This window comes from Panulirus ornatus, chromosome 40 (genome assembly GCF_036320965.1).
Source record: "Panulirus ornatus isolate Po-2019 chromosome 40, ASM3632096v1, whole genome shotgun sequence".
Lineage (NCBI taxonomy): Eukaryota > Metazoa > Arthropoda > Malacostraca > Decapoda > Palinuridae > Panulirus > Panulirus ornatus.
Genome location: NC_092263.1, coordinates 15,280,329 through 15,352,417, shown reverse-complemented (window position 1 = coordinate 15,352,417; position 72,089 = coordinate 15,280,329). Strand labels below are relative to the sequence as shown.

Below are 72,089 nucleotides of genomic sequence, written 5' to 3'. Positions count from 1 at the left end.
ACGTCAAATACTTTTACTGGTGAGACGAAAAGAGAAAAGTCACTGTTGCGTGAAGTGTCAGAGTACACAGGTGATGTAGAGGTTGTAGGCGCCAGTGTAGTACGAACATATGGTTCATGAAACTTGACCTTAATAATAGTAACGAAGGTGTGAAGTTCAGAGCAGACCTCACTCACGACACAACTAAGTTGTAGGTGGCGGTGTATGGTTGAAACCCTCGGGCCTTCACATTACGCCGAGCTTATCACTGACAAATATATGTCTGAGGAAGATCATAAAAGGAAGTGAACTATTATCCAGCTCAATGTTAAGATTTACCTTCATATGCAAGAAGAGAAAAAAAAATATTCAAGGTGAATAAATGACATATGTTCAACTCAAGTTGGAATGTGGGTTATGTATCAAGAACTTGGTCACCATTCTTCACGGAAAATGATAGAAAAAAAAATATACTACTGAGGAGAGTAAGACGTTGTGTTAATGATATTCAGATATTAAGAAATCCAGCAAAGAGAAAGATAATGGTCGTAGACTCTCTTAAAATGGAATAAAATCGGATTAAGAACCAGATAACAACTCATAGATTCCCTTGGAGGCAGCGATGATGTTAAGAAGAAACCGTTCGTGATAATCCACAGCGAATATTGACAAATGGTCGGGATCTCGGCTCCTGGACCACATGAGGCCTTCCTTGCCGTGCCACGAGGACCTGTGCCTTTGTTGACATTCTACCCATCTGTTCTTTAACCTCACTCTTTTCCCCACGATTCATAGGTTTGCTTTGCTCTTCATCACTAAAGTCTTGTATAAAGACGTCGTAATAACTTTTCTCGGGCCTTTAGGTCATTATAAAGAGCTATTTTTTCCTCTTGGCCTTTTGCCTAGATATCCCTCATCTAATATCTTTCAGATATCTTCCATTTTGTAATATATGTCCGCTTTTGTCTTTTGATATTCTCAGTGAAGCCGCGCCCTCCTCCACTTTGTATATAACTTCTTTGTTTCTTTGAAGTTCTGCCCAACCTGTCTACATTACTCCTTTCTAGATTCACATTTCAAAGTTTTCAATTAGTTTTCTATCTTTGGCTTTCACAGTCCAAGCTTCCGAATTGTACAAACTATGCTCCGTAATAAGCTTTTTATTTTCAAGCTTCAAATCGAGTGTGTCTTTCAACAAAAGTTCTCTTTACTGAAAGTTGCTTTTCCCAAAGCAATTATAATCATCTCTTCCATCTTATCGTTCCCATAGCAAGATACATTCTGTCCTAATAGCTTGAGATGTCTTTTTTGCTCCGTGTTCTTTCTATGCAAATTTCCTCACAATTCTCTCGTGTACATTTATGCTCATTTCAAAAGTATTTGCTATCTAAGCTACGCTATCTGCCGTCCGCCAGAAGTCTATAATCCCAACAAACGCCTTGTCATCTACAAACCTGACTGCTTTGACTGGTTCCCCTCCAGCTCCTCGAGGTCTGGAAGTTCTTTTTATACCATCGACTTTGTATAAATCTTGAAAAATAATGCAAACTGGTAGTAGCCATGTCTGCCTCCCCAGACCACTGACCATCACTCAAGGCGGTGAGCGTCAGTCAGTAGAGCTAAGCATAATGGTCCAATCTGTCCCTCCACATAACGCGTGTATCTCACCCACGTCTTCCCACAGTGAATTCTATGAAAAGTTTTCTCATCTATGATGGGGCATACGTACATCTCTACATCACCAAGTGATACTTTTTCACCCAAATTTCTCATGGTACTGACTGCCTCTTATGCTTCACTGATCTAAAACCAGAATTATCTTTACTAATATTATCTTTTCTGCTCTACTCAGGTCCGTCTTTAGCATCCTCAGCATTACTAAAGAGACGTGGCTCAGGAGACTTCTTGTTTAAAAATCTAGTAGTTCCTGTATTTTCTGGTGAGTGTAGCATAACTGTTCTCAAAAAAAAGATCCAGGAACCTCTCACCTTATCACTCATATTATTGCTAAAAGTCATCACCTCCTTCTCTTCTCTGTCTTCTTTTAGATCTTTAAAAAAGTCTTCTTAGTAAGCCATTAGATCCAGTTGCCGTTTCGATCTTCACTTCTTTTTACAGCCTCTTCAGTTTCTCTTTCCACACTGAGTACTTCTCGGAATTCTTCAACCACTTCGTTCTCATATGGGAATATCCTAAATTTCTTCTGTATATTCATTCCATCTTTCCCTTATATTCCCCATTTTCATTTTATGTATATACATATATTTGTGTGGCGGGGTGGCGACGAGAATGGATGAAGCCAGCAAATATGGAAATATACATGTGTATATATGTATATGTCTGTGTATGTATATGTATGTATACGTTAAAATGTGTATATAGAGAGTGGTCACACCTAGAGGAAAAGTTAACTCTCGACGAGGCCATTTCATCGTCAGCGGATGGCCGGAAGTAGTTGCCTCGTTAAGAACCTTTTCATCCCAAAGGATCCAACCTTTACCCTACTACTGTATGGAGCGCAGCCTTGAACCTGTAGGAACTCAACTATAATTCTGTCTAACACATCCTTCTACCTCCACAGAGGTTCTTAGTTTGTCCTTCAGTCACGAAAGAAGTGAGCTGATAAACTGGAATAGGAATAGAAATAATGAAGTTTGTTAATTGGAAAAATGTTCTTGTATCATTCCACTCCGGAACGCAAATGTCCAAGGCAAGAACTTCCTTAAACCACTTTCTCTATACTTTCAATTCAACATTTTACTTTATACTCACTTGCCAGATTGTTAACCCTTTGACATTCTATCTTTGACATTTCCCCTGCCACCCAGCAACCCATCTATCCGTAATAGACATGCCAATCAGAACTTGTGTATTTCCCGAGCGATTAATTTCAGACTTTGATTATATTCCAGCGATCGATTCTTCCCTCTCATGTGCACGTACGTGCGTGTAATGGATTTTACTTAAATGATTCTTTTCACTGTATTGTGCACGGTTTTCCTTCTCTATCACTTCTTTTTAAATATTCCTTTCCCTGCTATCAACCTTATTCTCTCTCACTATACTCTCCATAGGCACATACGTAACAAGACAACACTTTATGATATGTGGTCTCGACTGGTGGACGTGGCCAGCTTCCTGATTGCTGCAGGAGCCTCATAAGGGTAGAAGGGAGACCTGGGTCAAGAAGTATGTAAGTATTAACCATAATGTAACGTCCCCGATATACACAACACGGTCTAATTGAAACGATAGTCACTTTACTCCCCCTCCTGAAATATTGCTTATATCCGTAATCTTCCCTTTTATCTTCAAATTACACGGAAAGATATATCCTGTCTATTTTGATTTACAGTTCTCATCAAATCATTGAAACTTAAAATATCTTTTCTCGACTATAATTTCCACGTCAAGAAACCGTGTCGTTTAACAGGCCTTTGTAGATCTCCAGCTCCTCATCTTTCATTACAGTCCCCCTTACTCTCGCAAACTTGTTATTACTCTAAGTTAACGTCTACGTAACACTTCCTAAAAGCTTTTCTAATATTGTCATATCATCACCTGCCTGCCTGTCTCATACACTTGTTCTTGTCCAGCCACTATCTCGTAAGGTCACTCCACAATCTACTACGTCTGTCATCTTTCTCATATAGCGAACGAAGCATAATTTATGGTCTTCTGACCATAAGCTTATGTTACATTTACTATGTTTTTTCTATTCAAATTTTGTCAATCAGTTTCATGGTAATCATTAATCTGCATTGCAGCCTTCCTCTTCCAAAACGCCATCTCATATTTTCCTCACACACTCTGCTAAATGTTGCCTTAATTGCATTAGCCACTGCCATAGTGTATATTCTATCGTCATATAGGCAGCCCTAACCGAGGTGGTGAAGTCTTTGCTGAAATATGAGGAAGTCCCTCCCTTTAGATCCCGTCTGCGTGTTTCACAATCTTCCTCAACACCATGATGTTCATACACTAACACTACTGTCATATCCGTCTAATTGCTTGTATGATACCTCGACTTTCACTCCATATGACACCAGTAGAATCACCTGATCTGCCTACTCAACATTTTGATGCTTAATGTACCTACCTGAGACACTTCAACATGCTTTACCAATAGCGTTTCTCATTTCCAATTCAATTACGTTCTCTTGATCTCAAACCCTTGCTATACTTTGCCAGCTTCTTCCTCTGCTTTTGGTGAGGAAACTCCTCAACAAATGGTGAAGAAACTCCACAACACATGTTCTTTCTCTACTCTGTCTTGTCACGTTCATTTTAGAATGTAGATGCAGCTCTCTCTCCTCATCTGTTTTATCTCTAGCCATTCCTTAGAGCCATCTTTCCTTTCTCCTTCGGTCGTATGATGAATGTATATGTAATTTCTTACTCCCTTACACGTATCTCCAGCATCATCATTTGATAGGTTTCGTGTCTGTCTCATATATATCAATTTCATCCTCACACACACACACACACACACACACACACACACACACACACACACACACAAACATAAACCAAAAATGGGTTTGATAAATATTCACTTTCATATCACGTTATCCTCTGACATTTGCCCGAGTTTTTCTTCTCTTATGTATGAGCAGCTTTCTTCCACGGCAGGAGACGACGTGGGATCATCCTGGGCTCTGAGCAAGGCAACCCCAGCGTACCGGTTGCTAACACTTAGGAGTCAAGTGGTAAAAGCAAGAGTTGTTGTGTATATAATGTGGTGAGGACGAGAGGCGCCGCAGGTTTATGGTCGGCTGCACCATGGTAAGGCCCCTCAGGACTGTGTTTGTTGTCGTGTACATTGGAGACATTGCAGCCAATTGTGGCATTAGATCTCGATGCTCCACTGGCGATAAGTTTGTACGAATTGTTCATCTTGGTGACAGACGTTGTACGTGAGAACCGTGAGTTATAATTCTAAGTGGGAAGTGGTGTATCACACTCATCAACAGAATAAGAACGGTAATTATAATAGTCTCTCAAAGAAACACTTGTTTTCTCTGAACTTAACATGGAAATAATGTGTTCATATAACGTCTTAAGAGACAAGTATATTTTCTTAAACTTCGGCGAGATATAACTCTTTATTAAAGACTCCAAATTTCTTCGATCCTCTGGAATGAATAAAGTCCACATCGAGACTTCTTCTTTACTTCTTCTACCAGAATAAGTCTAATTCATTTTAAGGAATGGAGAGGCAATGGCTCGTGCGAAAGCATTCCTGATAACATGAATACGAAAATAATGAAATTGTATTATGATATCAACTGCGCATCCACTTCGACGCAAGCGCAGGTACAACGAGTTCTTACTGATTTCGCGCCGAGAGATGGAAATTTAAGACGATGGAGAACAGTAATGGAATATTTTTGATAAGTCGTTTCAAAGCTATTTTCTCCTCACTTGTACACTTGCTAGCTATAATACTGAGCAGTGAAGAACTGGTACGACTTCAGTGCAAAAAAAAAAGAAGGAAAAAAAAATGGCATCTTGATCTCATATACTTGAATGTGATTAGTCTGGCAGTTTTTTTGCAATATAATTCAAGGAAACTGTAATTTCATCTCTGACGAAACCATCATTATTTTCTCTCCTAAGTAGGGAAACAAGTTTTTTGTCTGTCTGTCTGTCTGTCTGTCTGTCTGTCTGTCTGTCTGTCTGTCTCTCCCTCTCTCTCTCTCTCTCTCTCTCTCTCTCTCTCTCTCTCTCTCTCTCTCTCTCTCTCTCTCTCTCTCTCTCTCTCTCTCTCTCTCTCTCTCTCTCTCTCTCCATTAATCAGCATCCTAATATGGAACGTGGTGAGTGAAGATGTGTTTGACCTGAAGCACAAGCGTAAGATCAAATGCCAGTCACATCGAGGCTATATTGTGAGGAAGAGGAGGTGAATATGCTGCTAACGAAAGGCTAGTGATGACGAGTGTGTAGTGAAGATGTGTTGTAGTGAAGATGTTTAGCAATGAACATGATGCCGTATTTATTGGTCAGCTTATGAATATATATATATATATATATATATATATATATATATATATATATATATATATATATATATATATATATATATATATATATATATATATACACACACTATTTTTACATATCATAACTTTCAGAATCCGTTGGCTTTGTTTACGGTGCTTGTCCTGCTCAAGCTTGGGACACCAGCCACAGCACCTGACATAACAACAGGCACTTCAACTGGACATGACGTGCCACGAGGTAGAGCTACAACATATAATCTAACACCCGACAACTTTCTAAGAAGAAGAAGAAGAATGTTTATACCAGGGAATCAATTGTCGCTGGACGCTTTGCAAGCCGACGCACCTGGAAGCAGCCATAGTCCTGTGTCAGATTCGGTCTCAGTTAGAAAACGCGATGTCAGTGAAGAAGTCTCTAATGAAGACGACAACAGGAACTCCAGCAAAGTTGCAAACCTCAGTAGCGGAAGAGAAGGTGAGGATATGAGTGGATCTGATGCTCCTGAGGGTGAGGAGCTCGTAGTCTCTGGAGAAGAAGTGGACAACGGTGGAAAGACCGGCACCCTAAGAGATGTAAAGGAAGCCACTGGAGGACAAGACGGCGAGATCGGCGAAAGACCCGAGGACGATGTCGATGGCGGAAGTGGAAGCGGTACCAACGTTGAAGGTGGGAGAAGAAGTGGTGGTGTCCTCACCGCTCTTACCGAACTACTGTACGAAGATGCCGGATTACCGTACAGTGATACCACACTACCGTACGGTGATGCCGGGCTGCCGGATGAAGATACCGGACCATCGTACGAAGACGATCAGAGTGGGGCCTCTGGTGTATACGGGACGACACTGGCGACAGAGGTCGATCACTCTGGGACTGAGACTTATGAAGATGGAGATGGTCCTCGTCGCAGCCGTAGTGACCCTGCTCCTCACGCTCAGCCTATTGGTAGTGACCTTTCGAACTCTCTCATCGCGGAAGATATTGCTTCTGGCAGCTCTCTGACCCCTTCCTCCACTGATAGTTCTGTTTATGGCAGCTCTCTAACCCCTGCCTCCACTGATGGTTCTGTTTATGGCAGCTCTCTGACCCCTTCCTCCACTGATAGTTCTGTTTATGGCAGCTCTCTAACCCCTGCCTCCACTGATGGTTCTGTTTATGGCAGCTCTCTGACCCCTGCCTCCACTGATGGTTCTGTTTATGGCAGCTCTCTGACCCCTTCCTCCACTGATGGTTCTGTTTATGGTAGCTCTCTGACCCCTGCCTCCACTGATGGTTCTGTTTATGGCAGCTCTCTGACCCCTTCCTCCACTGATGGTTCTGTTTATGGTAGCTCTCTGACCCCTGCCTCATCAGAAGCTTCGGGTCCTAACAGTACTCTCAGCTCTATCACCTCAGAAGGTCCTAGTTCTGGCAAGTCTCTAACCTCTATCTCTCTAGAGGGTTCTGGTCCTCGCAGCTCTCTGGCCTCTGAAGTCTTTCTTTCTGGCAGTTCTCTGGCCTCTGTCTCTCCAGAAAGTTATAGTCTTAGCAGCTCTGTTACATCTGTTCCCCTGGAAGAATTTGGTTCTGGTAGCTATTTATCCTCTGCTTCTTCAGAGGATTCCGTCAGCTCTCCAACCTCTATGTCCTCACCAGCTCCTGGTTCCGGCAGCTCTTTTGACTCTATCATCTCATTAGATTCCGGCCCTGTCTCACCAAAAGGTTCTGGTTCTCGAAGCTCTTTGAACTCTAACACCTCAGCAGGTCCTGGATTTGACAGCTCTCTGACCTCTTTGTACTCAGAAAGTCCTGGTTCTAGCAATTCTCAGCCTTCTGTTCCTTCAAAGGATTTTAGTTTTGGCACCCCTCTGACCTCTGCCTCCCTAGAAGGTTATTTGTCCAACACCCCTTTGACCTCTACGAACTCCCTGACCTCAAACAGTTATGGTTCCGGCAGGTCTTTGACCTCTGTCACTTCAGATGATCATGGGTCTAGTATTCCTCTAACCTCAAACAGGTATGTCCCTGGCAGGTCTTTGACCTCCCCCACTGGCATTTCTCTGAGTGTTCAGCCCACAAGAGCAGCTGAGTCTGACATCTTTATCAAAGGTCTCTCACCAGGCGAATCTGATACTCTCAGGCCTCTGAATACTAGATCCTCAAACGTTAATGGTTCTGGAAGGTCTGCCTTCACGCTCATCCCAGGCTATCCCACCTCTGGAGGGGGACATGGCTCTGATAACCCTCTGAAAGCTGTAAGCTCCAAGGGCTATGGCTCAGCGAGCCCTCGTAAAGCTTTATCCCATAGGGGTGTAAGCAGCCCACTGAAAGCTCCATACTATGAAGATTATGGCGCGGCGAGCGACCCCCAAAGACCTGTATCCTCTACGGTTCATGGCTTAGGCAGCCTTCTGAAAGCTCTGTCCTCCGGGTATCATGGCTTTAGTAACAACCCGAAAGGTCAGGCATATATGGATAACGGCTCAAGCAACCCTTTGAAAGATCAATCCTTAATAAACTTTCTCCCTCAAAGATTTATAAAATTTCTATCGTCTAGTAACCATGATTGGAGCAACCCTTTAAGAGCTCTGTCCTCTCGAGATTTTACGTCTACCAGTCATCATGGAGCTCTGTCTTCAAGGATATATAGATCGAGCAATCCTCTCAAAATTCCCTCCTCCATCCATGGTTCTAGAGGCCTTCTGAAGCCAGAAACATTAGCTTCTGGCACCTCCCAGCCGTCTCTCCTCCAAAATGGTCGCACTCAAAGTTCTTTTTTCTCAAGAAACAACGGCTCTGGCAGTTCAGTAAGATTTCTCTCCTCGAGACAGTATGACTTTAAAGACTTTCAGCAGAGAGCCATATCTTCAGACGCGTCTTTGCCCATACACTCATCCTCTGGTAATGCATTCAGAACCCATTACTCAGGTCGTGACAGAGTGAGTTCTCTTGTTACTGCCCAGCCAGTACGTCAGGGCTATCCAGTATTCTTGGATCTAGAGTACGAATCATAGCCTAGGAAAAGCAATTCTCTTTCAGTCTCAGTGAAAGACTACCTATGCGTATGTGCTGTGACATCTATGGTTATGCTTAACCTTGTATTGCATATGAATGAGCCACAAGCATTAATCTATTTACCTCATTACCTTAGTATTGCAGACTGATATTTTTTTTTTACCTAAGCTTGATTAATAAAATGTCTAAAGAGACTTAAAGAAATCTACTTTATTTACCCTTTACTGTACATATTGTACGTCCATCATCACACAGGTAGAAATTAGAAGTTCCAATACTACTTTGTTGCCTGCCACTTCCTAATGAATAGTATAAGAACATGAAGAAAGAAATAGACTATCACGATGTGTTAGACAATTGAGTACAATTATTCTTGTGTCTATTGCGGGTGCTATATAGATGAAATTACAAATTGTGATGCCATATTATGTCTTAAGATAAAGTCTACAATCGAGGATAGAATCTTTAAAACCGTATTAACATGGAGTTCGAAAATGTTTAGATTTGTTAGAAAATTGTCATGGAAAACTTTTACTCTACTTTTAGTACTGAATATTAAAGTGAAATTGTCAGTAATGACTACAGGGAAGCTGGTCACAGGCACTATCGAAATCTCGTTTTATCACACACACACACACACACACACACACACACACACACACACACACACACACACACACTACTGGCGTAAACCATCGGCTAACTGACGCTACAAATGGGGTCCGAAGCTATCTATAAACATCACATTATATCTTCTATTCGCTGCGCTGATGTCTCAACACAGACTCTGCCTGTATAGCACATAACACCGGAGCTGGTGGCAAGCAGGGCATGTCTTTGGACAGACGCAAACTCCAATGACCTACATGATTTACCAGAGTCAACTGAGATGTATTTCGTCAGCTTCCAGAGTGGAGAAAACGCACGTACATATCCCTTACCTGAACCAGAGTCCTTCTCCTTACCTAAGCGACGGATCTAAGCAACGGAGGAAAGTTTCCCAAAGTTGTGATCCATCGATGACCTATGTGTCAGGGTGGCATGACCTCCGAAAGACCACTTTCGCTTCCTGCACCACATCTCTTACCTCACCAGACAGCCTACCTCATTACCTTGCCACACCGTGGCCGTCTCCTGCTTTCGTCAGACTGAAGATACTTGGTGGCGGTGGTCATCAAAATCACGTTCTTACAGTTACGTCATTGAAGCATCACAAATGAGATTCACCGTCTGGTGTGCATCTAATACAGGAGAGATTTTTCTCCTCTAGGTTGCGATTGAGAAAGGCGGTAAACCCACACACCCACACACACCCACACACACCCACACCCACCCACACCCACACACACACACACACACACACACACACATCATACAAAGCACACATTCCTTTAATTGGGCCAATATACTTGGAGACACAAACGAACGACCTGTGACAATAATGGCACACCAGAGAACGGTGTCGTCATTAATGATGCGAGACCGCGCCAGGCTTTGACCTGGTGAACCATAAACAGATACAAAGCTTATCATCCTCCGCAGTTCCTCTGCTACAGACGGAGGCAGCTTAACCCCTCATGCTGCGAAACTATCATGATATTATCTTGTGCTGTTTTCTGCTGTGAGTGAGGAGCGACGCCCACGTTCTTAAAACAGCAGCAACAGCTTGGCTTTGTCTGTTGGATTGACACTAAGTTCACACAGGTTCCTCACCAGCTGACCCTCTGGGGACTTTCACCTGCAGGTTACGAGGTGGTGAAGGAGGCTAGTTTAGTGTGTGTATGACCAGCAGTTTAGAGTTAATTAGAAAATGAAGACAAGTTTTTATTGTTGTTGTTGTTGTTCTTCATGGCGCGTACGTGGAGGGTGAATGGTATAAACATTTGACATCAGAATACATTTTGAAAAGTCCGGAAAGACCTTTATCTGCGAGTGACGGGCCTGACAAGCGTAGGTAGAAATGAAAGGAAAAGAGGCAGAGATTCTTATTGCTGGTCGGTAAGGGCGGGTGTACGAGAGAGGATGGAGAATGGAGCGAGCGAGGGTGTGGCGGCTGTGAGTGTAAAGATGAGGTAAAAGCAGCGTGAGGGAGAGGATAGGTCAGTTATCTCTCTGTCTGTCAGTTTACGCCGTCCCCATAATAATCCCAACACGCGTACACCATCATCCCTACACACATGCATCATGATCCCTACACATGTACATATATTCCCAGCCCGTTAACAACCATCATCTACACACTCCCTCACTCTCATCAATCATATCTCTCGGTTTCGTTCCCTCTTCCGTATTATCCTTTCAGTGCTTATTCCTCAAGTTCATTATACTTCTTTGCCTCTCACACCACTTCTGTAAAGCCTCTACTCACTTGCCTGTGTGTTCACGGCTCTCTCATTACTCATTCTACTACCTGAATGAAACAAACTCCTGATGTACACTAGATTTCAAAACCCTCTCCTCATCCTCTTAACAGCCGCTCACACCGCAACCCACACACACACACACAAAAAAAAAAAACCTCCCTCCTCAAACACTACCACTCATCGCTTGTCTGCATTCGCTCTCTCAGGTTTTACTCATAAAATGTTCTTAAATATTCTTGCCTATTTCACCCATGATATCCCGCAGTTCTTCCGCAGTTTTACCATCAGAACAGCAGCAACTGCATATAGTAATGTTCAAAAGCTCCAGTCCTTTCCATCTCTCTCTCTCTCTCTCTCTCTCTCTCTCTCTCTCTCTCTCTCTCTCTCTCTCTCTCTCTCTCTCTCTCTCTCTCTCTCTCTCTCTCTCTCTCTCTCTCTCTCTGTATATACATTTCTTTCAGAAAGATCCACTCGCTCCTGCAGTCTCAGCGCTTCGCTACACTCACTCTCAGGAATAAGATAGACTTCTCTGATGCGAGCAGTCATCTGACGATACTGTATTCTGTTTTGTCAGCAGACAAAGATGCAGCCTCGCCAAAGGTGACTTTTCACTCGTCATGCAATCTCAAGAAAGTTTCTTAGGAATTCGTAGACCTGATTCGTAAAGGCGGAAACTTGCAAGACGAGAAAAAGACGAAAGAAGAATACTATATAGCCTCTTTATCAACCAACCCCTGAGGAAGAATGAACAGCTGGGTTGACTGTGGACCGACTTGAGCTTCAACCAGGACTCGAATCTACGTGCTCGACCCCGAGCCGCCCGCCGTGAATTCGTCACGGCCAGCGATGCTAACCGCTACCTCACTGTGGACGATGTAGGACTTACTCCTCCGTACTTCTCCCTGCCTGTTTGTGTCTGTCCCTCCCTCTCTTTCTTTCTTTCTTTCTCCTTCTAAAATCAGAGTTAGAAGGAGAGAGAGAGAGAGAGAGAGAGAGAGAGAGAGAGAGAGAGAGAGAGAGAGAGAGAGAGAGAGAGAGAGAGAGAGAGAGAGAGAGAGAGAGAGAGAGAGAAGCGGTGGGTGGGTATCGACCTCTTGCAAACACACCTGCAATCAGACAATCGACTTCTGTGAGACGTGTTCGACGCTGCGTCTCGTTGTCTCATACAGATTGTACTTAAGGTTTCAACGTAGCATGATCTCACTGGTAACCTGTGACACTGACCTGACCGTCAAAATGCAGGTTCCATGCACCATGCAACTCACAAGTGTTGGGAAATCCCACAATCATACTCCTGAACCCCTTAACTTAACACGCGAAAGAATTTACTGATCCATTGTGGTGTGTCTTTGATTCCTTTTCAATACTACGTCAAAAAGGGAAGGGGGTTAGTCATCTGTATCCTGTAAACCATAGCGTTACTTGTCATCCTGAACTGTTTGATAGATGCATTTAAAATATCCTTTTTCTGATAATGAACTACTATGCTACAAACGATAACCTGAATATATATTCAATGGCTTGTTTCTCCTCACCGTGACAATACTACAATATCTAAAATATGACAAAACCTTCTTACACTTCTTCTGTGACATCGTGTAGAGCTCTGATGTTGGTATTTGTAATGTGTAGACTCATGGATATGTTTGAGCTGGTGGAACTATTTCAACATATAGCCCAATCTGTCAGGTTTGAGAATTTTTCTTTTCCTCTGTGTTAAGCCCCACTAGATAAATAAGGTGAACTGGTTTCAGAATTTCGAAAGTGCCCTCAGCTATTTTAGTGTCAGTAGTGATGTGGCTTACGTGAAGCCTTGAACTTATACCTTTTTAATCATTTCTCTTGTGGGAAAGTGTTAATATCTTCATCGTTTTCTCTTCTGACGTTGAAATCATCCCATTCTATTTGAATTTTGATAACCAATACTTATTACTCGTGCTTACTGCAGGGGAATGTTTCTTCTGGTAAGACACACACACACACACACACACACACACACACACACACACACACACACACACACACACACACACACACTTGTGCTTTTCTGATCTTTCTGGCATTCATTATACACTTGCAGTATATAATCTTCGTGAAACACATCGGTTCGTTGGGGGGGCCCCAGTCACTGTGGGCGAGGTCGGTCACGTGACCTCAGCACATAGTCAGTGATAACCCAGGCAGTTGCTATTATGAGTGAGAACCCGCCTCGAAAATGACTCAGAGATGTAGTATATAAGATGGTGGGGACGAGAGAGATAGCAGTGAGTCTCTCGTCTGCATCGCAATGGTAAGGCCATCGACAGTGTCTTTCTCCCCTCGTAAGGACGTGACGTGTGGGTGCGACAACCCGTGACTTAAGGCTAGAAATAGACCTTGTCGAGTCACGCAAATTGAATGCATATACGAGGCGTCCAACTCCCTTGCTAAAGTGTCTGTTGCGTGTTGAATCATCGAAGAATGGAAGTCTGATTTAAACGTGCTCTTCATTTCAGAATCTGGTCTACGTCTCAGCACTGCTGGTGCTGTTGGTCAGCCTGGAAGAGGCTGCTGGAAACCCTGAACTCTTCCGTGGCGATTATGGAATCGGCAGACGTGGAGGACGCAGAGGTCTCCTGAGCGGAGGAGGGCGGTTCGCCACAACGGGTTCCTCTTATGGTGGAGGACGAGGTGGGTTCTCCGGAGGTGGAAGCTTTGCTTCGTTGGGCTCATCTTACGGAGGTGGACACGGAGGATCTTTCGGTGGAACATATGGAGGTGGAGGAGGACACTTCGGTTCAGTCGGAGGTGGACGCTTCTCCTCCAGTGGAGCACTGTACGGAGGAGGACACAGAGGTGCCGTCCACGGTGGCTCCGTCGGTGGATACGGGTCTGGTGCCTCTGGTGGATTCATCCACTTCAGTCTCGGGGCTCCACGAACTGCCTATGGTGGAGGTTCTGGCTTCATCCACGGTGGTGGCAGCAGCTCATTCGGTAGTGGCTCTGGGTATGGCCACTCCGCCGGTGGCTACGGATCCGGGGGATCTTTAGGATCATTTTCGTCAGGATCCGGGAGTACCTTTGGGTCTCATTACTCTGGAGGTCACGGCTACGGTGGCCCGGTCGGCGCTTTCTCCTCTGGCCGCTACGGCTCCGGTGGGTTCCATGGCTCCGGTCATGGAGGAGGTGTCACATATCATGGGTAATGATTCTGGTAAATAATTCTTTGCCTATACATTTGTTGGTACCTTCCTTCACCTAATTTATGCTATCATGCTGTAGTTTTTTAACTATATATATATATATATATATATATATATATATATATATATATATATATATATATATATATATATATATATATATATATATATATATATATATATATATATGCATATTCATATTTATTTATTATACTTTGTTGCTGTTTCCCGCATTAGCCACCATTATCATTACTGATATATATGGAATACAATAAACAAAACCTGCATAATTGTAAACTTTTTCAGTTACGTTAAGCATACTATTTATAATTTCTTAACTTCATAGATTTTCTTTTATCATACATAGAATGAAGAATATATTACCACTGCAGTTGTACCATTGCTTTTCATATTTAACCTCACAATACTGTACCAGTGAGGGTTCGACTCCAGGCATCCTGTGCATTCATCATGGTCAGCAACGCTAACCGCTACATAACTTTTTTTTCGGCTTCTTATAAGCCTTATCGTCCTTGTTATCTACGATACATTCTACGTTAGCTGGATATAGCAGTTACCATCACTGGTATCTATAGTTTTCATCATATTTGCTGTCTATAGTACTTGCCACCCTAACCTGTCAAAGTGCTCATCATCCTCGTTGTTTCTATGGATTTAATTCTCACTACCCTAGCTGTTCATAAGGCTTGCCACGTAAGGTAACACTCGCATGATGATAGACATTAGACTCTAAACTGTATAATACCATTATTCAGATCGCTTTTAGCACGACGTTTGTGGTATATGTACTTATAAACAAAACGCTGAATGATCTACGAGCTCTCTCTCATCTGGACATGATTACTTTATATTCTTTACTTACCTCCACAAAAAGAGCCACATCTTTGCTTTGCTTTATTTCTCATTTCATCATCTATCCCAAACAATAATATCTAGTCTCATCTTTTATCTGTTTATCGTTTGCTTTTCATCATTTCGTCTTATGTAAACATGTCAATATGATTCTCTCCAGAACTCTTTCTCCCATGTCCTTGTCACTGAATCCTTGACAGTCCAATGTAGAAAAGTTCTGTTCTCGCTGGGAGCAATAACTAGGATCCTTCAACCGTTCTTCAGTGACACACCAACGAGAGGAACGTGAGCAATGAAACACACCATCCTCACCCTAACATACGTGAATCATCTGCAAATAAAGATGGATTAGATTCCTTAATGCTCTAAAAATCATGATCATTAGAATGCAATTCTGTAGTCTAAGGTGTTTCTTAACTATGTTCTGACGTGTGTCTACACAGATACGCTGAGGACTTCGAGTCAAGGACTTTGCTTCTCATGATCTTTTTAACAAACAGGAACGGCTAAGTCTTTAACACAACCCTGAGATCATCTTAGCAATAGCTATAATTACTGAACAGTATGTGGACATTTTATTTTTCTTTGTTTTCAAAAATCATGCATCATAAATTCCCTTGTTACTCGTCACACTCTTTCAGTAGCGTTGTCTTCACTGAGTGCGACACATTTTGCGCGCTGTATCACATTCCGACAGAGCCAAACACACAATAAAGAGACAGATTTATGAGACTGCCAAGGATGTTCGCCTGGAGTATCTGAATGACCAATGGGCATCAGGAACACTTAACGCTGTCCAGGGGTCATGTCTATATTCTCGTTAGATTCTTCATTTTTGAGAGACTTTGGATTGATCAATGGAGTACTGAGATTCTCATACCTCTACCGGTGACAAACCATGTCATCTACCCAAATGATATAAACAGGTTGTTTACATAACAGGCAACATGGTTGTAACATGACAGTATACGTGATAGACGTATTCATTGTTTGCTCTGGGATAACAATGCAATATCTGATTAGATTGTTCGACAGATTTTTAGGAAACATTTCTGAAATATTGATTATTTCAAATCCCACCTTCCTCCATGAGAGGAGTAATCTTCAATAAAGGATATTCATTAAATACTTTTAATCTAACTTATCGGGGGGTAAAAAGGTCTTTCGATATCAGTACTATTTTGAGAACGATACTTAAAAACAACTCAGTCGAAGGTCAGAGGCAACATGTGAACGCACTGTGAGTGCATTGTCACTTGCTTGTGCAAGATGGCAGCCAGTCAACCAAGCTATGACCAAACTCTCAAGGCAGTTATATTTATATGAACCTGGAGTGTGAACGTTAGGGGTAGACTGGATCACTAGAACTACAGAGTATAGTCAGGGGGGTAACTGATGACTGAAGCGGAAACAAAAAAACAATGTTAATGAGCCTCCTTGGTCTTAAATCATCTAGCAAAAACAAGAAGACATCAACACACTGAACTACGAACTCGTCCCCCTGGCGAGCGTGTTCTGAAAAGCACTTGGAAAAGATAATCAGAAAGCAGATGGATAACTTCATGTGGAGAAGAAACATTAGTAAGTGTTAGACAACATGTTCTCAGGGAAAGGAGGTCATTGTGGTCATGTGTAACGAATCTCTCAGATTTCTACGTGAGAGTGAGTCCCACCTTAGACAAGAACAGAAGGATGGGTGGAATATCTGTAACTAGACTGCCAGAAAGCATTTGACACTATCGCACAGAAGGCTGGTAAAGAAGCCAGATTTCCATGGAGAAACTGGGTGAGATTCCTTAGATGGATAGAAGGCTCTCTTACTGGAGGGGAACGAAGACAAACATCAGGGGAGACTCCTCAAAAAGTATGATGTTCCCCAGTGAGACTGCTGCAGGAGTCTTCTCTTGGGCAATTACTCCACCTGATGGATGTGAGTGACACTCCAAACACACCAGAAGGGTTGGATTCCTATCTGAATGAGACAAGTATACAATAGATGGTGGCATCAACTTACAACGGGAACTAGACATACTCCGAAGTAGGTCTGGTGCATGGATGATAAATTTCAACGTGAGTAAATGTATAGTAATGAGGATAGGATACAATGGAAACAGGCCTTGGTGTGAACATCATCTAGCAGGAGATAAGCTGCAGGAATCTGAGGAATCTGTGTGTAAGAGAGACATAGGTAGCACACACACACACACACACACAAACATGGAGGCAGATTGCGACATGATGGTGACGTTTGGTGTTATGGTCTTATAATTCTTCTTCTTCCTTTGTTTCCGTTCTTGCTTCTAACAAAGTCGAGTGACTGTTCCTTTCTTGAAGAAAGATATCTATGAAACATGCATGGCCCATGGCTACTTTTTGTGACTTTTTAGACTGTAATTTCCTCTCTTGTTTTACGACGTCAGAGGTCAAGTATCATGAAAATATATAAATCTTTTGTATTTCCTGATATCCGGGTCAATCATATTGAAACATGAACACAAAGGAACTCTGTAACACACATTACACAAGCAGCATAAAGGGTTTAGATTCTTATTTACCTTTTGATCTTTTATGATCAAAAAATCTAAATTCCGTTCTGAGATTCATCTTTTCATATCATCATTCTTTTAAAGAGGATTCTAGGGTAGAATTCTGCTCAGGATTCCTTTAGCCATCTTCAGCATCGAAGATGAACACTCTGGATGAGATGTCTAATTGATATTAGCTTCTCTGGTCTTTCTTTTCAATATCCAAGAGTTAAGAATTGATGGATTTAATGATAAGATCTCTTGATCGTATTTGAAGATTATTCAGCAACGCTTGAATATCATAATGAGATGATGATGAAGATGATGATGGAATAGACTTCTAGCTTGATAATCAAATAACACTGGTTTATGATGGTCTATTTCACTCACACAACACAGTAATGATAGTGAAAATGATAATTTTGATAATGATAACTATGATACCACTCATTGATAATGATAATGAGAGAGAGAGAGAAGAAGAACAAAAAGGTGATAATCATGATGCAATTTGTATTTCAGTTATCAATATTGACAGTAATAATGGTCTATATTGTGACAGCATCAGCATGAGCAGTTCTAATAACAACAGTAAGGATAATAACCAGTAATAACTAAAACAATTTGAGTGATGATACCAGTGATGGTTTTGTATTGTCTCTTCGAGTACATGGCAGACAGTAATATATATATATATATATATATATATATATATATATATATATATATATATATATATATATATATATATATATATATATATATATATATATATATATATATATAATGGCAAGCAGTACACAAGAAGTATTAACATAATGAGTGTAAATGAACCGTTACAAGTGACATTGATAATTGGAGTGTTGCGTGTGTCTGCCAAGGTGGCCACAAGTGGTTTACAGGTCATCAGTTCAGCTTAACAAGAGGCCAGCGTTGTTCCCTGGTTATGATTTCTTCAGCGCTCGTGTCTGAGCGCGTGTGAGAATCTGTGTAATGTGGTTAAATGTGTAGTAGGTATGTATCTACCGTAACGTTGTGTACTTGCTTACAAAAAAAGTACATGATTGTGGGTCGTGTGTGTGTGTTGTTGTGTTCCAGAGAGAGAGAGAGAGAGAGAGAGAGAGAGAGAGAGAGAGAGAGAGAGAGAGAGAGAGAGGGAGGACGGGAGCCAAGGGCTGCAATTAAGACACGTCTAAGTGTTTCCGCTTTCCCACTACGTCTTTCCCGCACTCTTAACCTTGACCACAGGGAAAGTGACAACTCACTAGTCTCGGAACGCAACAGAAAATGGGGTACAGAGGTGGGTCTGCAGAATACAGATATCGCGTCAGGAATGTGGAACTGGAGGTGGCATGGAACTTTAAATGTGAGAGGAAGTTTAAGGGTTAGAGAAAGGAAGTTTTGAGTAGGCAACACCACTGAACACAAGAGGAGTATTAGTGAATGTTGTAACTGTGATAAAAAAGAGTTGGAAAACCAGTTACCACAGTATAAGTAAGGAATCAAGAGCTGCAGTAAAAGTAATCTATGTTACTCCAAAGGATATATATATATATATATATATATATATATATATATATATATATATATATATATATAGAGAGAGAGAGAGAGAGAGAGAGAGAGAGAGAGAGAGAGAGTCCTATATTCTTCTGGATGTTGATAAAAGAATATACTTTCGTAAAGATCTTAATGTAACTCCTCGCGAAACCACGAAGAAGCAGTTCATACCCTGTGTGATCCTCATCGTTGGAAGGTGTCCTTCAGATATACAGTGTATAATATCTTTGTGACCCACACAACATTCAACATTTTTCCGCAACTCTAAATCTTACTGTCACGTGAGGAAAATCTAGAAGCTAGTTTGCAATTCCTTTATATTACTTTTAAAGGGTTATTGTGGAGTAGATGAGTCTAGATGAAGATGATGCGGTGTTTGAACATGTTGCTGCTACAGTGGACATGTGTTACATAATTGCCCTCAGCCATCCTCTTCCGAAAGACTTGAATCACAAGAAAAACACACACACACATGTTACACAAAAGAACTGGTGTTATTTATACTATGAGACTTATCTGATTTTTTTTTCTTTAACTGATAGATGAGGTTAATGATTACCTACGAAGAACGTGTAAAGTTGATCATAATAATACTCCAACGAAAGAAATAAAGAGAAAAAAAAGATATATTTTGATATTTAGGCGAACACGAATTCATGCTGAGTTGAAAGTAACAAAACTGACATTACCGTAAATCATGAATCCGGTTTTCAACAGAAAAAAATGAGACTAAACGTGTATAAGATTGGATTTCTACCCTAGCTTTCATTTCCTCTTGTGAGAGCCTTGTTATATATTTTTCCACAGATCACTTTTCTCTGTGTTTATTTCGTATGATCAGTATGGGTTGGATCCTCTGTTCCGCCTGGTACAAAGAATTTCAAAGTGAAGATCTAGGCCACAGTTGCTCTACGATCTTCATTCTGTGGAGTCTTGTCCAGTGAAGAATGTGGCACAGTAGTGCATGGCAATGTCTTTCCAAATCGCTGAGATTACCCCTTCAAGAAATTGATTTCCAAAACGCAAGGAGATGCTGATACGTGATCTTCCCAGGAGCCCATTTCACGGTCCCCTGCATCTTCGAAGATGCGTTGCATTCAGAAGCAGGGAAATGATGTATCCTTTGGAGTGAGAAGTTTTCGACGATACCTTACTCGTCCTCGACAATTGACGGTGATGGAGCCTCGCCCACGGTGAAAAATCTTTACTCGTGGTGTAACCTTATGATGCAGGTGGAGTACGGTAACACCTGTAATTTTTCTGTATATAGCCACGCATTCGTTTGGGATTTTCGGTATCCAACGCACTCGGCAGAAGTTATCTGAACTTTGCGCAAAGAATTCATATCTTATACGAAGATCGATTGAGGATCCAAATTCCTTCCTGTCCGCAATCCTGTCCACTCTGTCCATCCCTGCATGTCATGGTGTTCACTGCAGTTGTCACCAGATTCTTGCCTCTTGTGCTTCACATTGCCTAGACATTTCTTAAATCCGTTAACATAGCCTTTATATCTCATCCTATCGCTATATTCCTTGAATCCTGTTCTTATTTTTTCATATTTCATTCTGCAGTCATGTCATGTTCACTGAGACATTTTGCCTTCCACATCCGTCATCTTGTGCTTAACTTCAACTAATGATTTGTCTTCCTTACCTCATCCTTCGGTTGAATTCATCCATCCTTTGTATTCCATACGCATAATCCAGAGATTAACTTTCTTTAAATTCATATTTCTTACACTTCAATTTGCCAGTTAACTTCAGTACATCCTGTTGGTTCCTCATAACTCATCCTACACTGCATCAAATCTTTTGCATTCCGTATACTTCAATGTGCGTGTATAATCCATAGATATCTAGTACTCCTAACACTTGAATCTGTTTTTAACAAAGATTTTACAAGTTAAAAGTCAAGCAACTTGTTAGATAAGCAGTTTAACATTTCAAGAATTCCTTTGAGGTGTTCAAAAATTTAGTTTCGTTCCTCACAAGGTTAATTGGCAGTTTGGGTTGTATCATTGCTGGTTGACAGGGTCATTCTGGTCGCCAACATGTCAAAAGCAAAAATGGAAGAATGCTGGGCACCTTCTGCAAGTGTTCAAGATAATTCTAAAATCATAAACGCTCTAACAGCACATGTATATTTTAGCCCTACGTGTATTTTGGAAATGTCTCCTTTGAAATTAGACTACCCAATTGCCCTTGTTACTTCATATTCGGTAATTCAATGTAATTCATGTCGGAAAGTATTCATGAATGATATATCAGGTCACACTGTCTATTTCCTACTCGCAGTAAGTCTGTTTCTCGAAAAAATAGAATTAAGTGGACTCTTTTTTTTCTTAGTTTTTTGGGTTTGTTGAGAACGTAAGTTGAAAGTAAAAATCATAGAAATAAACTTTTATTTTGGTATTCTTTACAGGTAAAAACATCATAACATATTCTCATCATGAATCTTATTGTTTCAATAATTCTATTTCTGTTTTTCCTTAACGCCAGCAAGGCAGGGTAACACAGCAATACAGTAACTATAACATGATATAACAAGCTATATCGTATTATACTTCTTAGAAGCATATAATAGAGCTAAATACTGCAAATGACAGAAGGACTTTCATGGCTGACCACGAAAAGACCTGTGGGTGTTCAACCACTATATGACATGCCATATGGAACGGAACTTCCTCTGTGTCCGACTTGAACGCCTCCACTTGCTGCTCCTCCAGATGTGCTCACACCGAAGCTCCTGGCGAAACTGGAGACGGTAGCTGCACTGTGTCCTGCGCTATGACCTCCTCCTCCTCCTCCTACACTGTAGCCACCTGAGGAACCTCCCGAACTGCTGACTGAGACTATTTCGTGGCTCCCTCCACCCAAAAAGGACCCAAGGCTGCCGATGCTGGCTCCACCTTGTCCTCCGCCACCATGAACTCCTCCACTTCCGTAGCCGCCTGAGGCGCCTCCCTGGCCGCTGAGGAAGATTGCTCCCTGTCCTCCACCTCCACTGGAAGAACTTTGGCGGCCGCCGGTGATAACAGCCCCACTAGCTCCCCCGTAACTACCTAAAGAACCTCTTTGGCCGTCGCGGAAAATGCTTCCATCATCTGAGCTGGAACCAGCTGAAGAGCTTCCCTGGCTTTGTTGGATGAATCCTCCACTGACAGCTCCACCTGCACCGTATCCACTTGAAGAACTTCCGACACTGCTTCCAACAACTATTCCTTGACTCCCACCAAAACCACCACTGGAGCTGGAACCAAATGAAGAAGTGCGACGGCTGCCGAAGATAACATCCCCACGTTCTTCACTACTTCCACCGTAAACTACTGAAGAACCTCCATGACCACCCACGAAAGCGCTTGAGTGTCCAACAGCTGAGCTGGAGCCACCTGAAGAACTTCCCCGAATTTGATGGATAAATCCTCCACTTCCAGCGCCACCTGCACTGTATCTACCAGAGGAACTTCCCTGACTGTGATGGATAAATCCTCCACTTCCAGCGCCTCCTGCACCGAATCCACCGGAGGAACCACTCTGACTATGAATAATTTCTCCACTTCCAGCGCCACCTGCACTGTATCCACCTGAGGAACTTCCCTGACTGTGATGGATAAATCCTCCACTTCCAGCGCCTCCTACACTAAATTCACCTGAGGAGCCACCCTGACTGAGAATTAATTCTCCACTTCCAGCGCCACCTGCACTGTATCCACCTGAGGAGCTTCCTTGACTGCCGCCAACAAATATTGCTTGACTTGCACCAAAACCACTACTTGAACTGGAACCACCTGAAGAACTAAAGTGGCTGCCGATTATAGAAGATCCCTGTTCTCCACTACTTCCACCGTAGCCTCTGTGGAAAGCTCCTCCCTGTCCTCCACCTGCGCTGAAACTACCTGAGGAACCTCCTTGACTGATGAAGCTGCTTCCTCCACCGCTACCTCCGCCTGCCCTGTAGGTGCTGGAAGAACTTCCCCGGCCGCCGACGACAGCCCCTCCGCGTCCTCCTCCACGACCGCTCGAATGGCCACCAACCACTGAAACGTGACTACCACCAGTTCCTCCACTGTAGCCGCCGCTGGAAGCTCCTCCGGTAGATGCAAAGCTCGAGCCGCTAGAACCAAAACCAGCACTACTGCCTTGGGCGCCAGCTCCGGCTGAACCACCGCTATAGCCACCACGAGGAGCTCCTAGCGTGAAACTGACTGAGGATGTGGCCTTACCTTGACGTCCCCCGGATAAGGCAGAACCAATTCCATATCTGCCACCAGAAGAACCGCCTTGTACGCTGCCGGTGAACCCACTTTGTCCAAGATTCGTCAATGCGGCAGCTCCAGAGCCACTACCTCTGTAGATACCACCTGTGGAGCTTTGACCGCTCGAGGCCCCAGAGCCACTACCTCTGAAGATACCACTTGTGGAGCTTTGACCGCTCGAGGCTCCAGAGCCACTACCTCTGTAGATACCACCTGTGGAGCTTTGACCGCTCGAGGCCCCAGAGCCACTACCTCTGAAGATACCACTTGTGGAGCTTTGACCGCTCGAGGCTCCAGAGCCACTACCTCTGTAGATACCACCTGTGGAGCTTTGACCGCTCGAGGCCCCAGAGCCACTACCTCTGAAGATACCACTTGTGGAGCTTTGACCGCTCGAGGCCCCAGAGCCACTACCTCTGTAGATACCACCTGTGGAGCTTTGACCGCTCGAGGCCCCAGAGCCACTACCTCTGAAGATCCCACTTGTGGAGCTTTGACCGCTCGAGGCTCCAGAGCCACTACCTCTGTAGATACCACCTGTGGAGCTTTGACCGCTCGAGGCTCCAGAGCCACTACCTCTGTAGATACCACCTGTGGAGCTTTGACTGCTCGAGACTGCTTGAATGATGCCCCCAGCACCACCTCCTGCACTAAACGAGCCTCCACTTCCAAAACCTGTAGAGGCGCCACCACCGACGGAACCACCATATCTTCCGCTGCTGGAGCTAGCATGGAGACTGCCGGTGCCACCACTATGCCCTGAAATGAATGAAGTACGTCCACCTCCTGCAGAGAAACCACTACCTCCGGAGCTGACAAAATATCTTTCGGAACTGCCACTGCTGCTGCTGTGTGAGCTTCCGAATCCAGAGCCGACGACAATGGCACCACCACCAGAGCCACCATATCCTCTGCTACTGGAGACTGAGGGAAGACCGCCGGTGGCGCTGCCGATTCCAGCGCCGAATGAGCTCCCTCCACCAGCACCCAGGGTAATGGTACTTCCAGAACCTCCATATCCTCCTCCCGCTGAACCAGTGCTCACTGCCCCGCCAAAAGCAGGGAGGTCGTTCGCAATGATGACGGGCCCACTGTAGACACCTCCTCCTCCTCCTCCTCCTCCTCCTCCTCCTCCTCCTCCTCCTCCACCTCCTCCTCTTCCTCCTCTTCCTCCTCCTCCTCCTCCTCCTCCTCTTGTAGAAGAGCTTGAGTGTCCTCCGTACCCGCTAGCATGGCCATAGAATGCCAAAAGGGTCGCGATCACGGCAAGTGGATGGAGCTTCTGAAATGAGGTAAAAAAAGGAGGGTTAGAGGTTTTAAGATATACACCTTGAATATAGGACAGGGCTTGAAGATATAGCATCCTATAAGGACAGTATAGGTGGTATGGTGGTCCTTAACTCATCACAACATCTAAGACCTACGGTCCTGACCGGTGGACTGGGCTAACTTCCTGGACTCTGCAGAACCCTTACCATGATAAAAGAGATTACTTAGGCAGGAAGTAAGTGACCAAGTATAAATATGTATAGAATCTGGTCACACTGGCCCGCGTGATCTAGTACTTACTGATAACCGCGACGAAAATGAAACACGAAAAGTTCCCAAGTGCACTTCCACGAAATGATCGCATCTCATTCTCGTATATCCCTTGACGATGTGATCATTACACAAATGTGCAATTGGGAACTATTCGTGGTTCATATTCCTCGTGGTTCTCACCATATATATATATATATATATATATATATATATATATATATATATATATATATATATATATATATATATATATATATATATATATATATCGAATTGACTTCGTTTACATAGATGTCAGTTTCAGTTTATTCTAGCGTTAATCTGAGACGAGCAACGGGCACAGATAGGCATCCTCACCATGTTGCAGCAGAGGCTAGACTCGCATCTGTGACCTGGGTGAGCTGGCTTATATAGCGCCTTCCTACCGGATCCCAGATCGTGAGGTCAGTCATCTTAATGTCAAAGAGTGAATTTCATTTTAATAATCATTAGAGAATTTTTCCTTTTTTTTTTTTTCGGTGGATGATCAGAATCTTCCAGTTCTTCCTTAATCACTGAAGAGTCTCGACTTGATGCTAAGCATATCATAAGGTAAAGAGAAATTCATAACATGTCACTGTTGTTCCTGTGAAATCGTAAGAGCCACGTAAATTACTTCTGGGTGTAGTGTGTGAGAAGCTTCTCCCGCATCCGTCGTATCTTGAAGATTTTCCAATTTTTACAATAACTCAGAATTCCTAACACCATACTATAAGAATCCCGTACCCAACGCGCCGGGGAGGAATTATATATATATATATATATATATATATATATATATATATATATATTTATATATATATATATATATATACCTGAGGTAGATTGAGTTCTGTAAAATATACATTCATCTCATATCCAGAGTCCTTGGACACTAACGGAAGCGGTTTTCAATCTTCCACACTGCATAAAAAGTGGAAGCTTCAAGGAAAACAAAAGGAGTTCATTCACATCTCTTCCTTCACACACAAAATGACTCAATCCCACAAGAATAGGGAGAATATATCTCTCAACCACGCCTGTAACATCTCCAGCTGTAGATATATCTGTTAACCACACCTGTAATACCCCCAGCTGAGAACACTTTAGTCACATTTATCTGTACTCTTCTCCGACTCTTTCAGCTGCACTGCTAGACACCTTCAGCTACCCACCAGTTATCCTGCATCTTGTGCAGCCGTGCCACTTACAAAGCTTTTCCCCCAGAGTGTCTTCCTGGCTACTGCGCATCCTGCATGGTATTGTCGTGACTGTTCACAGTGTAATGAGATGAACTCCCGAAACCTCATCAGTATGAGTGAGTCACCTACGTCGGGTGTGCATACCACCCGACCTAACCGTGGGAAAGTTAAGGATTCACATTCAGACGTATGGAAGTAAAATGACATTCCTTCATGCAAATTTGTGCGTTTTCTACTTATAGATTGTATCCCTGTGTGTGTGTGTGTGTGTGTGTGTGTGTGTGTGTGTGTGTGTGTGTGTGTGCGTGTGTGTGTGTGTGTGTCTTAAGCCATCCTCAATCTCTTCCTACGTGATTTCCCGTCACCTCATGCAGACGAGCGTGTGAAAGTTCTCTCATACACACATGACCTCAAGAACACATCACAGCACCTGACACTCCTCAGCCAGCAACAGACATGCAACACTTGATATGACAATTAAGCACTGGCTCACTCCAAACAGAATGACTGCATCCCCATAGAAATCCACCACTACCCCTATCAACTCTTGGCAGATAGCAGATCGTCTCCCATCCTCTCATAATCACAAATAATCAACAACTACCACTCGGGTCAGACCAGATATCAGTAAACACTCTCTTCTCTCACTTTAACACAAAGGCCATCAACAATCTAAATTCCCCTTCAGAATCCCTCAGTCTCCCCCACATGTAATTCGTCCACTTCACACAGAAATGTGCTCCACCTCCTTACTTATCCATTATGTCGCTGGCAAGTACAACAAAACTATAAACTAAACACACAGAAAAAAGAGGTATTGAGGACAATCACCTGATGCCTGACAACCACGAGCATTTAACATGAGCACAATCATACACACGCATATATCAAGACACGGTCTCACCTCACCATACTTGGCACTCATCTCATTTGAAATCCGGTGGATCCTTCCCAGCTCAAAACCACATCCCAGCCACCCGCCATCACCCAAGTAGAATAAAAAGATATCAAAAACGTCCTCTTGTTACATACGTCAGCGTCCTATACTTACAGATCCCTCACCCACCTCCTCCAGGAGACATGTACCTCTGACAGAACATAAACACATCATAACGACTCGACATGCCTTAATAAACCTGCCATCCAACCCAGTCTTGAACGGAACTCAACGAAGCACACACTCGTTTCAAACTACACCTACCAGGCATCTATGAGTGGCGCTCTCTCTCTCTCTCTCTCTCTCTCTCTCTCGTTCTGAACACAAACATTCTCGCTAACAATAAGGGAAACAGACATCACCACACATCTTGTGGTCCCTCGTGGTAGGTACAGCCAATTCCTGACCGCTGTAGGACGCATATAGGAGATCATAGGGCAAGAAAGGGAAGTAAGTCGCAATCATTTGCTATATGTATACATGTGTGTGTGTGTGTGTGTGTGTGTGTGTGTGTGTGTGTGTGTTTATGTATGCACAGACAGGAGTAAAGACAAGGTTAGGTGACGGGGCAACACAAGTGCATAACTCTCTCTAAGTAACCCATGTAAAATATTTACAAAGATTGACATAATGTTGCTCATACTTCCAGTAATAAACGTATTTTCTTACATCATTTATTCACTTTATAATCTAATGAGACTCCATATTCAAATGCTCTTGTATAAGAAATCCATCAGCATTAAATGTCGCAGGAATTGTGAATGGAAGGTTCTGTTCAGTCAGTATTAAGAATTCGCTTCCACACGAAAACTTAAGACCTGATGAATATACACAATTCCTGAATAGCCCTCACACCTGTATTCTTTCCTAGCTATTGTTAGAGAGACGAGTTCAATCTGCAGAACATGCCAAGAAAAATTTCTTTGCAAAACGAAAAAAGGGGAAAAAAAAATCAGGCCAGAGAATTGTATATCTCAAGCTTTAAGTAGGCCTTTATTTTTTTGGCGGGGGGGGGAGAGTGTTACAAGGTAGAGGAAGTACAGTACAGGGTGTAGCTTCCCCCACATTTCTTATGCCTGGAGGACTCTCGTCTGTGGGCCTCTACTCGGTGCATTCTATTTAGTCACAGAAAAAAAAAAGGGAGAATAGTGACGAGACGAAAACGCACAATGCTTAGGTGTGGATGTTAGGGGGTCATTTAACTCTATGTTCGCTTTTACATTTACTGTTCCTTTCCTGCAGAGAAAATGCATGTAACGATATAAGAATTGATCTCATAATCATGATGATGGGCCTGGAACTACAGGAAACAATAGAGCAAGTTGGCTAAGAGATCCTCATGTGGGTGTATTACCTTTTACTAGATTATCTAGGGGCACCATTCTATGATGCTCTATGCCGTAATCATAGGATATAAAGTGGTTTCCAGGTCTCATAGAAAGGCGATATGACCCTTAAAAATGATGACACGACCCTTGGGTATGATAATGTGACCTTTGACCTGATGTGTGGTTTATAAGCCGGGTCATCTCACACATGGGTCGCACCGTCGTGCTCAAGGGTTGTAGAATCTTGCTCACTCGGGCTTCCTTATGGTAACTACAACCCAGTACTTATAGTTATAGTTTTTACAACTCAATAAGGTTTTGTTGTGGTTACCACAACCTAATCAGGTATTGTTATGGTTACCACAACCTCATTAAGGTTTTGACTTTTACAACCCAATCAGGTTTTGATAATTTCGACCTACAGACATCTCCAAGACATTAAGTCATTTCTTAAACAGGTAAACATTTGTAAAATGATTCTATGTGTACCGCGTAGTTTCATGAATAACGAAATACTAAAAGTTAATTAGAAAACTACGAGTCTCTATGCCTCTTGTGCCGCCTGGGAATATCTAACTCACATGGAAGGAACATGAGACCCGATGCTTCACATGTTCTTCATTATGTTCTGTTTGTGTGAGTTATTCCTGAACCTGTACATGGCAGTGGTTGACCGTGGTTAACATCGCGTTCCTGCTGTATGTTTGTGGCAAAGATCATCACACATGAACAACTGTTCATAATGTTCATCGCACCTCACGATACGTGGCGGTTGGCTGAGGTTTGGGAAAGGAAATGAAGCGCAGGGAAAAAAAGGTGAACTTTGTGGATCTAGAGAGAGAGAGAGAGAGAGAGAGAGAGAGAGAGAGAGAGAGAGAGAGAGAGAGAGAGAGAGAGAGAGAGAGAGAGAGAGAGAGAGAGAGAGAGAGAGAGAGGAGAGAGAGAGAGAGAGAGGTGGGGGACACGACTATGATGCTACACATAGCCACCGTCGGTGTAGAGAGATGGGGTCAATGAGATTCTAAATCTATACTACATCTTCATTACTCGTGCTGAGTCATGAGTAGCCCTGGTGAAACAAGGCCAAACAACGTTTGGAAGTGAGGCAAGAGAGAGGAGGGAGAGGCTGTGTTACATAAAGGCGTGTGAGAGTCTGGAACGAGTTGTGTGAAATGAGTGTCTAGTGATGGGGAGGAGGGAGAGCAGTGAGTGAGTGTCGAGGAGGGAAGAAAAAAATAAAAAGTTGTGTGAGGTTATGAGAGCGGAGTCTGGCGACCTGTTTGACTGAACTGTGAGTTAGTCAGTGAAGGTATGAAGAAACGCAAGGATTCTCATCTTAGTGATTGAAATTATACCCGTTATTATGTATGTGTGTGTGTGTGTGTGTGTGTGTGTGTGTGTGTGTGTGTGTGTGTGTGTGTGTGTGTGTGTGTGTGCGTGTGTGTGTGTGTGTGTGTGTGTGTGTGTGTGTGTGTTTGTGGTTTATGCTTGTTTACATCCTTTTACTTGCGAGTCTATTCATATATCAATTAGTCTGAATAACTATAAATGTGTGTGTGTGTGTGTGTGCGTGTGTGTGTGTGTGTGTGTGTGTGTGTGTGTTTGTGGTTTATGCTTGTTTACATCCTTTTACTTGCGAGTCTATTCATATATCAATTAGTCTGAATAACTATAAATGTGTGTGTGTGTGTATGTGCGTGTGTGTGTGTGTGTGTGTGTGTGTGTGTGTTTGTGTGTGTGTGTGTGTGTGTGTTTGTGGTTTATGCTTCTTTACATCCTTTTACTTGCGTGTCTATTCATATATCAATTAGTCTGAATAACTATATATGTGTGTGTGTGCGTGTGTGTGTGTGTGTGTGTGTGTGTGTATGTGTGTGTGTGAAATGATGCTTCCCACATATTCCCTACGTGTCGTAGAAGGCGACTAAAAGGGGAGGGAGCGGCGGGCTGGAGATCCTTCCCTTCCATTTTATAATTTTCCAAAAGAAGGACCAGAGAAGGGGTCCAAGTGAGGATATTCCCTCTAAGGATCAGTCCTCTGTTCTTAACGCTACCTCGTTATGTGTGTGTGTGTGTGTGTGTGTGTGTGTGTGTGCAGATATCGATAAATATAGACCATCATAAACTGATAGGCTCTACGTTGGAGCATTACATCACCGCCTTTCTGAATGATGCTTGACATTTAAGACAGGCTGAGCTGAACTCACCTCTTGTGAAAGTGGTCATTGCCTTTGCTTGATGTAGGCAAGCAGAACACCCTCAGTTCCTACCTAGGCTGCCTCCAACCTTAACCTCAAGATATATTTTGAGGAAACGCTCCTGCCTGGACGAAGACCCAGCGAAAGGGGACTCCTCATAGTTCCCCACCACCTGTCATTTGACCCTCTCGCTGCTTGCCTATACATTGCTTTCTTGGCTGTTTTAGATATCTGGGAGTGGATCTGTCAGCGGATGGAACCATGGAAGCGGAAGTGGATCATAGGGTGGGGGAGGGGGCGAAAATTTTGGGAGCCTTGAAAAATGTGTGGAAGTCGAGAACATTATCCCGGAAAGCAAAAATGGGTATGTTTGAAGGAATAGTAGTTCCAACAATGTTGTATGGTTGCGAGGCGTGGGCTATGGATAGAGTTGTGCGCAGGAGGATGGATGTGCTGGAAATGAGATGTTTGAGGACAATGTGTGGTGTGAGGTGGTTTGATCGAGTAAGTAACGTAAGGGTAAGGGAGATGTGTGGAAATAAAAAGAGCATGGTTGAGAGAGCAGAAGAGGGTGTTTTGAAATGGTTTGGGCACATGGAGAGAATGAGTGAGGAAAGATTGACCAAGAGGATATATGTGTCGGAGGTGAAGGGAACGAGGAGAAGAGGGAGACCAAATTGGAGGTGGAAAGATGGAGTGAAAAGGATTTTGTGTGATCGGGGCCTGAACATGCAGGAGGGTGAAAGGAGGGCAAGGAATAGAGTGAATTGGAGCGATGTGGTATACAGGGGTTGACGTGCTGTCAGTGGATTGAATCAAGGCATGTGAAGCGTCTGGGGTAAACCATGGAAAGCTGTGTAGGTATGTATATTTGCGTGTGTGGACGTGTGTATGTACATGTGTATGGGGGGGGTTGGGCCATTTCTTTCGTCTGTTTCCTTGCGCTACCTCGCAAACGCGGGAGACAGCGACAAAGTATAAAAAAAAAAAAAAAAAAAAAAAAAAATATATATATATATATATATATATATATATATATATATATGATTGGAAGTCGTCTTAAAGAGAGAGGCGCATTCTTGAATACAAAAAAAAAAGAGACTTAGATAATATGGGACGACTCTCGTTATCAATTTGTTTCATGGATGTTTAATCCAAGTGTCTACATACAGAATTCCAATACTTCTCTTTCTTTTTTTCCTCCAGGTACCACTTGCAAGTTTGCCACCAGAGAAAGTCTAGAAATTACAATCTAATCACAACCTCAATACGTAAATACTTATGATCATAATTCCACAAGAAAGATATTGAAAAATGATATGAACAAACTGGTTTGTTATAACACTTAGACTCATAAGGATGTTAACAATACTTTATAAATGATTTAAAAGAAAAACTCGGAGGAAAATACTGAAGAACAGACAAAGAAAGACTGGTTTTCTTAAGAAAAACTTTTGTATGATTGGTTTGTTATGTAAGATGTTTTGAAACTTTCATTCCATTCTTCAGTATTACAGAGGCATTACTACATCAGACTATCTATCATCTTGAATGAAAAACCCTAAAACCTTTATCAACACTCTCATGCCAGGGCTTACACTCGGTGATCGAGTTTCTGTCGTATAAGCACACGTAAAACGTCCAAACAAATGTCCTATGTCATATATATGCCTTGTTGACACATGAGATATCCATATAATATGAAATCCTATGAATTCCTTGTTAACACAAGGGATAAGCAATGAATCGCTACATCTCTAAGGCCATCGTGATCATAAAGTGGTTATATTCATTTAGGGAGAGGCCAGTGATCATGACTAGTAACGTAATGAAGATTACAATATTGTGAGAACACAAACAGATACTGCTCTCTGCTGACGTACTTAAGATTCGTAATTAAAAGGCAAGTGTAAAGTAATGCAATCATGCTTGTGGACAGGTCCAGTGAGCGTCCGTGGTGCTGATTCGTTCTGCATACATACTCAAGGGAAATACACTGGTACCTTGGAAAGCACAAATGGTAAAATCATTCTCACACTAGAGAAGCAATGACTGTTGTGCATGTATGACGTGTTGTGATATATTTTCTGCAACATTTTTGAATAAGAGTGAAAAACTACACCAAGAGGTATGTGGTAGTTGTTTTTTGTGAATAAAGATTCTTTGAATGAATTATTGAATAATTTCAACAAAATATTACAAAACTAATATTACGTATGATCATAAAGCAACTATTGCGACAGACTAACTGGAAGAGACTTTATATATTAAGGAGGAGATAGAAGCGGGGAAAGCCAGAGGAAGGAAGTAGTATCAAGGAAGACTTGTGCAACACCTGTCATAAGCTTGAGATGGGAACGAATGTCACAAAGGGAAAACTCAGAAAGGTCAAACAAACAAAAGTAATAATCCATTCATTCTCATCAGCTCACTAAAATAACTGTGACTGCTATAATGGTTGGAAACAGGTTTCAGATGATGGTAAACAATCTTCAGAAAAGAAAAAAAAGATTGGGCATTATTGGTACTGAAAAGAAATTCGTCGTTTGACATCAGCACTTGACCTCACGAAGTGGTTCCTGGGAAGGCTGTATATAAGACAGCTCGACCAAGTCACACAGGCAAGCAAACCTTTGTACGAACATGGCGCGTGTAGTTCTTGGTCACATATGCATCCATGGCGCTGGTGACCCAACCTAAACTGAGAACTATGGGTCGCGTGGGTGGATAACCAATGAGAACGTCGATCAGTGATCAGTCTTCCCAAAGCTTAGTTTATATTTGTAGAGGAGGAGACGTTTCCCCAGTCTAGACGGCGATCACGAGAGGTTCCCTGACGGAGTCGATTCCTGTAAAAGAGACTGTTGTACATTCTCCTGCACTCAGTGTTGCGCTACCTCGAGTATCAGGGAACTGTAGAAATCCTTATGAACGATGGCCGAGGAAGCTCTTCAGGTACCTACAGAGCAAGTGGAGGTGTTAGTGGAGGATTCTGCGTTGTCATCCACAGCCCATGGAAGTTCTTCAACAAAGACTCAGCAGAAATGGAGGATGAGGAGACATCTTTATCAACGGCCATAGAGGATCCTCAGGTGGCTTCAGTGTAGGAGGTTGTACGATGGTTAGCGGGTGGATGAACCAGTTGTTCTGGAGAGGGTTACCAAAGACAGTTTCTAAGGTTTGGCTGGTTGGCTGCACCACAGGGCTTGCCTTCGTGTTGTCATGTTGTCATGAGCATTCTAGGAAGTTCCCCTGTTTACCACACTAGGCCAATTATATCTTAAGCTGTAGTTAAGTAATATGTGTCGATTACTCCCCTGAGAAATGCCTTTCAGTCGTTAAAGCTGCTCCTTAGACAAATTACGGAAATAGTTATTTCATTAAACTTTCACTTTATCTTGACATGAACATCATGGACGTGAAAAAAAAAAAAAATGAAAAAGGACCGTTTTCAAGTTTATTCTAGTTGATATTATGTTTGGGTTGATGTATTCTGACCTGGTATATTGTTATATCTATCATACATATCGATTCTTCAGTTAAGAATAAAAGTAATCATTCATTATCTATTAGTTTGATACATCTTTTCCCTTTATCTCTCATTCAGTCAGTGGCGTCACTAAGTTCGGTGCGTAATACATTACAACTAGAGAATGGATGTGAGCAAACTAGGCCATTCTTCGTTTACTCTTGTCGCCACCTTGTTACCATCGGAAACGGAGAACAAGTATGACATATATATGTATGTATGTATCGTTTTATTCGCTTCCTCTGAAAGATACGAACGAGGGAAATCTATGAAATGCTGTATCACCGTAATATAAATTTCCTGGCCTTGACATATCGTTTGTGGTCATGTGAATCACTTTCCATTTCTTTCACTTTTGGCTTCGTAATGGGACTTTCCGAGCAAGTAAGGAAGTCAGCGCCCTCATTGGCACTCCTCAGTATTACGCTACGTTAGAACTCAAGGGCGAGTGAATGTAGAGAGAAGATATTGGCGGTAAGCGTCAAGGAGGAAAAGATTCTCATAAGTGATATGCAACTCATGTTAACACGATGAAAAATCATGATTCAATCTTATATCATTCATTCTTGTAAGTGTTTTACTAGGCTTGCCCTATATGAATTCAGTGGATGAAAAGGAATGGAGTTTTTAAAGGACTCTCTCACCTTAAAGTAGTCTTTCATTTCCCGGCTGCTGATCGGAGCGCAACTTTGAGGTTGCAAGAATCTCATAAAGTGGGTCGTTAGAAGTATTACTGATCATGCTAATATGCGTATGAGTGTGTGTGTGTGTGTGTGCGTGTGTGTGTGTGTGTGTGTGTGTGTGTTAGTGTGTGTGTGTGTTAGTGTGTGTGTGTGTGTGTTAGTGTGTGTGTGTGTGTGTATTTCTGTATCCATGCATGTTTGTATAAATGTATGTGTATGGATGTATGTATGCGTCCATGTGTAAATGTAGCTACGTATGTGTGTGTTTGGGTGTATGTGGGAGTGTGGATCTTCCTTCGCTAATAATGAGTTATTTATCATAGGTTTGTCATCAAATCACAAAAAAATCTATCGATCCATCTCGATAAGACTGTCCATCTATGAAATGCTGTCTCACCATGGCTTTATAGCGTTTCAGAGAACACCCGAACATTGTTCACGACGAGTTTCATGTTCTCTAACGTCCACGTCTCTCACAGGTGACCAGTGTTGTGAAGGTGCACACACTCCACACACACGAACGTTGCTCCTCCTCTGCAAACCCGATTGTTTTGAACAGTTGCTCATCTCGTCGATGAAAGAACGCTTTCATTCCTGAAGGAACAGAATGCCTCTGATGATGCATGCCATTACTGAAGGAACACATCTTTTATGAAAGAACTGCGTATTACTGAAGGAGAACTTCATTCATGAAGGAGCATTGCTGGTGAAATACGTACTTCATGAAAGAATATGGCACGACTAAAAGAATGTATCTTTAACGAGAGAATATGGTAGAAGGATATGCATTCTATGAAAGAGATTAAGTTAACACAAAGAACAGATCATCTATAAACGCATGTTATGTTATGAAAGAAATAGATATATTTATAACGGGACATCATGCAGCTGGAGGAACACATCCTTTATCAACTATCATGTTCCTGAAGGAACACGTCATCTATCAAGTATCATCGAGCAATTGCAAAAAAATCACGTCGGCCGCCGGAAGAGGCCCGTTGCACAACAGAAGCCATCGGCATTTTGATTGTCATGCTATTACTCCAAGTGTATTGACTTGTGAGGCAACAAGTTGCCCCTGGAAAGTCACATTACCTTAAGTCTTCAGTGCCCAGAGGTCTTTGGTGAGCTAACACCAGCATTACTTATCAAAAAAGAAATATTCAGGAAATCTGTGAAATCGTGTAGTAGTAGAGAGACTGTGATAGAAGACAAACCTAAAAGATATACTTAGGTGATTACTTATCAGTTGAAGATTCCATGTGTGGCTTTACTTCAACAAGCTAATCTTAGAGTCACTGGTTCTTTTAACCAGAAAAAAATATATTAGCTACCGAGCAAATACTGGACTGGAAAGGATCAGGGCATTAAACCAAAATATATTTGCAGGAGAACACTTAACCGGAGGATCTGAAGAAAGATCTATCAAAATATACCAAAATGATATGAGGCAGAACCATCAGTCATGGATGGAACAGGATAAACAGAGAATATGTTCATAGATAATAATTTATTTGTCAGTATGAGAGTAACAGAAAAGAATTAATATCAATAAATATATGCAGAAGATCCATGCTATTTTTGTAATTACAAGTTCTGGATACAAAAGCTAAGCACGTGCGAGTGGAGTTCCTTCCTCCTGTAAATCCTATGGATGAATCCTGAGAACATTCTTAGCGACCATAGCCACCTCCAGACCCACCGACGGCGCCACCGAAGGAACCACCAGACCCGTAACCACTGGATGAGCCACCGAAACCTCCGAAGGAACCACCAGACCCGTAACCACCGGATGAGCCACCAAAGCCACCGAAGGAACCACCAGATCCGTAACCACCGGATGAGCCACCGAAGCCACCGAACGAACCACCAGACCCGTAACCACCGGATGAACCTCCGAAGCCACCGAACGAACCACCAGACCCGTAACCACCGGATGAACCTCCGAAGCCACCGAACGAACCACCGGAACCACTGCCACCGTAGCCTCCACCATAGCCCAGGTTGAAGACGCTAAATCCTGTTGCTACGCCGCCCCCGTAGCCTCCATGGCCACCGCCCCCGTAGCCTCCATGGCCACCGCCCCCGTAGCCTCCATGGCCGCCGCCCCCGTAGCCTCCATGGCCGCCGCCAAGTCCACCACCGAAGGAGCCACCACCAAGGGCGCCACCGCCGATCGACCCGTACTGTCCACCTCCAGCGGAACCGAGAAATCCAGAACCGCCCGATCCATATAGGTCTGCTTGGCCGTGGGCGGCCAGTAACGTCACGCCCGCGAGGATGATCAACTTCTGCAGGAGAAGAAGAGGAATGAGAGAAGGTAAAAAGACAAAGTAGCACGTAATTGATTGTCGTACACAGTCACTTCACTGGGTTGTAGTTATGTAACTTGGCAAGTCACTTCGTGTGTGCAACAGGTAAATAGACCTACATTAACTCTCTCTCTCTCTCTCTCTCTCTCTCTCTCTCTCTCTCTCTCTCTCTCTCTCTCTCTCTCTCTCTCTCTCTCTCTCTCTCTCTCTCTCTCCTTCTTCCTCCCTCGGTCAGTGCATTTCCATCTCCCTCATATCTATCACTCATTAATATCTACATGAATAAACACCGACAGACAAAAGGCACTACTACTGTTGCTCGAAGGAACACTTGCTCCTTCTTACCATGCTGGAGTTGTGATGTGTTCTACTGCTGTCCAATCGTGTCTCACGCCTTATATACCACCTGCAGGTGTCACGTTGTTTCCAAACTCTTGTGACTGACTGATGATAAGCAGACGCCCGAGGAAAGCCGGTCACAGGTCACGGCCGCTGACCTCAAGTTCTTGGCCAACACGCAAAACGTAGTTTGGCATTCTTATGTGCATGACGATGAGTCTGGATTTATATTTCGTGTTGGTGTAATACCACTAGCATATATATATATATATATATATATATATATATATATATATATATATATATATATATATATATATATATATATATATATGATAAAGCGTTAAAGATAAGCCCCTGCCGTCAGAGAAAACATCAAAAAAAAAGATAGAAATTATATAAGAGATTATCTTGACCTTGTGGAGCAGCTTTATGGGAAAGAAGCAGAGGAAACTACATCGAAAGATGATAACCTTTGGTGATAATTACCGAACTAGGAATGTAGCTCATTTACACTTGTTTAGGCTGTAGCCCCAACACACTGTTATGAGGAAAAAAGTAATATTGCTCTTATGTTTTTTCCGATGGTTCCAGTCTTGGACAAAAGTCCCTTACTGGAAGCCTGGCATTAAATGAAGCACATGAAGAAAGCTAAAGAGATAGAAAGTACATTTTCCCTCTTCTCTGCTTTCCATTATAGGGCAAAAAGAAAAACTAAAAGTCTAAAATAAAGTGAAAATAAGAGAGTAAAAAAAAAAAGTGCTAAACTATTCACCTACTTCATCATCCTCATCCTTACAATCCTCTATCCATCCTAAGAGAAAGAATGTTTGGACAGGAAACAAGACTAGTGGGATAACCCATGGTGTATGTGATGAAGAGATGCCAAAACTAGGCCGGTAGTTTAGTTCCAATGGAACGAGGTAAGACCAGCAATCTAGTCCCGGAGGATGGACGATGGCTCCGAGCACCACTTCAACATTCCAAAATCAGGAAGCAATACTTTCCTAGGCTGCTGCCGTCTACAGCCTTCTACCTGTCAACTACACTAGTATGAGAACGTGTTAAGCCTGATTGTTCATTAGCATCATAGACACAGATGAAACTTTGAATTGGTGGGATTATGTATGATTTCTTTTATATTCCTCCTGTGATTGATTTAGAGTTAACTTATAAATGGCCAGAAGTGTCCAGCATCAGCAGGGGAGACGGTGTGAATTAAGAATGACATGAATTAATTCTGCCAAGAAATGTTATGTATTTGACTCTCAAAAGCCTGGGTGTCATATATGCAGGAGGTGCATTTTTTATGATCAGTTATTGTACATCTACAGGAGTCTCCTTTGGTCTTGTATAAGTTCCTGTTTACATACCGAGATTGGCTCTTCGTCCACCCTTTTCCCTCTCCTGTTACCACTTCTCTCTTCAGCCATTCCTCTCTCTTTACCCACTGAGATGTTGCTTCCAACTTTCTGTTCTACGTATATCATTTCCCCCACTGCTCTCCTCAGCTGTATGTGGGTGTACTAAACCCCATGACTTGGACCCATAGCAAGCGTCTGGGTGGTTGATTCACACAGTTTGTTTGAGGAGATCAGTCACACGAGGATTATCCTTTAGGATACTTCTATCTTTTCCTTCTGAGCAAAACTGTAGAATTTGATTCCGTCTTTTGTCTTTCCATCTTCCTATAACCTTTCTATCTTTAGAATTGTAGTCTAAATACGTCACAAGAGTTGTAATCAATACCTTTTGAATTTTCTTGTATTATTCCTATTACCTAACTTGTCATCTGATGGCTATCAATGGAACATGCCACTGCCCGTGCTGATGTCGACTAATCTATAAGGATTATCTAATGCGTCCGTTCTCACAGCTTCATTTCAGCCGTAATAAAGAATAGGAATTCATCCTACAAGAGAAATGACACATGTAGAGCTAACTTGCAAAACCCGATGGCAATCCTTCGTTCCCATATTGCAGTATGTCAGTACATCCACATTGTGCCACATGGTGCCACATAGTGCCCATCCAACCTATTTCTAACATCATCAACAGCATGCAGACTACAGAGAACACTTCAACTCTTCCTCCCTTCCCAATTAATCTGTGGTCGCTACTACTGGATTCAGAAGTTATGAAATCATTAAGAACAATCGACAAATCAAGATCAAAGAAGGTAAAGTACGAAAAAACAAAACTGTTGCATACTATGATTTATTTGCTTGTTTAAAACACAGAATATGAATAAATATGAGGAAATTTACATTTTTTTGTGACTATCAGGTCTAAATTTTACACAGTCGTTGAGAGACTGAGGCCATTTGAACCTCCAGCTATTAGGACCAGGGAACAGACTTTGGGATTCTTCATCAATGGCCATACCCACCATAAGAACCTGAGCCTCCACCAGAACCAAAGCCGCCAAGAGAACCACCACCGCCGCTGTAGCCGCCGCCGTGGGAACCGCCGGAACCAAAGCCGCCAAGAGAACCACCACCGCCGCTGTAGCCGCCGCCGTGGGAACCACCGGAACCAAAGCCGCCAAGAGAACCACCACCGCCGCTGTAGCCGCCGCCGTGGGAACCGCCGGAACCAAAGCCGCCAAGAGAACCACCACCGCCGCTGTAGCCGCCGCCGTGGGAACCACCGGAACCAAAGCCGCCAAGAGAACCACCACCGCCGCTGTAGCCGCCGCCGTGGGAACCGCCGGAACCAAAGCCGCCAAGAGAACCACCACCGCCGCTGTAGCCGCCGCCGTGGGAACCACCGGAACCAAAGCCGCCAAGAGAACCACCACCGCCGCTGTAGCCGCCGCCGTGGGAACCACCGGAACCAAAGCCGCCAAGAGAACCACCACCGCCGCCGTAGCCGCCGCCGTGGGAACCGCCGGAACCAAAGCCGCCAAGAGAACCACCACCGCCGTAGCCGCCCTGAGGGGCGCCCAGGTTGAAGATATTGAAGGCTGTTGCTGTCCCGTGACCGTAGCCTCCACTGGAACCGCCATACGTTGCTCCTGGAGCAGCGTACCTACCATGCGAACCACCGGAAAGACTATGAGATCCACCACCCCCGTGTGAGCCAAAGCCTCCTCCTCCTCCTCCTCCATGTGAGCCGTGGTATCCACCGCCCAGGTCTGCACGCCCCTCGCTCGCCAGCAGCGTCACAGCTACTAAAATAATCAGCTTCTGTAAAGAAATAAAAATGAGATACAAATTAGGAATCTTTTTTTTTTTTCCCCTTCCACTCAGACACTCATCAAACTTATGTTGCCATGTATGGTATGCGTAATGGCTATGGACTGGACTACATATATTAAAGTGCAGCGTAAGACTGAGGTCTTATTCCAACTCTCTCTCTCTCTCTCTCTCTCTCTCTCTCTCTCTCTCTCTCTCTCTCTCTCTCTCTCTCTCTCTCTCTCTCTCTCTCTCTCGCTCTATTCCGAGCGAACGAAACAAGAGACAATGCATGACCGAGTACAGAAGCATTTAAAGGAATCCTACACAAATGGTTCAAAAAAAGGTCCAGACAGACAACAGCGCAGTGTCTGAAGCGGCAGTCTAGCCTGCCTCCTCTAGTAACAAAAATACATGGTAGATACTCTCGCTTTTTTTCTTTTTTTTAGGAGCGTGAGCTGTAAACGCTAACCACTGCTTCACAGTCTCTCGATAGCACTACATGTCCACAGAAATATTTAGGTATGCATATATATATATATATATATATATATATATATATATATATATATATATATATATATATATATATATATATATATATATATATATATATATATATATAGGTGTTTACAAACATTAGAACTGTGCAGGAAGCTAGCACTCTTACCATGACGGTGTTATGATGTATTCTGTTATTTCAGGCTCACGTTCCCGTCTTATATAGTGTAAATAACCAGCTATTTTAAGCTTCCCGCCTGGAGAAACCTGGCCACGGGGAGAGGGCTGGCGCCCTTGGGTGATGGGGAAACTTGGGTTAAGGGCAGCGCCCTTGGGGCCTCTGCTGACGAAGGGAATAAAAGAATACTTGTTTCCCTCTGACAATACATTCAAATTGTATGCACAATATATGTTCTGAATCACACACACACACACACACAGCATATATATATATATATATATATATATATATATATATATATATATATATATATATATATATATATATATATATGTTTAAGATATTATTATTATTACTATTATTATTATTATTATTATTATTATCATTATTATTAGTATTATTATTATTATTATTATTATTATTATTATTATTATTATTATTATCATTATTATTATCATAAAACCCTAAGAACCCTTTCCTAGTGATTCAGGAACTCCTGCATTTCCATGGTTGCACTTCAAGCGGTAACAAGCAGAAAGGGAACTACTGAACTATTTTAGAACCTAACCATGACCTCAGCCTTCATTGGAACGATGACTATCTCATTATTACCCTCTGAATATCGTCCTGCTTTCATTGTCGAGACAAACATAGGTGCCAGTGTAGCCAGGGAGGTGATGTGGCGCGCTAATAATACACCAGGGTCCCATGGGAAGTCTTGTATACATGTGAATTTCCTTCTGTTATCCCCCCAAATCATGTGAATTGTTGAGTCACTTTGGCTTTCATGTCTACTGGGCTGACCGTCAGCTTCACTTTCTGTCAAGCTACAATACATGATGTGTTCACGATATATTTACGATGGAATTTTCATTGGCCTCTGCATTTTTCTGTTTGCTATTCTGTTTTTATTTTATTCTTCTTCTTCAGTCTTCGTTGGCCATTTTCATGGGTTACTGTTTTCTCTTCTATGTTTCTCTACGTTTTCTCGTTACTGGGGTTCTCGGTGTTTCCACATTCCCATTTCATTGTTTCTGAACCTTTCATCGAAGATGAGGCTCCACATTGAACCTATACAGGAATTCCGCGATGCATTTCCTCTGGAACCCAACCTCTCATCTCTATGAAGTACAGGTAAAGATATAAATGAATAAGTAAACCAATCACACACACACACACACACACACACACACCAACGTAGCAGATCCTATAGGAAAACCCGATCGGTCGTGTAATCTTATGGTCATCTGAGGGCGTGAGACAGCCAGCAGGAATCGCGGTCAGTTGCCACGAAGCTTGAATGATCACGTTTTCGTCAACTCCCGAGCGACGCACGCGATGTCATCCCGCTGTGAAGGTCAGTGAAGCAGCAGTTGTCTGACAGGGTCACTTGTCGACCTTACGAGAAGTACAGCAGCAAAGGTCAAGCTCACACACTGCTGCAGTACCTCATAAGTGAAGCTTTTTCTGACCAGCTAACGAAGCGAATGCCAAAGGCATAACGTCTGCCGAATTGTGGGATCCAAATATTACCAAAAAATATTGATAGATTTCTTCAACTTCATTTACATAAACGAATCTGCGACATCCTTCACAAATTTTCCGATAAACATGATAAATTCAGAGTGAATTTGACCAGTTGGAGTTTAGTGTTCACATCTAATATATCACGAAGTATTGTTTGCCTTTATCCTATGATCAGACGAATGGCTCCAAAATTTACCATCATTAAAGCATAAAATTATGTCCGTTTTAGATTACTTTCCTTAATGTTGATGTCTTTCGCCGTGCTGTTCACACGATGATATATTTCCTTCACTCTAAGTCACAAGCGAAGGTTTCCTTTAACCAAAAGATGTATTGAAAAATTGAGTTGACACAGAGCTACGGACCTGTCAGTGCAACCAGTGTATGCGAAAACTACATGCCTACTAACAAGCAAACAAGCAATCACCATTAAAGCCAAGAATCAAGATATATGTATATAAAGTTTTCCCCCAGAAGTGACACTGCATGACATAAAAACAACCAAACCCCCAAGAGCGACATGTAATCTTAACTTTCATGATAGTGTTGTAAGAAGGATCACTGAGGAGCAACAGTATTCAACCAGTTCTAAGAAGAGTTAAAACTTATGTAGACAAACTGATTCCCTTGTACAGGACTTCATGAATTTGTTATCCTCTGAGGTTCTCCAAGTGGACGCACTGCCTTCTTGCCAGGTGAAGCTGGAGGAAGAATGTACCCCAGTACATTGGTCTTCGGTGCAGCTGACATCCTCTCGTATATGGTCGTCGCTCTACCTGATTCCCTGGCTGACGGAACACTATAGAAAGAATTTAATTGTGTATTTTGAATATCGTTATCTAATCTCCTGCATATCATTAATTATCATTATCAGTATTATTATTATCATTGTTATTATTATCATCATTATTATCATTATTGTTATTACTATTATCATTATCATTATTATTATCATTGTTATAATTATCATTATCATTATCATTATTATTATTATTATCATTATTATTATCCTCTTTATCATTGCTACTATCATTGTTATTGTCATTATCATTGTTATTATTAATACTACTATTGTTATCATTTACTACCTCCCTGCGGTAAAGTGTTAAGTGATCAATCACATTTTCTACTTAGATTTTTGAATCTTTAAGTAACATTGTAAGCAGATGAGCTAGAAAAAAGCTTTATGTCAAGAAGAGAAAAGTTAGTTCGAAGGTGTGAATGCCATAGGGTTATCCAGAAAGGGTCGACCAATTATCCGTGTTTAAGGACAATGTCAATCCTTGTTTTGTCTCTTGCTTTTCCAAGACCTTAAGGTAAATTATCTTGAAACATGACTAGTATTCCCTGGTGCTAACGCCCTTTTTTTTTAAATCCCGTTTGTCATTTTCTTGCCCTTTACGTATTTTCCTATTTCGCTGTAATCCTTGGGGTCGAGCCTTATCACCTGCATCTCACGAAAAGTTGAAGCAATTACAGTGAGACTTGACAATGAGAAAGAGAAAGTGTAACCTACCTGGTCTACTGGAGATCTAGAAACTTGACATTTCTGCTGCCCTTCCTTCCCATTCCTTCTCCAATCATGATGACCGCATGTTTTTTTTGCAAGGAATACCAGTGAAAAGATAGGGGAAATAGAAACAGAATGATACTGTCATATTTCAGGTTTTTGTTATCCATTACTGAAGTGTTTGATCTTTCTTGGCATGATTTGCTTCCTCTAGACATACGTATATTCTCAACAGATATTGGACCATTGAGTGAGGGAGCTCGTACCATTTTTCTCCGGATTCTTTTCATCCTTTTGACTTCATATCTAACTTTTCCAACAATTATCTAGAAACTTTTTCTTCTTCATCATTACTTATCTGATGTCGCGAAGGTGCATGTCTGAAATCCAGCAGAGACGCAAGGACTTGCATGGTTTTAATTTACGACAAGACTCTTTGATTTACGTCAGGACTACTTGATTTATGAGAGGTCTATATGATATGCAACTGGCCTATCTTATCCATGACTGGTATCTTTGTTTTATGATGGGGTTGTCTGATTTAAGAAGACGTATTTGATTAGCGACAAGACTATTTCACTTATGAGAGGCCTATTCTATACAATTACATTTTATGTAAGCTATGATTATCTTTGCAAACACCCCTGAGCAAGGCAATACAATCCATGGATGCGATGATTATACCTTTGACCCAGTAAGAATCAGGTCAAAAACCAGACCATCATAACCCAAGAGTAATGCCGCCTTGTTCAAGGGGTTAGTGGGGTCTGATTCCGTATACGTCAAATCTATAAATGAAATGATATCAGATCCTTACCCTCTATGGTATTATTTATGTATACTACCAATATTACACTAAGACTATCCCTAGGAAAACTATGCTTTTGGAAAGTAATTATGTATTACAGTATCTTTTCTTAAAGCATTTCATAGCATAAAATAACCTTTACGTTTTGTAGAACTTGGAGAATCTATCACTAAATTACACTGACCTCTCCTAAGGACAAATCCACATGCACTTGGCCCAACCATCAACCTAGATGACTGACAATTGATAGCTATCGTGACGTGGGCGTTGGCCATGCCCGGCCTCCTCATGTATCCTCAGGCAACACAACAACAGTGTGTCCTCCTTCCTATATAAGACGGCAGCTGTCTACTGTGAGACAGCTTGAATCATACCGTCGACATGGTAAGACCTACCACATCTGCTCCTTGGTCCTGTGGCTTCTAGTCGAAGTGACCTGTACTCACTTATATTATAGATGTAACTGAGTAATATATATATATATATATATATATATATATATATATATATATATATATATATATATATATATATATATATATATATATATATATATATATATATATATATATATATATATATATATATATATATATATATATATATATATATATATATATATATATATATATATATATATATATATATATATATATATATATATATATATATATATATATATAATGAGGGTGTATTTAGGCGTCATATACGTTTATTTCTCAAATCCTTTTCTAATGTGTTGACGTCATCTGCCACGTGTATTGATTAGCATTACTTCCCAAGAGTTTGAACTAGTCAGTAGGAGGTAGGTAGAGACAAGTGGAAGAAGCTGAGTGTCGATCCTCTTGCGCTGGTGTAAAACTGTCTCACTTTGTGTTGCCTCGTTCCCTTGACCTGGCTTCTACTTTCACGTGTGTGAGAACCATCGGCAAAATACGGGAACAAATCAAGGACGTTCAGTCGCCTTCAGTTGCGATCTTCAAGTCTCTGAATCCACCTCGACATCATAAAAAAAAAAAATGACCAGGAACTGCAAGAAGTATTGATATAACTCATCATAAAATCGTTTCCTGAATTCATGTTGGTCTTACTGTTGATTTTCCCTCATTACCAGTAGACTAACGTAAGCTTATCAGGATGACGAGGGAAAAGATAAACATTTTTCTTTGGTTTCAGAAGCTGCTGATCACCGTGACTGTTGCCTCCCTGCTTGTGTGCCAGACCCAGGCAGATGTCCACGGAGGACACCCATCTCATGGATCCATCGGCGCTGGTTCTCATGGCATAGACAGGTCTGGGTCTCATGGCCATGTGGGCGGTGGACATCAGGGCTCCTACAGTGCTCCACATGGGGGCTATGGCCACCATCAGTCTGGTTATGGAGGGTCCCATGGAGGGCAAGGGTACGGCAGAGCAACGGGCTTCAGTAATTTCAACTTGGGAAGTCTTAGCAGCTACAATGGCGGCTCTCATGGCGGCTCTCATGGTGGCTTTCATGGTGGCTCTAATGGTGTCTCCCACGGTGGCTATGGCACTGGTGTCTCACACGGTGGCTATGGTAATGGTGGTCCCACCTACGGTGTCTCTCATGGCGAATATGGCCACTAAATCATCCGTCCCTTTTTCATACATGGACGAGACTTTGGCAACATAAACCTTGCAAAGATTCCTGGAAATGCATTTACTTTCTGAACTATTTATTGGAGTTGCTGTAAGAATAAATGAAAATAAAAACAGACATTAGAATGTATTCCTTAGTTTTCTTCAGGTTCCATATATGATAGGAATAAAGACATCAGAGGTACGTCTTGTACAATAACCTTGATCTTTCCAATTCGTGGTTTTTCATTATCCAGTGAGATGACCCATGGATAACCTCATATATCTTTGCTCCTAGTCATAACCTTCGTGCAAACTCTTACCCTAAACATATCTCGCCACATTCTACTCTATCTTGGCACTCTTGATCTTCCTTATTCTCTTTCTTTTCTTTTTGTTCCCTATGCACAATTTTCTTCATCTCTTAATATTCATTGCTCTATATGCTCACAGCTAATCATATACTTTCTCAAGCAGCTTCAGACTTCTACTGCCAACGTAATCTCTGTTAACTTAGCATCTACTTTTTTCTGATTCTTCAGGGAATTATTTCATGTTATGATCTGAATCCTCATCAGACCCACACCATTCACCTGGTGCCTGAGTCGCCAACGGTTACGTTTCATATAACTTCACTGTCATCTGGATACCATTCCTCATTAGCAACTTCCTCTTCATCCAAATTCTTCATGAAGTTCCAGCCTGGGCTTCTGGGTCTTCATAGATACCACATCTTGTCGTCAGGAAGACGACTTGCAGGTCCACTGTATCCTCCTTGCTGACCACACAGTTCCCCAGTCTCAAGAGGGACTTAGAAATGTGCATCCATGATGTGGCTACATCATGGATGCTACAGTCACCAGCGTATGACTGCTTTTGAATGACAAAGATTCTCTTCAACTCCAAGTCATCAAGACGTAGCCACACAGGATTTCCACATGTTTAGTGTAGCTTAAGAAATGACACTGTGTAATTCCAGGTCATTGATTGACCTTTTGCATTGTGCTTTCAGTACTACATCTCGTTAGAGAGTAGTTAATCCATGGATAACCAGCTGTAATAACTATCCATCCGTGAATGAACAACCAATAAAGAGTGTTACTTTCCTTTCTAAACAGCCATTGGTTGGATGCTGGTGAGGCTATATCATCCTCCACTGTATTATCAAAAGAGTTATACAACTCCACGATCTTTTATGCGACCTTGCAGCTTCGAGGCTGCGCTTCGATCAGGAGCAGAGAAATGATGGACTCCTTTAAGGTGAGAAGTTCTCGTCCATTAATGGAGTAAAGATCTCGCCAAAGGTAACTTATCACTCACTGTGTGACCACGAGCGGGCAGAGTCCGGTAACACCTCCACTCTACCTTGTGTGTATAAGTATACTGATGTTACACTAAGCTGGCCAATGATCACGTAGATGGCGTCACACTAAGCTGGCCATTGGTCACGTATCCTGGCGTCACACTAAGCTGTCCAATGCTCACGTAGATGGTCTCACTAAGCTGACCACTGATCACGTATATTAACGTCACACTAAGCTGACCACTAGTCATGTATATTAACGTCACACTAAGCTGACCACTGGTCATGTATATTAACGTCACACTAAGCTGACCACTAGTCATGTATATTAACGTCACACTAAGCTGGCCACTGGTCATGTATATTAACGTCACACTAAGCTGGCCAATGATCACGCTGCAGAGTTACTGCTATAGTAACGAGAGTCAGGCAGTAACGAGTTACCCCAGCAGGTATAGCGGGCGTGAGTACGTACCTCATGTCCTCTTTAACTATGGCAGGTGATTCCTGGGTCTCTCACCAGCCATGACGACTCTGCTCTGGGTTACAAAGGTTATGAGGTCTTCTTCTCTCATACCTCAACATTATGAGTTATTCATGATTACGGTTAATCATCTCTACTTTTATCTGGGCATCATACCTATTGCAATTATCATTATCATCGCCGTAATTATCAGTTTATTGCAATCATGATGATAATGATTAACAATGATTATTATTGTCCTATTGTAACTGAATCCCTTTCTTCCATGAATCGAAACGTGATGATCATCATTAATGTCCCTAAACTTGCTTCATGACAGATCTTGATAACTATAAGGTGAAGTATTATAATAATGTATAGAGGCTAAAATCTATTGCAATGATCATTTCTATTTGGTCATTTGTATACAATGGCTATGATACTAGAACGATAAGATATAGACTGAATTACATATACGTGTCTTTCTGTATTAATTTTTGATATACTTAACGTCTTCTTAGATCATGAGATTCTAGAAAAATGTCTCTAAGAACATACCTATAGAACTGAATGAAGATGTATATATATATATATTAAAGTTGTGCTATACTTAATGACAAATAATAAATATATCCAAACTCATACATTTCTCGCAAATATCATCTCATGATATCTTAACAAACATTCGTTGAATAAGGATAATAATAATAACAAAACAGCAAAACAACAATAATGATAATAATGACAATAATAATGATAATAATAATAATAATAATGACAATACTACTACTACTACTACTACTACTAATAATAATAATAATAATAATAATAATAATAATGATAATAATAATAATAATAATTGTAATAACAATAGTAACAATAATAATTTAACCAATCATATATCATTTGTAGATAAGATATTCTTATGCTTCACAGACATTCTGTGTAGATGGGGGGGTCTTTGGTTCAGTAGATGGGGGGTCTTTGGTTCAGTAGAGGGGGGGGGTCTTTGGTTCAGTAGGCAGTAAAAATAATTTCAAAATTACTTATTAACTTCTTTATAAGAAAATGTTATTAATGACTTATTTTACGACGAACATGACTTCGCTAAACATAAGCTGGCAAAAATCTAAGTAAAATAAGGATATAAATAGACTTTTTTCTCCAAATATTCTTTCCTGTTATGACAACAATATTGAAATGATACATTCGTCACCAGACAATATTGATACATTAGATATTCTTACGTTTAACCAATATAGCGGACGATGCTGGCGTTAACCTCAATATATAACATCTTGACATGAAACGTGATATCGTTATTAGTTGGGCGTTGGCCGTGTGTACCTTTCGAGATTTCACCGAAAGCAAAAATAACTCAAGTCATGTGCGCTATATAAGCCGGTAGTTTGTCCACACTGATACAACTTGGTCCACGCCTACAACATGGTAAGGATCACAGAACTCCCTTCCTTACGTTGTTGTATATATATATATATATATATATATATATATATGGATATGAGTAGGATTTTGTGAATCAATTATTAGTTTAGAACACGCATGAATTCTTTTTGCTTCGTATTAATGAATCGAATGTTTGAGAAACTGAAATTGAATACTTTCCTTTATTGTTGCAGAAGCTGCTGACGTGTGTTACTATTGCGCTCTTGGTCATCAAGGGTCAGGCAGAGGTCAGCTCCCATTCAAGTTTGTCGTTTGGGAGCCATGGGTCACACTCTGCTGCACCTCATGGTCATGGCGGCGCGAGACATCATGGTCCCATCACTCATGCCTCAGCAGGAGGCCCTCACGGAGCTCTCGTCCACCACACACCAGCCTATGGTGGCTCCGTCCTGAGTCATGGGGGCTATTCTGGTGTTTCTCATGGTGGTCATGGTTATGGTGGCTCACATGGAGGCTACGGTCATGGTGTTTCTCATGGCAGAGTTGTCTCTGGTGTCTCCCATGGCGGCTATGGTGCTGGCAGCGCTCATGGCAGGTTCGTCTCCGGTGGCTCCCATGGCGGCTATGGCTATGGTGGCTCTCACAGCGGCTATGGTTACGGCAGCTCACATGGCGGTTACGGTGCTGGTGCTTCTCATGGCGGCTATGGTTATGGTAGCTCTCATGGCAGCTACGGTCATGGTGGCTCTCACAATAGCTATGGTCATGGTGGGTCTCGTACCGGCTATGGTGGTAGAGTCTCCCACAGCGGCTATGGCAGGGGTGGGTCTGCTCATGGTGTCTCTACCTATGGATACGGCCATTAAATTGCTCTCCTGCTTCCATGAAACTTTGGACGAAAATGAGGTGACGTGCGGTGTAAAAAATCTGGAAATGAGATACTTTAGACATCCCTACAGTAGTGTATTTATTCAATCTGCATTATAAAAGTATACAAAAAATAATAAAGAGATTATATCTGAACCATGTTTATCTTTACCATCCTTGAATAGCGAAAGTAACAGCGATATCAAAGGTAATTGCTCTACTGTTATCTTTTCTTAATCTCACTTCTTGTAAGACTGATATATTGAGGGATTTTTGCCATCCACTCAAACACGTCTCTCACATCGTAAGATTCGTACTATACTTCATTTTCCCTCTTCAGTTCCTTTCCTTCACTTTAATCATATACCTTCCTTAATCATAAACGACACATTACAACTGTGTAATATAGTTCATTATATTTTTATTTACAACTGAACAGACACAGCAACACCTGTGTAATGTAATTCATTATATCCTTCTCTAGAACTGAACAGACACAGCAACACCTGTGTAATGTAATTCATTATATCCTTCTCTAGAACTGAACAGACAGTGCAACAACTGTGTAATGTAATATCGTGTATAATGTATATCCTTTTCATGAAGTTCCACTGATCGTGAACGCTTGTAAAGTTCTTCCATTCATGACAGATGTGATACGTGAACAAAAACATGATCTCGATAATGAATGAAAACAATATTTACATTATTTTCCAGGTGATGCTGATGTTAGTGAGTGTTGGGATGTTCAACTTCCAGAGTCTGGAAGGCTATCCATCCAGGATATCATGACTTCTTGCCACATCCATCCTGGATCCATCGCAACTGGAACGCCTCACAAGTCCTTCACCGTTGGTACTCAAGAAACTGCTGATGGCCTGGGGGATCGGGTCTCTCTCCTCACCCTATAGAGAGAGGGTCGGATCTCATTATTCTCTGAAGGTTGGACACCAAAGTTCCGATAACAAAAGGAAATACATGGAGCAATAGTCCACTGGAACCTTGCATGGTTACCTCACTCGGCATAAAGTCAGCTTATACCGGATCCCAAGATGGTCGTGGGTACTAAACAAAGACAGCTGAGAAAATATCTATACTCGGTTGTTTAGCATGGCAATGGACGATGTGCCACCACCAGGAACATAGCTGACAAGCTCATATAGCCAAGAGTGTCTATGATTCTGTATGGTCATCAAGGTGGAGTTATACATTAGTAAGTCTTCCTTTGTTAAAGAAAAAAATATACAAGAAGAGCTTATTAAGAGAAGTATTATAAAGGAGAAGATGATATGTAAAATATTACTTGGGGTACACTGCTCTTCATCTGATCTCTCTAATACCTTACCTTACTAATCCCACAGTCAGTACCAATCATGATTCCAATCGTCGAGACATATGTACAGAATCATTATCAATATTCGTTGTATAATCATCTTTTTTTTCCCTTCAAACAAAATTCCACAATAGATCTATAAACCAGAAAAAAAGGTGCTTTTCAATTTCATCCCCAAACCAGCCAACTGTGTGCATTAATACTAATCTGTCAGATTAATTATTTCTCCTTGTAATCATGTTTACTGTATTGTCAGTATATGAACGTGAATATCATACAGCTATTTATGACATCTTAGGTAACAATAATCCAGTCTGAAACTGAATATAGTCAGTTAATCATTTGTTTTAAATGAAAAACAGCTATTATTTCTTTCTTCTTTTTTTTCTATTGCCTTCGAATTTCTATTTCTTTTGAAGCAATTTTGGACGCCTATTTCCTTCCTAGCATGAGTACTAGGTTGCCTCACTACCAGTCCTTCAAACAAGCTGTTCCGTCCAGACTCAACTTTCGCATCGTCTGTGACAGTGGCCCCTATTATTAACGGACCCTCTCCCCACCACCCATTTTCTCTATCAATGTCGTGCTCTAAACTTATACGTTCCAAGGGCCATAATTGGTTTCAAGTGGAACTTCTGATGTAATAGAAAAAGTGTGTAACCCTGTAACTGTAAGATTGTATATATATATATATATATATATATATATATATATATATATATATATATATATATATATATATATATATATATATATATATATATATATATATATATATATTCTGACCTCGATGACGCAGAGTCTTGACCACAATAGCTACAGTCTAACTATTTCAGTGGATAAAAACAATATAGGAAATTCTGCACTACTTCACCACCGAAAAGGCGTACGATAGCCACAGGTGGTGATATCAACAAGTGGTCCACCTGAGTGTTCCAGCTCGTAACATTTTACGTGTGGCACGTGAGGCCTTCTTAGCGAGTTGTGGGCGCGGCTGCCCTCCGGCAGAACCACATCCCTGACCTTACGACACCAGACACGATCAAGGTTCGTAGGAACACACCAGGTGGGCCACCTGAATGAAACACGTTTAATTGTCGATAGGGAAATGAATTTTTCGGACGCTGGTACATAGAACAGAGATGAAAACTTAGTCGCCAAGTTATTGATTTAAATGGTCGATACAAGTGAACAAAATAAAGTTGAGATTGAAAAAATACATTTCTGTTGTAGTCTTAACTGTATAATTCATTCTGTAGTAAACCATCAGCTGTTGAATAGATACGGAAGCCAGTATAAACTGACATTTAATAGTTTACCTTCTCTGTTATGATACTAAGCATATCACTTAACGATGTTTAACTGGCTGTTAAGGATTACCTCGTTAATCATAAGATTATTTATTCTATTAATAACTCTTTAAGCATATTTGCCAAGAGAATTCCGACAAAGGTAATTTAGAGAGGATATTCTTTCTATTTTTTTATTTCATATATATCAGTGAGGCATCCAGTCACAGCTATATTCCTCCACCAACCACTACAGATGTAGAGGAAGTCAGTCAATATGAACATCTATATTTCTCTTATCTATAGTATAATATCCTTTTCTCTTCTCTAACCAGTTGTCAAAATTTCTAAATTTCTTGTACATAAAGTTTATGAAAATCGAAGACATTATCACTGACATTAAAAATCTAGTTACAATCCTTCCATGTCTCTTGTCTTCATGTCTCAAAGACACAGGGTGTGATAACGAAGAGGAATTTACAGAAATGTGAGTGTGATATATTTCCCATTTCCCATAGACATGGTTGTGTTCCTCATGGCTCTGCGATCGTAGTCTCGTGTTGCCTTCCATAGTACGTCAAGATGAAGTCTGTTATACAGTGTATATCATGTTTACGTTGATGAGTTGAATGTCTTCATAAAATGTTGGTGAGGATCAGGATAATGACTCATTAATTCATCTCTGCTGATGACCTGTACACCACTTCTACCATTTATTTTCTAGCGAAGTCTGTGATGAGATCAGAACAGAACACAGATAATAAGTTGTGCTTCATGCACGAAAATTATTTGACATGAAGAGATGGTATCATATCAAACGATAAGAGAATATATGGAAAACAGTCTTGAAATCATTTTCTTTTAAAACTGCTTAGGAAAAAAAGATTTCACATATTATATATGAAGTAACCGGGATGAATTTATCCAGGTACGATACATATATAAACTTGAACCAATGCTGCTACATTACAACGAACTGTTTCGGTGTTCTTAACTCGATCGAACTCTATATAAAGATCCTCCTTTCCTTGGGCAGGTAACCTTGGTCGAGGCCAAAGAGGTCTTGAACTTCTTTTTTTTAACTCAATGTCATCTACTGGTGTGTGTGTGTGTGTTACTGTGGGCGTGGGCTGTCATTACCTCCAAGAGATACTCCCTACAGCAACTATCATTGCCCAAGTCTGGACTATATAAGACGGGAGCTGGCCACAGTGAGACAAGTTCGCTTACATCGCAGATATGGTAAGGACGTGTCAACAGCTTCTTATAACTTACATTTCAAGGAATTTAGGAATGTGGAGCTATATCCTTTGGGTGAAAGATCACGTTCTTTACTTGTTAATATATATATATATATATATATATATATATATATATATATATATATATATATATATATATATATATATATATATATATATATATATATATATATATATATATATATATATATATATATATATATATATATATATATATATATATATATATATATATATATACGTGTGTGTGTGTGTGTGTGTGATTTTGTGACCACATCTGTTTCGTATCTGTCATTACGTCTCTTAACATGTAATTTTCCTTCTGAAATCTCATCATATACCATTATTGAAATTGACATCAAGTGTGGATGTAGGTTAAGATTCGAGCCTCTTTTCATCGGTCTGGATATTGCGTAAGGCTTCACTATGTCGACTTGAACACCATCTAACACGACGTAGGGAACACATGTGCTAACGCCACCTCGCCTCCTCGTGTACGCAATGCCACTTTTCTTAACATCTTACTTTCTCTTCTGATGTAGTACCCATATCAGATGAAATTTTCGAAAGGTTTGGTTTTATGGATTTATATATTCAAAACTTTATGATAATAAAAACTTCATTTTTTTCTATTATCAAGTTTCATAAACTTTGGGATTTCATTACGAAGTACTTCATTTCGAATGATCATATCATATGTTTACAAGTCAATATCTTGTCCTAGTTTGCTATTCAAGTCGTAAGGACCTGATACATAACGTCTTGTGCTCTGTTATTTTCTCGATAAATATGTTAACATTTATCAAAAATTTCCATCGGTTGCAAAAATGTTTATTTTTTTAAGTTTTTGTGTTATGAATTTACATCATCTTTTTTCACGTCCTGCTTGTGTAATCTAACTCAGATATTGATGAGATGTATCCAAGAAAGCTTGAGTTTGATCTTGAGATTTGATTCTATGGATATAAAAAAAGGGTGTCAGTTTCTAATCCGTCCTTCCTATATATTTTGTGGTGCTTTCAGTTCGCGAATTATCCACATCTTCGCGCGAATGTTAACTCTGAGCGCTGTATGCACCATCGGCGGACAGAAAATGCAAAAGACTATGAACGAAGAGTCCTGAGTGTACATTGTACGTTTTCCTCGCAAGCTTAACATTGTGGATTACGTTGTACATGTGATAACCTTTGTACTAAGTCTTGAGGTCAATGAAAGACTTGTTGATAGTTCTCTTACGGGCCTCTCCTGATTTGAGAAGCGTCCTGACTGTTGCACGTTTGTTGATCATTTGCCAGATATATTCAGACTGAGCTCAGAGTGAGAAAATGACTTCGTGTTTTGTTTTGCTTTGCAGAAGGTGTTTATGTGTGTGGTAGTGACGCTGCTTGCCTCCCAGGGCAAAGCAGATGTCAGTTCTTCATCCCACTTCTCTTCTGGGCCACATGGCTCCCACGGGACTGGACATCACGTATCCCACGGGACTGGACATCGCGTATCCCATGGATTTGGACATCAAGCACCCCATGGAGTTGGACATCACGTATCCCATGGGACTGGACATCACGTATCCCACGGGACTGGACATCGTCGCCCACATGGGAGTGGATATTCTGGCCACAGTGGCGTGGCGTATGGTGACGACACATTCTACAGGCCAGTCTATGGTGGTCGTGGATATGGCCACAGCAGTGTTAGCACCGCCCTAAGTCATGGTGGCCATTATGGTGGCTCTCATGGCGGATATGGTGGCTCTCACAGCGGATATGGTAGCTCTCATGGCGGATATGGTGGCTCTCACAGTGGATATGGTAGCTCTCATGGTGGATATGGTGGCTCTCACAGCGGATATGGTAGCTCTCACAGCGGATATGGTGGCTCTCACAACGGATATGGTAGCTCTCACAGCGGATATGGTGGCTCTCACAGCGGATATGGTGGCTCTCATAGCCACCATAGAGGCTATGGCACCGGTAGCTCTCATGGCGGATATGGTTCACATGGCCATCGCAGTGGATATGGCAGTGGCGGCGCAGGCTATGGCGTTTCCGCTCACGGATATGGCCACTAACTTACCGTCATGGCATTACTGACAGAAGTAAGAACATGTGTGGAGGACATTGAGGAAGAATAAGTGCATATTTTTTTGGAATATTTATTTAAACTACGCTGAATTGTATTTAAGAATAAAGAAACTTTGAGATTTTGCTTTATTTTTTTAATCTATCAATAAGTGAAAGTTAGCATCAAGATATTAAAGATAATTTGTACATGGTTACGTATGGGTCCAGTGACCCGGTTCTCACAAGCATACAGAGAATTTTCTCGTCTCTTCTTATATTCTTCGATCTTCAAAACTGGCATCAAATAAGTGCGGGATCAAACCAGACCTTTGTATCAAAATAACTTTAACCCATAAATTTCTCATTCATTCTAACACCTGCCCCTAAATATCTTCCTTCCCCCTTGCTCCCAAAATACCCTCTGCATCTCTTCTATCTAACATCTCCCTCATATCTATGTAGGTTGTTCTCTTTTAACAGATAGTAAACTCACACACAAACACACAGAACACCTACTGAGAGTAGATCCCAAATCTTCTGGAGGAATATACACACAGGCCTTCAAATAACTTTTATGTACAACAGCTTTTTAGTAAACAAACCTATTTCCATATACAACACACAACTGCACTACTAGAAGATATATGCTACAATGCTATTACTAATGATTATTATGATACTGACGTTGGTAATTATCTCAAATGATTGATACAAAACAATCAAGTGTCAAAATATGGTATATAATGGCACCATAGTATATATATATATATATATATATATATATATATATATATATATATATATATATATATATATATATATATATCTGTCCATGTCATTGAGACCCATCGACCTGAATCACTTTCCACGTGTGAGTAAAAAGAACATGTTGTACTCGAGGGTGCGTGCCCTATCCAACCTGACTTGTGATCTACTTCAGAGGTGTTGAGTCAATGACCCTCACTCACATCCCACCGCTGGCGGCGCCCATGGCCGCTCGCACCGTACCCAAAAACGCAGACCATTTCGAAGAACTGTCGCGTGTTAATGCACGTCGCTCTTAAACATAGTGGTTAGCTAATGCGAAGTCCTCTCGCTCTTTCTTTATATATATATATATATATATATATATATATATATATATATATATATATATATATATATATATATATATATATATAAACTGATTTTGTTATAGGATATCAATGAGCACCTCCGTAATTTCTCAGACGAATGTCCACAGAGGGTAAAGTTCTGTCGTTGTCAATATCGAGCGCTTAGAAGCAGCGCGGGAGACAGGAGCGCGACCCCCGTGACGCCCGCCCAGCGAATATTAACCAGAGCCGTAACTGCGTGTATTTATTGCCCCTCACTAGCACCCGACGGCGGGTTTAACTGGATCAGGTCACGTCTGGTGTAACACCAGGTGAAAGGGCGGAATAGGTTGACCCCGCGGGGGCAGAGCGGATTTGAAAAGGTCATGTCGTCTGTCGCTGACAGGATGTGGGTTGACGAGTTCCCAAAACGATGAAAATGTGGGAAAATGAATATATATATATATATATATATATATATATATATATATATATATATATATATATATATATATATATATATATATATATATATATATATATATATATATATATATATTCCTATGAGTCCACGAGGAAAATGGAACACGATAAGTTCCAAATGCACTTTCGTGTAATAATCACATCATCAGGGGAGATACAAGAAAGAAATATAAGTCAGTTGTTATACAGCAAAGAGACGTAGCTAGGACGCCATTTGGTAAACAAGTTGTTTACCAAATGGATTCCTAGCTTCGTCTCTTAGATATATATCAACTGACTGTTATATTTCTCTCTTGTGCCTCCCCTGATGATGTGATTATTACACGAATGTGCACTTGGGAACTTTCGTGTTTCATTTCCCCGTGGACTCACAGGAATATATATATATATATATATATATATATATATATATATATATATATATATATATATATATATATATATATATATATATATATATATATATATATATATATATATATATATATATATATATATATATATATATATATATATATATATATATATATATATATATATATATACATATATACTTTGGAATAGACGGGAAACAGTGCTACTGGCATATATCCTGCGTGTCGTAAAAGATCATTAAGTGGGGAGGGAACAACAGGACTGTAGAACTCCTCAATCTCTGTATTACTGATTTCCACAGGATGAAACCAAAACGAACGAAAAGAGGATTTCCCTTTTTCTAAGTTTCATTTGTCCACTCCTCCGTCATTGACCCCATTATTCACATTCATAAAGTTCTATAATTACTGTTATTCACTTCAGTCAACCTGCTTTAGGTCACTTTGGGGTTTAGGTCAAAAAAGTCATTTTCACGACACCCTCTTCTTCGACAGCTTCTTCACTACAGTCTCATCTTCACTACACAACAATCGTTACCATTCCCTCATCTCCACTACACGGTAGTCCTCACCACAACCCTCATCTTTACTGCATCTTCATCTTTACTGCATCTTCATCTTCGTGCATCCTTATGTTCACTACCATCTCATCTTCATTACACCTATCTCCATTATACTTTAATCTTCGCTACCTCTTTATATTCAATATAACCCTACCTTCACAATAACTTATCTTTACAATATTCATATAGTCACTGATTTAGACCCAAGGCCGGTATAAAAGCAGGCACTGAACCTATCTTTGATCAATTTGTCTTCAATATAGCTTTCTTCAGTACCATCTCATCTTCTCACAAGTTGATTGTATCCACAGGCAGACAGACACAGACACACATCATTACTAGCACACAGCTTGCATAACCCCTTATCCCGGGGTTTCTACAACTTCAAGACTGTTCCACAGTTAGTTAACTACCTGGATCTACAACTTCAAGACTGTTCTACAGTTAGTTGACTACCTGGATCTACAACTTCAAGACTGTTCCAAGTTAACTACCTGGATCTACAACTTCAAGACTGTTCTACAGTTAGTTAACTACCTGGATCTACAACTTCAAGACTGTTCTACAGTTAGTTAACTACCTGGATCTACAACTTCAAGACTGTTCCACAGTTAGTTAACTACCTGGATCTACAACTTCAAGACTGTTCTACAGTTAGTTAACTACCTGGATCTACAACTTCAAGACTGTTCCACAGTTAGTTAACTACCTGGATCTACCGACAAAGCGGTTACACTACGAGTGAAAAGTGTGTAGACGTGTATGTATGTATATAAGGTGTATGTGGGTGGGTTGGGCCATTCTTCCGTCTGTTTCCTTGCGCTACCTCGCTAACGCGGGAGACAGCGACAAAGCATAATAGGTTTTTTAGCATTGTTTGACCCACTGGGAGTATTATTGCCATTGTTTTATCATTATGATGGCATGTATGAGCGTCTCACGCGTCTCTGGATGTTGTGGAAGGTTTTGGCTTTAAAATCATAAGGTCATGTGGTCGTGAGTGCCATCAGCAATCTGTATATCACAGTTGATTTAAGTAATTCATAAGCCACAATTGGCACAGTGATCTCTCACTGAGCAGCTGGTGGTATGAGCATTAAATATGAGTCACATGTGAGTATGATGTAAGACACTCGGGATTTTGCTTAACACGTTTCTAATTCCTGGTACTGTGAGTATTATATGAGTCACTAGGTGTTCGTACATCGTGATTCACTGAATGTGTGAGCATTATGGTAACTGCTGGAGGCATGATTATTGTATTGGCTATAATGGTATCGTGCGCACTGCACGGGCGTAGCATGCGCCACTAAGAGCGATATGAGACAGCTCCATGAAATGCTATCCTGAGAAAAAGAAAATTGATGAAAATGTACACGTCTCTATACCATTCTGAAATGCGTATTGGACTAAACCTCTCGGTATTCATTAGTCTATCCTTAAAAATCTCTTTGGTTCGTTTTGGTATTGAGTGCGAGCTACCACATCCAGCAGCATCTTAATATACTCACATTTCTGTTTATTCATGATAGAGTAAATCTATTCCATACCCTTCATGGTTAGTTATGATACTGTTCTTCCTAACACTGATATTGTACGTCCACACATTTGCATATTTTCAGTTTTGAAACTATAGTGGTAGAGAGTTTTTGAATATGGAGAAGGCAGATCTAAGATGTGCGATGAAATTAGATATCGAAATAATCATTTCTTCTTGATAGAGTCACTTGTTTCCTTGCTCACAGTATTTTCAACTGTGTCTTGATAAAGAGGGAGATTTGAAACGCATTCGTAATTCAGAACATTTCATTACTAGCTTTTGAAACTTACAAGACCCTTAGCCTTATTTAGAAAGTTCCTAATTTGAATTCTGATAAAGGAAATTGATTATGAACCCATAAGATGATGCAGCAGCTTTTCTCTACGATAGCATTACATTTGCCTCATCATAAAATCCATCCAGATTACTTCCCATAGTAGCTGTATGGACGTCCTCCGTAATAGTATGGGTATCCACCATAGCGCCGTGGGTAACCTCCATAACCATATGGGTATCTCCTATAGTGGCCTGGGTATCCCCCATGACGGTATGGGTATCTCCCATAGTAGTGTGGGTATCCCCCATAATAATAAGGCCGATATCGGCTCCCAGAGACGACAGTCGGGCCTTGGAAGCTCTCAAAACTGTCGTCGTCATCATCACCACCTATAGAGAAACTGACGGAGGATGTGGCTCCGCCACCTCGTCCGCCGCCGTGGACAATGCCGTGCCGATAACCCCCGCTCGATGGGCCGCCATTCCCTCCACCTCCACTGACAAAAATGCTGCCTCCATTATCTCCTCCTCCGCCGCCACCTCCGTTGGAGCCACCTCCGTTGGAGTCATCTCCGATGACGAAATGACTCACACTTTGTCCCCCAAGTCTCTGGACGTAGCTGGGAGATCCACGGCGAATGATGGTTCCTGCAGAAGGCGCAGCTACCGACGACACAACGCCTCCACCTCCGGAGCTTACGCTGCCACCGCCATGAGAGAATCTATATCCGTAAGGATATCTATAAAATCCGTATCCTTCACAGATCAGAGCCCCAACGGTGAGGAATGTCAACAGCTTCTGTAAACAAGAACAAACATAATATTATCATTACCAGAGCAAAAGTATTACATATCCACTGGTATGACAGGGGATGTGAACTTCGGATTTTCTTTCGTTTCAACTGTCCTCAATCAAAATGTAAAAACAAGATGGATAAGAGGTGACTTGGACTCGTTGTCTCACCATGGCTGCAGAGTCTCGACTTGTGAGCATAGGCCGTCCTGCTCCACTTATATAATGCCAGACTCACGGCCGGTACTTGCCAAAGGTCTTCTCTCCAACATGGCTGCCAGGGGGGAAAAAAGAAGAAATATTCCGTCAAACAAATCATCCTTGACCCTATGCCATTATTCGGCTAGGAATTTCTTTTCTCCTTTTCATTTAAGATATAAAGACAATTATACTCATCTGCGCATTTCTATAAAGCCTCTGCTTGGTGGCTTTGGTCTTCGATTTCTTAGTTTCGTGAGAATCCGTCAAGAAGAAGAAGAAGAAGAAAAAGAAAATGAAGAAGAAATTTTTGTGTAATTGTTGAGAATTCTCAACAAGTGACACTTATCATCTTCATCCCCATCATGAGGTGATAAATAACAAAACCAAAAAGAAGAACAACACCCAGAGATCCATCTCACGGATCTGGAGATCATGGTATTTCAACACAATAACCTATTTCTGACGTGAAAATGGCCAGAATGTTGCTAGATAAATCCAAACCAGTTTAGTGAAGATCTCAGTTATTTCTTAAGATGCTTATTGGCTTTAACAATTTCTAACTTACTTAATGAGAAAAGTTTCTATCACTGGAGATGGGTCGAACTTCGTGTATATATGCAGTCATGTTCCATGTTGTTCAGGTCCTGATCATAACTCCAATATAGGTAACTGGATGAGATTTTGAGATATAAGCATGAAAGAATTTGTCTTTATGATCAATCGCTTGGAAGTTTTCGAAACCACAGAAACTTCAAAAGATGAATCGAGTTGCAAAAACACGTGAAATATGGCGCACAAGACTTGCAATACATGACCCCATTGATGCTGGTTGGTGAGAAAATGACTACAAGACAACCCTATCCTGATCAATGTTAGGTACAATAGTATCAAATCCTAAGGTTCCTTTTATGGAGTTCCTGCAGTTTCAGAGTTGAACTCCATTCAGGGACAGGAAAATAATAGGTTCGTTTGGAGTGCTAGGGTCTTTGGCAAGACTGTATTCCTTTCCATCCACTGACGATGGTATGAACATACTTGTCGAAGGTAATTTCTAGCTCTTGATGTAACCCCTTGTGCTTTTCTCTCTTACCATGCCCATCAGGGATCATTTGGCTCATCTTCCTTAAGCTCATATATCATCATCTTTCCTCAACATCTGACCTCATAACTCTTACGCTGACGATACCTCTTTCTGCACTTCGTCTCACTTTTCCCATCACTTCAGTACTCGTCTTTTTCTAGAAAAAAAAACAAACATATTTCCTCTCTCGGTTTGAACCTCTCCAGCATTGTGGAAACAGGAAGCAGTAATCTGGATAAACATTATTTCTTTCTAAGCGACACTTCCTCACAATCAACATTCCAAACACTCCAATTTATCTCTGCAACAACAAGTTTCCCAAAAGCTGAGGTTGTTGTATAAGTAATCATCATTGTTTCGAACACCACATGTTCAATATTTACATAGATTCCTTTCGTCGCAGTTGAAGTGCTGGTCTTATACTGGTGTTGCTCTTCGTCTTCTTCCATCTTGGCTAGAGTGCGTCTAAGCGCCTCATGTTTTGGGAAACGTTGAAGTCATATATGAGCATTGGACCAGTTCTTTTCACGTCGCCTGCATTAGCTCGGCAAACAGGGGTTTCCCTCTATCCGTCATCGTCTTCTGGAGCCACACACCTTCAAGTGACTAAAACTGAGTTTGACCGGAAGCGTAGAGATTGGGTTAACGCCATTATGCATGTGGTTCCCAGCATCTAAAGTATTGCATAGTAAAGTACAGAACTCTACTTCGGATTTTGTCTGAGTTCCGACCTAACAAAGAGGTATGATTTGGAAGCTCACCCTTAAGCCATGGAGATTAATTTTGATCATTTCTCAACAGTAACTCCAGCAGTCATTCCTATTCCACTCCTGGTAACACTGGCGCAATGTAGGTTGCACAGGAGTCACGTAGAAGACTCTTCTGAGTTCGCTTCAGAATGATCCGTGACCAAATGTATACAAATGATAATGATGGAACCAGTTGACCTAAGGTTCGATTTCTCCTGACATTACGAAGTGAGGAAGTGCGACAACAGTGACCATCCGATAAGTGGCTGGCGTGCTACATACAAGTCCTGCTGGGCCAGCAAATGTATATATTACAAAAGTTGTTGTTTGAGTTTTGGAGAGTCTGTGAAAGGAGGTGGCTGAGAATTGATAAAGGAAAATATATATATATATATATATATATATATATATATATATATATATATATATATATATATATATATATATATATATATATATATATATATATATATATATATATATATATATATATATATATATATATATATATATTGTTATGTTGTCTAGCACAGAGTTACAGGTGTACTGGATAGTTTAGAAGGACAAAAACATGAGGAAGGAGGCGGGTGTATTCCATACCTTTTGTGTGGACTTCGCAGCGGATGGAACCACTGAAGCCGAAGACAACCACCGGGTGGGTAAGAGGGGTACAATCCTGGATGCATTCATAAGTGTTTGGAAAGAGCGAGACACTGTCAGTGAGGCCGCAAGATGGGTATGTTTGAAGTTATAGTACTCCCGACAGTGTTACGTGTTGGGGAAGCGTGAGACAAAGATATAAAAAAAAAAGTCTGGGTCAGGAGAGATGAGTTGGAAATTAAATGCCTGAGGACAATATGCGACCGTGAGGAGGATCGATCGTGTAGGAAATGATTGTTTAAGAAGAAGGTGTAGTCGTATGAAAGCCATTGAGCGGAAGAGGGTGTGCTAGAATGGTTTGGACATATGTGAAGGATGGATATAGATGTCAGAAGTGAAGAGGATATGGAAATTGAAAGAGACCAAACTGGAAATGGAAGGATGAAGTGAGACTTGTGAGTGATCGGGGCCTGGCTATGCAGTAGAGTGTGAAACGTATATGAGGATCATGTAAAGTGGAACAATGTGGTATATGCGGAGGGACGACCTGCTTTCAGTGAGCTGATGCAAGGCATATGAAGCGGTCATGAGGGACACACACACACACACACACACACACACACACAGAGGTTTGTGAGCCTTGGCTTTGGATACGGGACTCTGGTTTTGGTGCATTATACATGACAGGTAGAACGTGGGTGTGAGCCAGTGAGGATATCCTTCGTCTGTTTCTGGCGCTTACTCGCGGGAAACGGCGTTCAATTATGACAAATTAAATATATATATATATATATATATATATATATATATATATATATATATATATATATATATATATATATATATATATATATATATATATTACAGTAGATATCTTTATAGGGATCACGTTCGCTGTTGCTAAGTAGCAACACGTAATGAACACTTTCGCTATATGTCCCAGTTTTGGACCACAATGTTCTACAGTTAGCGTCTGAGGTTGTCAGCGGCTGAACAAGAAGTGATCAGAACATTAGACTCCCTCACATAGGAAGGAAAAAAGGGAAGGTATTACACATTCATCAGCAAGACCAGATATCTCTTCTATTTATGACTTATATGAATAAGCAAGATTGGATATCCAACCTGTTCTTGGAACATCATGAAAAGATTAAGATGCAACTGTTCTCTAGAACTGTTTTTGCGACTTAATGATTTTGCTTCATTAACATTTACATATTTACTGTATTTATGACGTATATCATATAACTATTCGAAGTCTACAGTTCTTGTCTCATCCCATGCATGAACGACTGTGGATGTGCAAAACATTTCTTTCAAGAAAAATCTTGTCTTAAGACAATGTTTAACATTTTCTAGAAGGTAGAATGATTATAAAACTCGTCACAAAATTGCTTGTGAAGACTGACTGTATGATAATGAACAGCTCAAGATGATTAAAAGAATATGTGATAATAGCAACTGATAAGCAAACTGTTCTTCAGATCAATATTCAAGTTTAGTTAATCTTGGCAGTGAACGTAGACCTTCTCATTACATTGAAAGAAAAAGAAATCTGACCCTTTCAGATTTGTGCTCACAAAATTAAGTATTCATTAATCGTCTGCATTATGTTCTACCATAAATCTCACATGACAGAATGTAAGAATGGAGTAAGAGTGTGTATGTTGGTTGGCTTTCACAGGTTTTGTATGTACACCAACTACTATACATAGATAAATGGCATTATATATGTCTTTGTATGATCGACTGATTTCCTTCGTGTCTTGACTTCGACCTGTTGCACAATTTGGCGTCGACAGATTATAAACTGTAACGCGTGAGACAAAGTGTGTCAAGTTACATCAATGTTGCTTGATGGAAAAAAAGAAACAAGAATCAGGGCAACGTGCTTTTCATCTTATGAAGAATCATTCAATTCGATGGTGTCAATCAGTGCATTGCATGTGACACACCTGCATAGTATCACTTAGATACACACAATGGTCTCTCAATCAGTGCATTGCATGTGACACACCTGCATAGTATCACTTAGATACACACAATGGTCTCTCAATCAGTGCATTGCATGTGACACACCTGCATAGTATCACTTAGATACACACAATGGTCTCTCAACAAAGACGTGATATCTTGCTTTCAGTGTTTTTCAAGCATGATGATTATATGAGCAGGCAAATTAGCACTATGGAAGCAACTCTTCTGATAAACAAATGTTGATCCATATATTGATTTTTGGTAAATTAGAAATATATCCAACGAAACAGAAAACCTAAATTACCTGTTTCTTCCCCTGATATAATGAAGGAGAAATCGTGCCAATGATGAAATGTTCATCGCATATGCATTCCTCATGGAAAAATATAATCTTAGAAAACAGTTCTGGATACTTGGGCAGAGTATTTAAAAAGACAATTCTTACTGGAAGAATTTTAAAATCAATTTCACAACTAAAGATAAAAAGATGAGTTATCAAAAGGCTGTGACAATCAGTAGGTTTTATATGAGACTAACCTCACATTCCGTGTCTAAGCACTTTTTATGAAGGTTGGTTTTATATCAAGTAGCATTTACTGTGTTTTTCTTTTGCTGTTAAGTAGACCACCACAGACTATGAAGTTCGTGTGTAAAGTATTATTTACTTGAAATAATGATATCGTGTTTTTGTGGTAAACATTGACCGAATATCGAATGTCATCTGCTCTGCGGCTTTTAATTTGTCTTTCGAGTAACTTAAATTCGCATATATGTACTATAGTGCCTCCCACCATGATCACTCACTTTACGATTACACTGACGAATGTAAGTATAAGTAATGGTGTTTTTGATGCAGTAAACACACTCTTACACTGACAAGATTCAGAGATTCAGTCGGCAGAACAAGGTTGAAAATCCTATTCCTGAATACATAAGTACGAGCGGTGACCCCAGGTGAGCATATTATCTATTACCGTCAAAGGAAACTGTGCCATCATTACACACACGACAACTTCTCACACTAATTGTCTAACTACTGTTTGCGATATAACGGACAAACGACGGCGTGTTATAGATAGTAACGAGAAGAGAACGGATTGCAGTTGTTCGTAAAACAAACATAGATTTAGGGAGAACAATTGTTGTTCCTTACACAGAATAGAACATAGAACATATTTATCAAACTAACATCAATAGCTTTCAATCGAGGCCCTACCATCGTTCCTCGCAAAGAAGTATAGTCTGGTCATAGAACTTCTACCTTGTGTTCACATTGGACCTGCTACTGAATGCAGCGCATCCTTGAAGGGCATGGAGTCCCTTCAAAAGGGGTCTGTGCAACTCAAATAAAAGCAAATAAAAGTCTACCAGGTTAAACCTGGTCGTCAAGTTTGAATACAATTAGGCCAACTAAGACATGGAATCTAATCATTAGTTAACCAATGACCCTAACATCAGTGACCTAATTGCATTCAGACTTGACGACCAGGTTTAACCTGGTAGACTCATGATTTGGTCAGATCTAAACATTACGAAATCTTGCAGTGTCTTCATGAAATTACACAACTCGGCCAGTTTCTGGCACATCTGTTACACATGTTAGTTATCTATCAAGGATCCATGACGAAGGATTCAGGTTCTACACAAGAGGTTGTCCATCTTACACCTGTAGTACAGTACATGGGTTTCGATCCTTTGTATATTCATTGCTCAAATACAGTAATGTGTATTTCATCTTACGATTTCCCCAGCATCTGTTTCAGCGAGAGAGTCCTGGTGTTACGGAGGTCCTATTTATAAAGGCTTCTGCAGCCCAGGGCTGCGCCACTTCCAGCATCCAGGAAAGGGAGACTCCTTTGGAATGACAAGTTTGTTGACGAGACCGTTCTCCCCCTCAAACGCACACACACACACACACACACACACACATATATATATATATATATATATATATATATATATATATATATATATATATATATATATATATATATATATATACTAAAGAATATCTATAGTACATTCATATTCTCTCCAGCAATTCCAAATGCGTGATATTATTGTAATAAATCTTTTCTGTTTTTGGTGTAGACTTCTGTTTACATGTCTCAACAGGAGAGATCTTTACTATTTAATTATCTTTTCATGAGTTCCACATGTCCTTCAAACACTATCATTGCTCACTCTATCATTGCTCACTGTAATCTTTTTCTTGTCTTCTTTTTGAATGTTTTTGTTTACATATACGTACATCATGACAACTTTACTATCTGAGATGATTCTTTGTTTTTTCCATATCTCCACCAAACATGTTCATTATTCTCATGTTTTCTTTCTGTCTTCTCTGCAGATGTTTGTTTACGTATCTATGTGTATCTCTACCATCTCAGATATTCGATGATCAGTTTCATGTCTCCTCTAATCATCTCTCTGAACCTTGTCGTTTATTCTTGATATTATTCCGAAGAAGGAAAGGAAAGGTTTTTGTTATCAATCCCTACTGACAAATTATCCACTTAACGGTCTGTATAATTCACAATCTATCATACACTCCAGCAATCTTCCTGATTCTTACAGACTTAAACTTTTTAGGTTTTTAGGGAAAGTCTAGTTCCACCAACCATCTATGTTTCTCAGATCAGTGTGTTCCCCGTTTCCATTTTCGATTCCTTTGTTTCATCCAAGACATTTTCCTTTCGATTACTCGTCTCAACCAAAAACCATAACCTAGATATTGAAGGCTTTGTTCAATTTACACACCTAATCCTCCAGTATGATTCTAGATTCCAGTTTTTCTCTCGTGAACACCCTACCCAACCACTTATCGTTTTCTGTAAGCGTTTTGATGACTACTCCAGCAATACTTAATCGTTTTCATTCCATGCATTTAACTGTGTTACCTTCTTATGTATAACTGTTCTTCGTTTATTTATATTGCGCTACTTTGTATACTCATTTTCTTTAGACATTCATACCATAACAACACGACCTAGCTTCATTGATTCCACTCAAATGCAGGTTTGCAAGTACCACAGGACATCTGTACTCTAACTTCTAACTCTCAAGTCCACCACAATATTTTGTCAGTTACTGCTAGAATATATATTTGCCTTTTTCATGTCTTGGATCTTCGCTTATTGATAGATGTAAACACTGCACCGCTAACCAGACACCAATGACAGACAACAAGTGAGAAATCAATAGATTCTCAGGTGTTTCTGTTGTTACTGAAGCTGATGAAGATGTTCCTCCAGCCATGATACACTGATATACTAGCCATTCTCAGAAAACACACTCAGTCCACATGATCATAAAGTGCTTTCGGAGAGAATTATGTAAATGGAATACAGGCATCAAGGCTCAGATGAACCAAGACCCATAATAAAAGAACATCTTCAGATCATGTTCTTATGAAAGAGATATATACCATTATATAGAAACATATGCTATTATATATATATGCGTGCGACGCCGACATAGTGAACACCACAGAATGGTGATTTCATGTAAATTATACCCTTACACATGCCGCTGTTAATTCGACCAGTTGACATCTATCTCACGGACACACATGCGTAGAATCATTGTTCTGCTTCTGTAGTTGACCTCATATTCTCATTATGAGTCACTATCTTCAATTAACTGGGTCTTAACGTAATGTTACCTGGCTGACCTGCAGGCCACCAACTCACCGAGTTCTTTTTAATAGCTCACCATCATAATAAATTGTAGATAAACAGTTCTTCTGCTTAACAAGAGCCATATCGTTGGTAAAGAGACGCTTTTCATCTTTTTAACTATGAAAAATATTACCAATAATTTATTCTTCATCAAATGTATCTTTTTAAGAAAAATGTCAAAATATGGGAATTACTTCAGGTTATTTTTTAAGCCGAAAAATCTCTTTGATTCAAACTTAGAATACAACATAATGAAACTTTTTTTTTACCTATTATATTCTCTGATCCAGCGAAGGACCGACTGATAAAGAAAAACATTAAGAAATGTGTTAAGTTTTAATTATGTCAAAACTATATTTAAATACTTAGATTGTCCAAAGACAGTATGTCGACCCCTAAAAATCTTTTACAGCATGACAAATATGACTTACACTAAGATTTTCAATTTCAATTCCATTTTTAAAAACAAGGCAAAAGGGACTACAACAAAAATGGTATTTTCAGCTCAAAAAAACCTTTTTGCTACAAAATTGGAATGTAACACAATGAAATGCTTTTGTACCTTAATAGATAACATGATATGTTTCACGATTCTCTCTGGGGTCGACGACATGCTTTTGTGAGGGTACTCAGGTTGATATCAGACGTTTTACCCACATATGATCAGAGGATACATTAAAGTACGTATTACCAGATATACGTATAAACTTGCATCATTTCAATACCCACACAAGTTAGCTATAAAGGCAATGACACGTTCGATATTGCTCCTCCACCTACACGCTAAGCCAAACCCACACCAGTTCATACAATCTGATACTCTTCACATTCCTTGGTAAAATGTAAACGTCCTCATAAGCCACTATGTAAGAATTATCCACAAACATGCAACACTATAAACTATAATCACCACAAAAAAAGGTTCCCTCCAAAAAACAAGCACCAGCTCTTAACTCCAAACCCTCCTTTCACATCCAGTGACTCTTAAGAAACAGTCAGATCACTCAAAAACTCACACTTCATACTGTCCAGATAACATATCTAACAATCAAAGGAAACATATTAGTCCATCAGACATTTAAGTCCTCATATCAGCGTTCAGTCGCACTTGGCTCCTCGAAAGAATATCAAATAACTAGAAACTAGCAAACATAATATTGATCTAAAGCTTGGCAAACCTACCAACTAAACCAACCTTTTTATACAGCGTCGTTCTCGCTTAGCAACTATCCCGAAGGTCCTTGAAAGGCTGAACCTTAAAAGGATCATACCTTGATATCTGTTCTTCCCTTCACCACATGGGTTCTAACCACCACCCCCACCTCCAACACTCTCCATTCTCGACCCCACCAAACTTATGCAGCAAATACTAGGCGTCCTCAACCTGCCCACACTGCCATCCCACCTCACACTGATCGACGCAGACATAAACACAGGAGCCGTCACTTCACCTTGACCTATACTCATACCCGAAATGCTGCTCAGTGTCTGACTGCGGTACGACGACAGACGTCGGTATGCAGACGTCACTATGAACATATAGCTCTATACATACGTGCAGCCTCACGTG

The 72,089-nt window shown here is 40.9% G+C and overlaps 6 protein-coding genes across 6 annotated transcripts; 3 read left to right on the top strand and 3 right to left on the bottom strand.

The window, feature by feature from the left end:
• The first annotated feature begins 13,602 nt into the window (after positions 1–13,602).
• Positions 13,603–17,885, top strand: LOC139761573 (uncharacterized). Its single transcript, XM_071685835.1, has 2 exons — positions 13,603–13,626; positions 13,832–17,885. The coding sequence occupies exons 1-2, from the start codon at positions 13,624–13,626 to the stop codon at positions 14,519–14,521; spliced, it is 693 nt and encodes a 230-aa protein (XP_071541936.1). The 5' UTR covers positions 13,603–13,623; the 3' UTR covers positions 14,522–17,885.
• Positions 17,886–21,863: 3,978 nt separating this feature from the next.
• Positions 21,864–25,112, bottom strand: LOC139761459 (uncharacterized). The gene has a single exon (XM_071685687.1). The coding sequence runs from the start codon at positions 25,095–25,097 to the stop codon at positions 22,125–22,127; it is 2,973 nt and encodes a 990-aa protein (XP_071541788.1). The 5' UTR covers positions 25,098–25,112; the 3' UTR covers positions 21,864–22,124.
• Positions 25,113–36,666: 11,554 nt separating this feature from the next.
• On the bottom strand, positions 36,667–37,883 carry LOC139761572 (uncharacterized). The gene is made up of 2 exons (XM_071685834.1): positions 37,829–37,883; positions 36,667–37,462 (listed from the first exon to the last, which is right to left on the bottom strand). Exons 1-2 carry the CDS (start codon positions 37,829–37,831, stop codon positions 36,845–36,847), a joined length of 621 nt encoding a protein of 206 aa, XP_071541935.1. The 5' UTR covers positions 37,832–37,883; the 3' UTR covers positions 36,667–36,844.
• A 2,146-nt stretch (positions 37,884–40,029) lies between these two features.
• On the bottom strand, positions 40,030–41,708 carry LOC139761571 (uncharacterized). Its single transcript, XM_071685833.1, has 2 exons — positions 41,669–41,708; positions 40,030–41,010 (listed from the first exon to the last, which is right to left on the bottom strand). Exons 1-2 carry the CDS (start codon positions 41,669–41,671, stop codon positions 40,195–40,197), a joined length of 819 nt encoding a protein of 272 aa, XP_071541934.1. The 5' UTR covers positions 41,672–41,708; the 3' UTR covers positions 40,030–40,194.
• An 8,521-nt stretch (positions 41,709–50,229) lies between these two features.
• Positions 50,230–51,320, top strand: LOC139761458 (uncharacterized). Its single transcript, XM_071685686.1, has 2 exons — positions 50,230–50,339; positions 50,531–51,320. The coding sequence occupies exons 1-2, from the start codon at positions 50,337–50,339 to the stop codon at positions 51,161–51,163; spliced, it is 636 nt and encodes a 211-aa protein (XP_071541787.1). The 5' UTR covers positions 50,230–50,336; the 3' UTR covers positions 51,164–51,320.
• A 3,601-nt stretch (positions 51,321–54,921) lies between these two features.
• LOC139761457 (uncharacterized) lies at positions 54,922–57,248 on the top strand. Its single transcript, XM_071685685.1, has 2 exons — positions 54,922–55,028; positions 56,403–57,248. The coding sequence occupies exons 1-2, from the start codon at positions 55,026–55,028 to the stop codon at positions 57,114–57,116; spliced, it is 717 nt and encodes a 238-aa protein (XP_071541786.1). The 5' UTR covers positions 54,922–55,025; the 3' UTR covers positions 57,117–57,248.
• The last annotated feature ends 14,841 nt before the right edge of the window (positions 57,249–72,089 follow it).

Excerpts from the sequence above, each read along its gene's own strand:
- LOC139761459 (XM_071685687.1), bottom strand. The coding sequence starts at position 25,097 with ATGCTATATCTTCAAGCCCTGTCCTATATTCAAGGTGTATATCTTAAA.